Here is a 72,089-nt window from a genome sequence, read left to right on the forward strand (position 1 = left end):
GTAGTTCATGTATGATGGCGCACCAGCACACTTGTGGCTCAGTGCGTGCAAATATCAGACGCAGACATTTCAGGACCGCTGGATCGGTCGGGGTGCCCCACATCTTGGTCTGCTCGTTACCCAGACCTCAATGCTCGAGACACTGTTTATGGGAACACTTGCAGGAATTGGTCTGCACCACAACGATGTGCGGACACTATAGTGCCGCCTCTTCGATGGATGGCAACAGGTACAGCAACAACCGGGTATACTTCAAAGGGTGCGTCATTCCTTAGGGGGGCAGAGGAGTGCATCGTCATGAATGGACGCCACTTTGAAGACCTGCTGTAAACACGTGTTTATCGCAGAAAGCGTCTGCGGCTCGTGGTCTTGTGGTAGCGTTCTCGCTTCTCGCGCATGGGGTCCCGGGTTCGATTCCCTCCATCTCTGCCTCGAGATGACTGGGTGTTGTGTGTCTTCCATCATCATTTCATCCTCATTCAGTCGCAGGTCGCTGTGGCGTTAAAGAACTTGTGGAGCGGCGGCCGAACCGCCCCGCGAGGGGTCTCCCGGCCACCAATGCCATACGCTCATTATTATCGCAGAAAGCAAGCGTTTCCGGACACATGTTTGTTTCCTGTTTCGATGAGTATTACCACCTCTCGACGTAGTCGATACTCCTTTTTGAACATCCTTTTTTGTTTTACCAGTTTTAGCTTCAACTTTTTGGTTAGTTTATGGGTGAATTATCCGAAACTAATGAAGCCAACATAAATTCCGCTCCCGATGTAAGAAAGGTTGTCCGTGTCTTTAATTTCTTAACGGAACGTCGCGTCGGTAGTTATATATAACGACCGCTTCTCATCATATGTCACAATTCTCTTTCGTTTTTGCTTCCGAGAGAACAGACAAAGCTTCATACTCAACCTGAAGTGATTAGATTGCCCAGAACGATCCACTTAGATCGCAATTTGAGTAGGGAACGACCCATTTATATACTTCACGAAGAAACTTGAAAAAAAAAAAAAAACTGTCTGTTCCACTCGACGTAAGTTATTGATTTATTCTGTAATTCATTTATTGATTCATAATGTTCCATAGATCCCAACAAGAAAGAGAAATTTCAAGGACGTTCTGTTATTTTGAGGAAATACTGCATATGACGGAGTTCAGTTGTCGTTTGACTATACAACAGAGCTTATTTTCGACAAGAACGCGCCGGAACGGCGTTCCGGTACCTCCAGAGATTTTTTAACTGTCTGGTACAAGAAGGCACCAGAGATTAAAAAATTGCATGTATGTTAAATTTCAGCGTAACTATAACTTGCCGCTGTGCAGGCACCAGTGTCCAATGTCAGACGATAGGCAGGGACATGTGGCGAAGTACGGTGTAATTAGAATAAAATGTTAGTTACTGAAATATTTCAGTCAGAAAAGTTAAGTTTCCATATGTTTCATGGTGCACTTTTTAAAACATATGAATACAAGTGTACATCCAAAAATTCGGCTTCTCCACCCACCTACAACGAAACTGAACATTACAGCTGCAGCATTTGAAACATGAGGTCACACTCACGAAGACTACCAACTTGTACCAATGTGTATCGAGCTGAACTAGGGTACTAAGTGATGGAGGGATGGACGGTAGCGGCTTTTGTTTACATTAAAATTTATTCTATTGTTTTGACTATAAGGAATTATGCTATAAAAATCCGAAAGTCAGAATAGTGTTTTGTAAAAAATGTCTCCTTATCTAAATTCTACCACATTTTTGAAAAATCGAAACTTACGATTTTTATAGCTGGGAGGACAGGGGAGGGGGGTGGGTGGTGAAAGGGAAGGAAAGGGGTTGAATGGTTGAAGAAGGGCGTTCCAGAACTTAAAATTTTAGAAATTAAGCACTGCTGTACAGCGTCGTAGAAGTCAATAAATGTTCCGCAACTAAGCCTGAAACAATTAAACTCGTCTCAGTTTGATTACAAGTCACTAATATTGTCCCACCTCACTGTATATTGCATGATCTAGAAGTTTAGGGAGACGTCGATCAATATACGTGTCTTAAGGAAAGAGAAGTAAGTCGTACTAACTTAAGCTGTTCTTTGGATTAACAATAAACTTTCACTAGACTGCTTGTAACCGATAAAGGTAATTTGATAAATAAGAGGAAAAGTCGCTACACTGGAAAAAAGGAAACAGAAATTTACGGCTTCCTCAGCTGTCAACTTTGTATTGGCAGTTTAATATCACTCGATTACATTAGTTTTTTTCAAAGAAAACAGTTATCTACATCAGCAACAACAGAGATCTGTATAGAATACATCACTGTTTGTTCAAAAATGGCTCTGAGCACTATGGGACTTAACATCTGAGGTCATCAGTCCCCTAGAAGTTAGAACTACTTAAACCTAACTAACCTAAGGACATCACACACATTCATGCCCGAGGCAGGATTCGAACCTGCGACCGTAGCGGTAGCGCTGCTCCAGACTGAAGCACCTACAACCGCTCGGCCACAGAGGCCGGCACCACTGTTTGTCATACAGCTGTTCAGTAAGCACTGTTCCTTACCTTGTAGGTACATAAAATTTCAATATTTGACTCAAGATAGATAATTTGTAGGACTGGCTAATGAGGAATGTGTTTAATTTAATTTTAGTTGGTAGGTATCAGAAGGTATTTTTTCACGTTTTTATCCTGTAAAATGGGAAAAAGTTCGTCTAAGGTATGTGAAATCCTATTTGAATCATTAGCTACTCACACTCCTACAGAGGTTAAATGAGTATGTACGGGAAATTTACACCCTGCATGTTTAGTCTGTGCATGAAAACCTACCGAGGTGACACAGTGCTTATGAAACTGTGGACTGGAGGTTGGAAAGAGTAGCATTCAAATCCGCGTCTACCCAACCTGGTTTATGTTTTCCGATATTTCCTAAATCGCCTCTTGCAAACTGTGGCGGCGTACACTCAGGAATGCCGCCGCCGGTTCCTCCCCTACGTTTGTCAGACTCAGCTAGTGTGCGGTCTCTAATGAGTTCATGAAGTCTCTTCCTCTCAATGTTTCAACAGTATTTCAGTGTGAAAATTTCAAGCTACATCTAGGCCACCAGGTTAAACTCTTGACGATGTGCGTGTTAAACGCCGTTACTACGCTGTTTTGCTGTTCGAGTGAGCTGACGTCAGTTGGGTGCGTAGCTGATACAACTTTACACTTGTCTCACGACAGTGAATTGTGGACTCACAGGAAATAAACAGCGCGATGGATACCAATAGAAAAAAAGATCACACATTTCTTTAACTTCGGTTGGCAGGCGGAACAGTTCACTGTTTTAGTTGGCAGTGTTATTAGCTATATGGCTCTAAATGGCTCTAAATGGCTCTGAGCACTATGGGACTTAACATCTATGGTCATCAGTCCCCTATAACTTAGAACTACTTAAACCTAACTAACTTAAGGACATCACACAACACCCAGCCATCACGAGGCAGAGAAAATCCCTGACCCCGCCGGGAATCGAACCCGGGAACCCGGGCGTGGGAAGCGAGAACGCTACCGCACGACCACGAGATGCGGGCAGCTATATGTAATGTGGTGTGCGTACTGTAAGACCTTCAGTACACACACCATCAGATTATTTGACTTGTCACTATAACGAAGTAAGAGAGTCTCAGCAATAGGTCTCGTGGTCTTATCGTGACGTGTTTATCTTGTGCCGTTAGGTCAGACGATAGAAATGCCACTTGCATGCTTAGAGTAGCAGACGGCTGCTGACCAACTTTAAACAGAACTTGATTAAATTTCACACACATTTATTAAAATAATAACAAGCATAAAAATTACTTAACTTGGTTTGGGATGCTATTTACAATTGACAATCTGAAGTTCCTTTGGTATTGGTACGTTAATCTTATTCTCTCATATATCTCTGATACTTGACAAAAGTGTCTATACATTTATCTTCATGGCTATATACAGGAATATGGTAATCTTATTAGGCGCAGACTGAAATTTGACTATAGACTGGTACAGACAAATGTAGAACTCGTACAGACTGGTACAGACTGATGCAGACTGGTACAGACTGATGCAGACTGGTACAGACTGAGGCAGACTGGTACAGACTGGCTAATCGGAGGTCTGTACACTTCTGATAATACCTCGCACATTCATGTATCACTGCCCGAGTGTGATCCGCGAGGAGAAAAGGTTCTACATTAGCAGCAATCTCATTGGCTGCGTTACATATTAATACACGGATCGGAGGAACCAGAATTTGGTCCGTCTCTATGGCAGCGCCATCTCGTAGTGCGGAGACGGACGAGTGCTGCGCCTGCGCTGTTGTGCCTAGCGGGGTGTGCTCTAGTGGGAAAGTTGTGTACGCGCTGACTACTCGGAACTATGTACACAACATGTAACACACTTGTTTTTCGAAGAGTTCTTCATGCACATTTTTTTCCCATTTTGTATCACTGTGTGTCAAAACTCGCACTGTTCAGAGGCTAGTAGATAGTAATATACAAGCAAATACATTCGCGACACAGATTAGGATTTGTCGTTTCGTCGACGACAAGGTCGCTAGAGACGGAGCATAACCTCGGTTTGGAGAAGGAAATCGGCCACGCCGTTTTGAGAGGAACCATCCTGGCAATTGCCTTAAGCGATTTAGGGGCACCACAAAAAAACATATCTATATGGCTGGACGTCGTCTCGAATATGTGTTCAGTGTCTTACAGCTGCGCCACCTCGTTCGGTGAAGTGTCGAATAGTTCATGTGATAACTTACTATGGCGCCCAGGAATAATCGACTTCTTACTGGACGACGCAATAGAGGGGAAAGTTTTAGGAACAAATAAATATTTCACGATGTAAAACACATTGATGACATATTTAGTGTTGTAGAGATAACGGCATGACGCTATTAACACAAGGCAGGACAGTATCAAACCAGTAGTAACAAAGAAGTAATTTTAGTTTCACTGCTTAGTAAATATGTCTTCCATCTAAATTATTTTACTTCACTTATGATTGTGTAATGAGCTGCACTCCGATTTCATATTATTTTCAAATTCACAAAATGAAAAAAAAGCAAAAGACGCGGATGCGGATACGACGCTGTCGCTTCAGAGTTATCGCTTGTTCCGCTTCTGAAACGACGATAGGCGTGGCACAGGTAATGATCGCCGTGTTTTCCCTGCTTATCGGCTGGTCGACAGCAATCCCATTAGGTACAGTCCGTCGCTCGGTAACGACTCCTATTAAGCAACCGCCGGGCCGTCCAGCTGGGGTTATTTCGGCAAACAACGGCACGTGTATATCACGTTCCCAGGACCGACGGACTGACACTTCTCCACTGTCAACCCGGAAACGATAGGTGCCAGTCTTTGTCGTAAATGGCAGTCCGTATTCTGTCGTGATTGGTCATTTATTTCAGTCGGATTTCTCACTTATGGTCTTCTAACTACCCCACTCACGAACATTTACCCACCTTTTTGTTCCATACCCCTTTCTTTTGTTCTTTATTGCACTTTCGTCTCCCTCGCCCCAGACTGGTGTCGTACTCCAATGGCATAAGTAACAGCCAAAAGAAAGTGGATGACGGGCACAAGGTGATCTGGGTTAATGACTCACGCTGTGGCTACCAAATGGAACGATTTGGATATGTCAAACGCCTGAAGAACGTTATCTGCCGTCATGTGTAGTGCCAACAGTCAAGTGCGCAGCAGATGGTGTTACTGTAATGAGAGTGTTCTGCGGGGTGGTCTTCTTGTTGTACTTACGAAAATGCTAAGTGAGGAAGGATGTGGACATTTTGCAGCATTGTGTAGTGTGTACAATACAGGAACAGTTCGAAGACGATGACTGTATCATCATGACAATACACCTCGTCATAAAGGAGACTGTGACTTCTGGACAATAACATTCCTGAAACAGACTGGACTGCCCGGGTTCCCGACCTCAACCCAATACACACCTCACTACCTAGCCTTCTTTCGGCTTTTCTACATCTACATGGTACTCTGCGAAAGACATTTAAATGCCTGGCAGAGGGTTCATCGAACCACTTTCACAATAATTCTCTATTATTCCAATCTCGTACAGCGCGCGGAAAAAACGAACACCCATGTCTTTCCGTGCTAGCTCTGATTTCCCTTATTTTATTAGGATGAGCGTTTCTCCCTATGAACGTGGGCGTCAACAAAATATTTTCGCAGTTGGAGAACAAAGATGGCGATTGAAATTTCGTGAGAAGATTCCGCCGCAACGAGAAACGCTTTTGTTTTAATGATGTCCACCCCAAATTCTGTATCGTTTCAGTGACACTCTCCCCCTATATCACGATAATACAAAACGTGCTTTCTCGATATACTCCGTTAATTCTATCTGGTAAGGAGCCCACACCGCGCAGCAGTATTCTAACAGAGAACGGACAAGCGTAGTGCAGGCAGTCTCTTTGGTAGCTCTGTTACACTTACTAAGCGTCCTGCCAATAAAACGTAGTCTTTCATTAGCCTTCGCCACAACATTTTCTATGTGATCCTTCCAATGTAAGTTGTTCGTAGTAGTAATTCCCAGGTATTTAGTTGAATTTACGGCCTTTAGATTTGACTGATTTATCGTATAACCGAAGTTCAACGGATTCCCTTTGGCACTCCTGTGGATGACCTCGCACTTTTCGTTATTTAGGGTCAATTACAATTTTTGCACCATACAAATATCTTTTCCAAATCTTTTTAATTTTTTTGACCTTCTGATGACTTTACTAGTCGATAAACGACATCACCATCTGCAAAAAATCTAAAACGGTTGCTCAGATTGTCTCCTAAATCTTTTATATTGATAAGGAACAGCAAAGGGCCATTAACACTACCTTGGGGAACGCCAGAAATCGCTTCTGTTTTATTCGATGACTTCCCGTCAACTACTACGAACTGTGGCCTCTGACAGTAAATCACGAATCCAGTCACGTAACCGAGACGATAGGTGGCTTGCGGAGTATGATGTAGATGTAGGCTTGCTGAGTATGATGTAGATATAGATATTCACAAGCACGCAATTTCACTACAAGCCGCTTGTGTCGCACAGTGTAAAAAGCTTTCTGGAAGTGTCAGTAGACCGTTTCTTCGAGGTAATTCATAATGTTCGAATACAAGGATATGAGAAAGATTGGGCAGCTATTTTTCCACATACATTCAGAGACATCTCATTGAAAGTGTCGTCAGCAGAGTTCCAGCCGCCATAAAAGCGAAGGGTGGTCACAACTCATTAAGTTTCACTGCTAGGCGTCCGGTTACTTTTGATCAGATAGTTTAATTTGATTCCACAAGAAGAAATCGCATGCTGTAGATTAGGGGATGTGGGAGGCCATGGGATGTAACCGCTTCTGGATATTACAAGACAACTGCACAATTAACGTACAGCAGCCATCGTTATTCGTGCTGTGTGTGACGGTGATTCGTTTCGTTGAAACCAACCTTTGTCAATAATATATGGAAGCATCTAGTTTTGCGGAACAGAAGTTTCGAGCACCGTGAATTCCGAACTTGGAAGACTGCAGTCGCAAATACTATGCTCATCCTAAAAAAAAATAAGGCCCTGTTATGTCTTGTGATGACGCAGCACACCACACGTTACCTTTATTGCTGTGCAGTGGACGGTATAGCCAAGTAAGTGTTTCTTGGCCTAATAACAAATCCATCCCCCCGTCGGAGGTTCGAGTCCTCCCTTGGGCATGGGTGTGCGTGTTGTCCTTAATGTAAGTTAGTTTAAGTAGTGTGTAAGCCTAAGGACCGATGACCTCAGCAGTTTGATCCCATAGTACTTTTAAAAAATCCATTAAAATGGAAATGGGCTTCGTCGGACATTCACAAGTTGTTAACAAACTTATTGACAACATTTAGCTTTCAAGCTATCGTTCTCGGAACTGTCGTCGCGTTAGGTGATGGTTGGTCCAGAACGATCTGCAACTAGTATGGATGTAATGTAGCTCTTGCATCAATATTCTTCGAACACATGAACTATTCTATTATAAAGATGAGACATTAGGAGGGACTGAACGACGTGTGCTTCTTATGACACCAGCTCGAACATCTTTGATTTTGTGTGATGCACGAACGAACGGTTCGCACAGGGAGGTTTCTTCTTCATTGCTGAATCTGTTTCCTTGAAATTACGTATCCTCAAGTTAATTGCACTTGGTGATGGAACATTATCATCTCTTCTTAAATTGAAGTGATGACGAAATCATCTTGATGCAACGTCCACACTGTCGTCCTTTTTGTAAAACCGTATGATGGCAAACACGTGTTGAGCAAACCTCCAAGTATCCGTATTAACTAAATGGCAGGATTGGCTGAGCTTTTTTCTATATGTTACTCAGCGTTAACAGTCGCACAGGGCTACAAACAAATATCAAAATTTCCCATTCCTCCGAATAACCCTGCAATACGACAGTGAACAGAATTACAGTACAGAGGCCCCCTAATGGAATTACACAGGATCCTCAATTATCATTAACTCCATAGAATGGAAATCAATCGTTTTATCAACGTCATGAAATCATCACTGCTTCAGCCTGTTGGTTTTATATTTATACTACTTTCATTTTCCTTAAGCAGAGGTTGAAGAGCAGGCAGCTGATCGCTGCCAACCCTCGGGGGCGGATGAGTTACTGGTCGCATTCGAATTCGAAATTTCTTTGAGCAGCACAGATGGCGGTAAAGCACAGCTGGTCACCAGAGTGCCCGGAGCTCTCTACTTTCTTTTTGCATCCCCTAAAGCTACATAAAACTTTAATTGCATCGTCGAACTTCGGCCGCTTTTCTTTCGATAACAGGGTGCCTCCCCCCGCATAATTTAAAGTCTGCTAAAAATAAACTGTACAATTCAGACGTAAACTAACTTTCTGTTTCTTTTTAGAGGCTCTTTGGGACTTTCTCCAGTGCGCTCCTTATTAAAAAGATAGACATTATCGATCGGATGCGCAATTTCTGAATGTGTGCAAGAGTACATACTATGATGGTGCCTCCGCGTTATCAGGGCAGACCCCCGACAGCTAGGAGCGCTGTTGCCAGCTATCAGCTTGCAAAGCACATTCCTCAGTTCAGACTCTCAGTGGAGCCCGATTAAATGTGTACGACTTTTGACAGCATGAAGTGGGATAGGTTTCTCGGGAAATTGCTTTGTTCCATAAATCATTTCATTCGAACCAAGTCTCACAAAATTTCTTCCTTCCTGTCGCCGGATGAGGATTCTTGAGCTCTTGAAGCTAGGGAAAACCATTTTCAGATAACTTCATTGGTCATCGACACTTGCAAAAAAGTATTATATTTTAATTTACTATGATTAAAATTCGTTAGATTGCTACATTGCTCCTGTTACCTTACATCTATGTAACAATCATGTTTGTGCATAGTTACAATATGTTTCTTTTAAATCTGAGGGACAGGAAACTCGATTTTTTTTTTGAAACTTTTTCTTTAATCTGGGAATGGTGGCGGGCGAGCGATAAAGTCATGTTACAAAATACTAGTATAGTAAACAATATGTTGTTAGAACACTGCAAGCGTTGTACTGCAATTGTTGCGGAAGACAGTCGTTGGTTTCTGTTAGTGCTGAAAAATGTCTGAAAAGCGATAACGTGTTTTAACGATACAGCAGAAACTGGAAGTAACATGCATACCCGAAGAAGGCTGAATGGATTTACAATATGGACGAAACTACATTCCGTGATATTCGGGAAAACAAAGACAAAATAATTCACTTTGCTAGCAGTTCTCACTCACTTGACGGCAGTGTCAGAATCCACTGATTGTTGACCGTACAATTAAAGTAGGTCTTTTCATCTCTTTTGCCAGTACTGAATAGCCTTTGTCTGTATTTAAGATCATCAGATGACCTGTACAACGAGTTCTAATTATCTTCAAGTCTTCCTGCATTTCACAACAATTTGTTGACATGTTTATCATCCTGTATACAAACCCATCATCTGCGAACAGCCTCGAAAAGCCACAGACTTTTTTTTTTTTTTTGGCGGGGGGGGTTGCTAAGTAATTGCACTCATTTTGGTACGAGCCTTCTATGGACATCATAATATAGGTTTCATGCTGTTTCAGTACAACGTTTCAGGCGTATGTCGAGGTATTAGAAAGGAAATAAATAAAGTTTGTAGTGGAGATTTTCGTTTATAAATGTCAAAATTTCGACGGATGCATTGGTAATCAGCAAGTGAATGAAAATTAAGTCCGTTATTGGTTTTGCATATGCATCCCAGCGTTTGTTACAGGCCAGTTAAGATGAATTAATAACCAATTTCAGAAAGTTTTGAAAAACATTTATAATTTTCAATTAGTTGTGCACCGCCTAAATAGCCGAACGGTTGCTCGCACGGTAGCTCAGCACAGTTGATCAAGAGAGTATCACCCTCTGTAACAAAAAGAAGTGAAATTCTCATCCAAGGAATTTGACAGATGTCATCATAGAACCAATGACGAAACGACGAAGAAACAGATAGGAAGGAAGAAAACGACATAAAGAAAAATGGTTAACGTCTCTACTTTCAGTGCGGAAGGACCTGGGTTCGATTCCTGGTACCTCCTCAGATTGTTTTTCTCGCGTACGGGAATTTGGACCGTAGATCATTCAGCCTCATAAGGCGAAACAAGGAGGTGCTTGTGTAAAAATAATCGCTGGAGGGATTGCTACATTCTGATCACATGTCCCACGATCACAGATGACTTCTCCTATTGTCTTCTTGGCAGCAGTTGGCAAGACGGTACAGCCCTAAGTCGTGATGCGTGAATGTTGTCTACATTTATTTAATCTGTTCTAACATGTATTAAGTCACTTGTATGGATAATTATGGAAGAAGTTCTTTGCATCACTAGTGAATACTTTACATTTTACTTATTGTTTGGTAAGGTGTACTGTATTACCTTCCTAAATATTACTACTCAATTTTTACAATTTTTTAGTTTGTTTTAAGTCTCATGTTACCCCTCAGTGATCACCAAAGTTAAGCGCTGTCGGGCTGGGCTAGTACTTGGATGGGTGACCATTCGGTCTGCGGAGCGCTGTTGGAAGTGGGGTGCACTCAGCCCTTGTGAGGCAAACTGAGGAGCTACTTAATTGAGAAGTAGCGGCTCCGGTCTTGGAAACTGACATACGGCCGGGAGAGCGGTATGCTGACTACATGCCACTCCATATCTGCATCCAGTGACGCCTGTGGGCTGAGGATGACACGGCGGCCGGTCGGTCCGTTGGGCCTTCATGGCCTGTTCGGGGCGAGTTAGTATCTTTAATTTCTGGAAAACCTTCGTAAAATGTGAAGTTGTGTACCTCAACAAATATGGTAATGTTTCTTTCTCTCTAGATCAAGCAGAAACTGGTTTTGCGTGTAGAAATGTTAGCTCTTCCAAGAGCGGTGAAAGCTGTGCATTAGGTCTCAATTTCTCGATACAATCAGTTCGTTCGTACTTGATACCATTAGGGCATTTAGGGCATTAGAATCGTCTCATGGTGAAGCTGCAGTCCAGACGATGCAGTGAAGCGGAAAGTTGCCAGCACCATACAGTACTAGAAGATGTCTTCATTATTAGCACACATAACCGCGTAGCAGGAATATAAATATATCGTTATGCACTCTTGACAGCTTTTCATATGACACGGCTGCTGTGTTGCTACAACTTTTCGTGGTTAATCCATTGTGACAACATTTTCTCATAGAATAAGTGCTATCAGATGTATCTTTTGACTATGTTGTTCACCTGACTGTCACAAGTAGCAAATACAGATACGTTTACCTCTACAATTATCTCTGTACAATTACGTTAAAATTTTTTTTTTGTTTCTCAGCTGGTGAAGAGCTCGCAGCTTGGGGCGAAGCAGGCGTCGCACATCCTCCTGGGAATCAGGAAGCTGCTGGGAGCGGTGAGTAGAGATGAAGGCGGTATCCACCTTTGTACTTTCTCTTCTCCACATAATTATTTTCTGCATATTTCCTTACGATGGCCTCCTAGTATTTAATTTGTTTTGAGTAAACATCAGCGACGTTCACCCTCCGCATCAGAAGCAATACTTGCTTGATGTTCGGAAGATAATGACAAGAGGTAAATACCGTGGGATAAAGCAGTATTCAGATGTCTGTACGGGATGTAGCCTTGTACGGAAATGAAATGGGGGCAATAAGCATCGAATAAAAGAAGAGAACTAAACAAACACTGTTTTTTGCTTTGTTTCACAATTTTGTTATTAATGATACTGCACAGCCTAGGTTTCGGGTTATAAGCCAATTTTCAAGTACATTACTGATTCCCAAAGATGATAATGCACAGATAAACATGATGACAAGGCGAAGATAATCATATCAACCTCTTAGGTGTCTATCCATTGTTTAATGTACAATTACGCCAATGAACATTTTTTAGCAAACTACATACATTACACAATTGAGCACTTACACTACAATGACATGACTAAAGTTATTCATCAGCCAAGAACTTTTTAACTACGGCGGACTGGGGCCCAAAGTTTTGCTTCTATCCTGGGGTTGTGACCTTATCTAAAAGAGATGAATAATTGAATTGAGTTTGTTCGTTTGATAATAGGTGTGAGGATATAAACATCTATCTTTTAATTTCTAAAATGTACACTCCTGGAAATGGAAAAAAGAACACATTGACACCGGTGTGTCAGACCCACCATACTTGCTCCGGACACTGCGAGAGGGCTGTACAAGCAATGATCACACGCACGGCACAGCGGACACACCAGGAACCGCGGTGTTGGCCGTCGAATGGCGCTAGCTGCGCAGCATTTGTGCACCGCCGCCGTCAGTGTCAGCCAGTTTGCCGTGGCATACGGAGCTCCATCGCAGTCTTTAACACTGGTAGCATGCCGCGACAGCGTGGACGTGAACCGTATGTGCAGTTGACGGACTTTGAGCGAGGGCGTATAGTGGGCATGCGGGAGGCCGGGTGGACGTACCGCCGAATTGCTCAACACGTGGGGCGTGAGGTCTCCACAGTACATCAATGTTGTCGCCAGTGGTCGGCGGAAGGTGCACGTGCCCGTCGACCTGGGACCGGACCGCAGCGACGCACGGATGCACGCCAAGACCGTAGGATCCTACGCAGTGCCGTAGGGGACCGCACCGCCACTTCCCAGCAAATTAGGGACACTGTTGCTCCTGGGGTATCGGCGAGGACCATTCGCAACCGTCTCCATGAAGCTGGGCTACGGTCCCGCACACCGTTAGGCCGTCTTCCGCTCACGCCCCAACATCGTGCAGCTCGCCTCCAGTGGTGTCGCGACAGGCGTGAATGGAGGGACGAATGGAGACGTGTCGTCTTCAGCGATGAGAATCGCTTCTGCCTTGGTGCCAATGATGGTCGTATGCGTGTTTGGCGCCGTGCAGGTGAGCGCCACAATCAGGACCGCATACGACCGAGGCACACAGGGCCAACACCCGGCATCATGGCGTGGGGAGCGATCTCCTACACTGGCCGTACACCACTGGTGATCGTCGAGGGGACACTGAATAGTGCACGGTACATCCAAACCGTCATCGAACCCATCGTTCTACCATTCCTAGACCGGCAAGGGAACTTGCTGTTCCAACAGGACAATGCACGTCCGCATGTATCCCGTGCCACCCAACGTGCTCTAGAAGGTGTAAGTCAACTACCCTGGCCAGCAAGATCTCCGGATCTGTCCCCCATTGAGCATGTTTGGGACTGGATGAAGCGTCGTCTCACGTGGTCTGCACGTCCAGCACGAACGCTGGTCCAACTGAGGCGCCAGGTGGAAATGGCATGGCAAGCCGTTCCACAGGACTACATCCAGCATCTCTACGATCGTCTCCATGGGAGAATAGCAGCCTGCATTGCTGCGAAAGGTGGATATACACTGTACTAGTGCCGACATTGTGCATACTCTGTTGCCTGTGTCTATGTGCCTGTGGTTCTGTCAGTGTGATCATGTGATGTATCTGACCCCAGGAATGTGTTAATAAAGTTTCCCCTTCCTGGGACAATGAATTCACGGTGTTCTTATTTCAATTTCCAGGAGTGTATAATTGGTTGAGTAGTGCCCCCTTTTCCTCTGTGTGTAAGACTTTACGTCTGTTGTGTATTTGTGGTTCTTGTTCAGGTAATGTTCTGCAAAGGCTGAATCAGGCTTCTTCAATCTCCAGTTTCTGTGGTGTTCTCTAAGCCTGGTACAGATTGACCTCCCCTCTGTCCAACGTAGCAAGACTGACACTCACGGCATGTGATTTTATAAACCTCACCTTTTGTGATGGCTAGTTGTTTGTCTTTTACATTGAACACGAAGCAACCTATTTTCTGAGGGACACAGAAAAACACAGAGAAACCCTTTGCCTTCAAGATGTTACTTATGCTATTTAATGTTTTCCCTATAAAAGGTAAACTGCACCATTTCTTTTCCAGTTTGTCTATGATTTATCATTGGGGACAGATGAAGAATTAAGCCAGGTCCCTACTGTCCCCAATGAAAAACATAGACAAACTGGAAAAGAAATTGTGCAGATTACCTTTTATAGGGAAAACATCAAACAGAATAAGTAAAATCCTCAAGGCAAAGGGTTCCTCTGTATTGAAGAAGCGTGATTCAGCCTTTGCAGGACATTCCCTGAACAATAACCACAAATACGCAACAGATGTACAAGTCTTACACACAGAGGAAAAGGGGGGCACAACTCAACCAATTATAAATTTAAAAAATTTAAAAAGATAGATATTTATATCCTCACATCTATTATCAAACGAACAAACTCAATTCAATTATTCACCTCTTTTAGATGAGGTCACAACCTCAGGATAGAAGCAAGACTTTGGGCTCCAGTCCACCGTAGTTAAAAAATTCTTGGCTGATTTATAGCTTTAGTCCTGTCATTGTAGTGCAAGTGCTGAATTGTGTAATAATGTATGTAGTTTGCTAAAAAATGGTCATTGACGTAATTGTAGATTAAGCTATGGATCGATACCTTAAGAAGTTGAGATGATTATCATTGCCTTGTCATCATGTTTAACTGTGCGTTATCATCTTTGGGAATCAGTGATGTACTTGAAAATGGGCCTATAACCCGGAACCTAGGTTGTGCAGTAACATTGATAATAAAATTGTGAAACAAGGCAAAAAAGTGTTTCTTTAGTTGATTTACAATGTTTCAGCAAGAACCCAAGTTGATTCAATTAAAAGAAGAGAACAGAAGCTTGTGATACTACAGAACGGTATAAAAGAATGCTGAAGATTAGTTGGCTAGAGCGGATAACTAATGGGGTATTGAATAGGATTGAGGAAAATGAAATTTATGGCAAAACCAGAATAAAAAAAAGGGATTGGTTGATAGAAAACGTCCCGAGCACTGAAGGAATAGCCAGTTTGGCAATGGAAGGAAGTGCGTATGTGTGAGGGGGATGTGGGAGGAGGAGGGGGAGGGGTAAAATTGTAGAGGAAGATCAAGTTTTGAATATAGTAAGCAGGTTCTTATGCAGAGATGAAGAGGCTTCCACAGAACAGACCCACGTGGAGAGCTACGTGAAATCAGTCTTCGGACTGAAGACCACAACTATAACAAACTGCTAGTTTATCATCATTAAGTTATTGTACAAGTACATCAATGGATATACGATGCCAGAGAAAAAAATACACCGTTTTAGTGGTTTCCAATTCACTCAAGATTTATTGTTGCAACAATGCATATGGAATACATGAAATGGTTACATTTACAGATCAATAATACAAGCGGTTCTGAGATATCAGGTATCGACCCATGCTGTTCAAATGTTCAAATGTGTGTGAAATCTTAAGGGACTTAACTGCTAAGGTCATCAGTCCCTAAGCCCACTAACCTAAATTATCTTAAGGACAAACACACACACCAATGCCCGAGGGAGGACACGAACCTCCGCCGGGACCAGCCGACCCATGCTGGAACACCCATGTTAGGACGTAGTGCAGCCTCCACAGGCGCCAATGCGCTCGCTGACTCTAGCATCCAGTCGATCGTACAGACGACGAATACTGTCGTGGGATGCGTTATGCCACGATTGATCAACATGTTTACGTAGATGAGTAAGAGTTGTTGGTCGAAAAATGGTTCAAATGGCTCTGAGCACTATGGGGCTTAACATCTGAGGTCACCAGTCCCCTAGAACTTCGAACTACTTAAACGTAACTAACCTAAGGACATCATAAACATCCATGCCCGAGGCAGGATTCGAACCTGCGACCGCAGCGGTAGCGCGGTTCCCTACTGAAGCGCCTAGAACAGCTCGGTCACAGCGGCCGGCTAGTTGTTGGTCGACACATCACACGAGTCACTTCTCGTCCCAACATATCCCACACGTTTTTGGTTGGAGACAAGTCCAGAGGCCGTGCTGGCCAGGGAAGTTGCTGCACGTCTTGCAGGGCACGTTGAGTTTCACGGGCAGTGTGTGGGTGTGTATTATCCTGTGGGAACGGCACATCACCTTCCTGTTGCAACAACAGTAGTTTGCTCGTAAACCCCAAAGGTGAACGAGGTCTGGGGTGGGGCAAGTATGTTTTGGAAGAATGCGCTCTACGAGACGCGTAAACGTCCATCATTCGTTGCAGGCAAAGTTTGCTTTCATCGCTAAAGACCACGGAACACTACTCCATTTTCCAAGAGATCCTCTGACGGCACCAGTGGAGCCGCTCACATTTATGCTATGACGTGCGTGGAAGACGGGCTAGAGGTCTCCGTGTTCTTAGTCCCGACACTACTAAGCGGGTCATGACAGTCTGTGTTGACACGCCTGGGCTCAAACGGCTTATTATCTGTGGTGGGGTAGCTGTACGATCTGTCACTGCTACCATTGCAATACGACGATCCTGGATGGCATTTGTGCTGCGTGGACGTTCAGAACCTCGTCTAGAGTTGCGAGACTATTCTCGTGACCATCGATGCATAACTGACACAACACCTCCAAATTGTGTTGGAATTCTCCCAATTCCCCGAAAGGACCATTCTACCATTCGGAAGGCCGCAATTTGACGACCCCTTTCAAAGTCGCGCCTTCTGGCTGTGTGCATTCCCTATTACAGGGTAGACACAGATGGCGTACTGGTAACTATGCCACTACGCTATCTGTCGGCAGACGACATTGAAACAATGATCAGTACATCTACTATCCGCCAAGTGGAATTTGCCGTTATTGGATCTTCGAACATGATATCCTCACTAGTCAACGTTATTGTGACAATGCACTCCTTTTCAGTGTGCGTCTTTTCGGGGGTGCATACGGCCCCGACTTCATTTTTGTGGATAGCACTGCGCGACCGCTTCCAACAGAGCAGGTGGAGGTTCTCTTGGAACGAGAGAGTATTCGGGGAATGGACTGTCCTGCCCGTTCCGCCGGATTAAATTCCGTCCAACACGTGTGGGAGGCGTTGGGGTGACGTATTGGAGCACATCCACACGCACCAACGACCGTTCAACAGTTATCAGCCGCGCTGGTAGAGAAATGGAACACCCTACCACAAGAACTCCTTTCCATTCTTCTGGTCTGCGTGGGAGCACCTCACAGAGCATGAAATGCTGTCCGTGGTAATCACACACCGTATTAAGACCGTGTCCCGCCTTTGGTAAGTGCAGGGGTTCATGAAAAGAGGTGACTTCAGTGCGACTGTTGTCTTTGCAGTGTCTTCCAAAGTCTGATGTCTGTTCCTCTCATTTCGTGTATATTTTAGTTACCTTCTGCACTACACCGTAGAAGTTCTTCCTATGTACGGTTTAAGTTTCATCGAGCAATGTTACTTGGCGGAGATACATCATGTGAAAGTATATTTCGTCCTGAAGTTTGTCCGACTAGTGTATTATTACACAATCTCAGAATTTTGAGCATTTGATACGATAGTCATAAGCACATGAACTATACATAAGATATGCATTTGCTTACATTTAGGTACGATACACATTAGCTGATACCAGTGGTAGCAACAGTTCTGTATTTTAGTGTCATCTGAACATTGTAATTGTTATCACTTAATGAAACGTGATCTGGAGTCTGTTATTCACAACATAGTATTATTAAGTTAAGAATTCATGAACATTGCGACTGGTTGCGGTATGTACTTATAGCCTTCTCAGAGTTTCTGTATTTGTATGTAAAGTGTCAGGAAAATAGATTAACTTATTAAGTACCCCTTTCTTCTTATAATAATTATGGTCATTCTTTTTCAACAGGAGCTGCAGCTTTAATCACAGTTCAACTCTGGTCGCAGCAGCTGGATCAACCCTTCTTCTCAACTCATTTTCATGCTTCATTTACTTCCTCTCAATTCATTTCTGTCTAAATGAAAAATTAAATTAAAATCTCATCTTGTGGTGGTAAGAAAACAATCAGCAACTGAATTATTACAGTCCTTACCCTTCTCCTCTCAACTGATGTCAGATATATAGTACACATGCAACACACTTTTTTTAAAGCACAGATTCTGTGTTGTGACATTATCTCTCCCCTACCTTTGAAGATACCAAGAGTGACAGAAACATCTGTAGGCTCTTGTGGGTAAGTACTGGACTCCATTAATCAGTACACAACGGTAACTCGAGAGCTGGGAATGCTGTGATTACACCAAATGACGACGCTGAATAGGGACGTCTACTTCCAGCGTCACATGTTCGCGAAAATTTGAAACTTCATGCAGATCTTCTGTATCCTGTTTTTTACGCCATTCCAGATGAAGGCGCTTGCTGTAGGCTTCTTACAGTCACCATTCACGTGTTATTTCATTTCAGGCAGCTCCTTGCGAAACTTTCTGTACTTTGAATGAACTATAGCGATCAAAAGAAATGAAGTGAGAATTATCACCTCCCGAGCCGTCCTGTTGATCAGAAAGTAACAAAAAAATCTTATGTATTCAAAAAGTTGCTTACCTGTGAACCCCTCCAGCGGCCGGGAAGCTAGCTGTGAAATGTCTTACAGCAGTCAGTTCTCAGAGTGTGAACTTAAATAAATGACGAGGTCAACGATCTTAATGAATGTACAGAAACTTCCGTTTCATTTCTTAATAATACTACACAAGCGCTCTAGATACCACCAAGCCAACACAGCAAGATGTCAAATTTCGTAATAATATAACCCCTCCGTCTTCATTTGGCGTCGCAGACGAACGTAGGCGTCTTGCAGAGAGAAATATTACGAAATACGCTGCCTTATTAAATTCTGTGGCAAACAGCGCAGCTAATGAGATCATTATGCGCAAGTGCTTCGTCATAAATGAAAACTGCACTCAAAGTAAGGTATGGTCAGAAAGAGGCGATGCTACGCTGCCCCTAGCGTGGGTGTGTATTAATTACATATTAATTTAGATTTAAACTGACGCTTGTGCCTGCTTGTCACGGTTCCCCAATTATTTAGCACTTTGGCACTTCAATTTACAGGACTCTAAGTGTATAGTCATTAAGTGCTTCCGTTAAGTGTATACGACAATCAAACATTAAGCGTTCCCAAAAATCACACACACATACACACACATTTTCAAAACCACAGTTCTGGCACCAGTGTTCAGATGATAAATATTCGTACACTGAAGGCACAGTCAACGGGGAATTCTTCAACAACATTAGAAAAAAATAAAAGAAAACTTTAACGTGGCGTTATAGAAGTTTAGTGAGTACAATGTTCTTACAAAGCCATCAAGCTGAAATCATCATCACGTTAGTATTTGGCCAGATGATATTTTTCACCCTGGATTCCCCTTGAGCTGTAGAAAAACATACCTAAAACCTAAGACGGAGGGGCAACACTCGAGGTTGCATCTTAAGGTACGATTATTACTATGGTAAACGTTGTTTTGATACGAATGGTAGGGTGGCTGTGGTTGTCTGTACATACAGCCTCTGTTTGTTGGTGGTTCGAGCATACATGAAACATATAATCCAAAGCCTCTGAATATTTGACATTTTAGTATGGGCTTCTTGTAACCAAACGGCTCGCTATTACGACATGACAGTTTACATCATTGTTCTATGTCCTTCTGTTCCTATTTTATTACTAAAACACATGATTATAGAACCATAAATGAAATTGGTATATATTATTGACATTAAACGTTTATCTAGCAGAAAGGAAAGCTAAACAGTCAATATGTACAAACATTTACTGATATGGGGGCATTTAACAAGCTAACGCATTGTATGTTTTGTTTCCACCATTAACTGTATTTGGTCGATGTGGTAGTCCAGGATACATAGAATCGATGTTTTTACTCGAATCCCAAATACCTGCTGTGCCAATAATGCATAATTCCAAGCGTTATTTAACATTACCATTGAAATTGAGAGTAGTGCATGAATGAGCAAAAGCGTATAGTGCATCCATATTTCACAATGTTGAGTCCAAATTCTGCACAGTGCAGCACCTCACATTATTCCTGCATCATCCGTCTTGTGTAGGTGATGACAACTTCTGAGTCTCAACACATAGGTAAGTGACGCACAATAGTTCACTTGTTAAATTTTTTTGTAGCAAACAGTTATCGGTGCCTAGTTGCAGTCCAGCACTTCCGTGATATTATTTCCCAATTTAGCTATAAGTATGTCCAGAGAGCTTAGCCCCCATAAACTATGTACAGGGTGTGTCAAAAAGAATCATACGATTTGAAACAAAATTGTAACTACTATGTTATTTGAGATATGTGCGTGAACAACATATTGCTGGAAAAAGGGAACTCTCGAGTTTTGTATGGTTCCCGCTAGCTAGCAACAGCGTACGCCCACTTCAGTTCTAGTAAAAGTGGTGTCGCGACAACAGAAAGCGTTTTGTACTCTAGGTTATGCGCAGTGCGGGTCAGTAATAACTGTTCAGCGTGACTTTCGTACTAGGTATGGTGTGGATCCTTCTGCAGCACAGAGCATTAGACGATGGCATGAACATTTCCGAGAAACAGGTTGCTTGTGTAAAGGCAAATCGCCAGGCCGTCCTCGAGTCTGACACAGACGTCGAACGCATGTGCCATAGCTTCACAAGGACTCTGCAGAAGTCCGTTCGCAATGCAGCTCGACAGCTCAACATGCACCCGATGTCCGTCTGACTTGTGTTGTGTCGACGTTTAGACATGAAACCACACAAAATTCAACTACTGCAAGCTCTTTGTGAAGGTGAGAAACAACAACGTGTGGAGTTCCTTAATTTCGTTCTTGGCAAGATGGAGGATGACCGTTTTCTTGCACCCTTAGTGTTTAATGACGAGGCAACATTCCATTTAAATGGAAAGATGAACCGTCATAATGTGAGAATATGGGGTACGGAACGACTACATGAAGTTGTACAACATAAGAGGGACTCTCCAAAATTTAATGTGTTTTGTGCAGTTTCACAGGAAGGTGTATGGTCCTTTTTTCTTTGCCAAGAACACTGCTACAGGTAGCACGTATCTCAATATGCTTGAGAACTGTCTTTTCCCACAGTTGGAGAATGATTCGAACGACTTCATTTACCAAGAGGGTGGGGCACCGCCACACTGACATCTAAAAATGTGGGAATTTTTAAATCAAAGGATTACTGAATGACGGATCGGTCGCACTGAACCAAATGATTCAGCTTTACATTACTGACCTCCAAGGTCACCGGACCTGATTTTATGTGGTTATTTCTTGTGGCGGTTTATTAAAGACTGTTTATGTGCCTCCATTTCCAACAATGAATGAACTGAGACATCGCACAACAGCAGCTGTGGAGTCTGTAACTACAGACGTGCTCGCTGCAGTGTGGGAACAATCTGAATATCGCATTGACATATGCTGTGCATCCCAAGGGGGGCATACTGAACACCTATCAAAAGCTAAGAAAAAAAACTTTTTGAGTTCAAAATTCACCAAAAAATCAAATTCATTGTGTATGTTTACTAGTTTCAGAAATATAGACGAAACTTATATAAATATCGTTAACCTAACAAATCTCCTCCCCCCCATGAATCACGGTCCTTGCCGTTGGTAGAAGCTTGTGTGCCACAGCCGTTATAGATAGCCATACCGAAGGTGGAACCACAACAGAGGGGTATGTGTTGAGAGGCCAGACAAACATGTGGCTCCTGAAAACGGGCGGCAGCCTTGTCAGCAGTTGCAGGGGCAACAGTTTGGATGATTGGCTGATCTGACCTTGTAACATCAACCAAAACGGCCTTGCTGTGCTGGTACTGTGAACGGCTAAAAGCAATGGGAAATTACACCCGTCATTTTTCCCGAGGACCTTCAGCTCTGCTATATAGTTAAATGATGACATCCTAGTGGGTGAAACATTCCGGATCTCTGGACGGGGACTACTCTGGAGGATGTCGTCATCAGGAGAAACAAAACTGACGTTCTACAGATTGGAGCCTGGAATGTCAAATCCCTTAATTGGGCTGGTAGGGTAGAAACTTTAAAAGGGGAAAATAGTTGCCAATATTACTCTCTGTAAACACACAAATGTTAATCAAAAAATAAAACATGCAAGTGATGTGTTATGATAAATGTGGATGAAGAAACGTCGGAAATTGGCCAGCTGGAGCATGAGAACCGAATGAAAGCATCTCCAGGACCACAAATGTGGACTAACAACACTGGAAATCGCCACAGCAGGTGCTTCATAAATGGAAGAAGCGAACTGTGCATGGTAAAAGACAAACTGGCTTTCCTTTAATTGCATGGACGGAACACCTCCATAATTTTGAAGCAACTAAGGAGCGACCGAAAACTAAAAATGACGAAATGTATAGGTTAAAGTTAGACACAGTGGGTGTCAGTGAAGTTTCCTGGCAGGAGGAACAGGACTTAGGGTCAGGTGAATATAGGGTTATAAACATAAAATCAAACGGGGGTAATGAGGGAGTAGGTTTAATAATGACTAAAAAAATAGGAATGCCGATAAGCTACTGGGACAGCATAGTGAACGCATTACTGTAGCCAAGATAGACACGAAGCCCACACCCACCACAGTAGTACGAGTTTATATGCCAACTAGCTCCGCAAATGAAGAGTTTAAAGAACTGTATCACTGGGTAAAAGAAATTATTCAAGTAATTAAGGGAAACGGAAATTTAAGCCATGGTGGACTGGCATTCGGTATTAGTAAAAGAAAGAGAAGGAAAAGACAGAAGCAACGGTGTTCTGCCCTGCAAAACCCTCCAGAGCCCGCACACATGACCTGCCTCCCACGCATGCTATTTGGCAAAACTGATGTGTATTCGCTATCAAATTTCAGCAGAGGGACGAGGACGTCATTCGTCAGCAGCTTTAACCGGACATACTACCTGAGTTCTGAAAGACAGAAAACTTGTCTCACGTATGCACAGCCGAAGTTACTTGGGAGAAAAACTGTAGAGATTTGGCTAGGGCCTTTGAAATAAGTTTTTAAGCCCATTCCCTAAAATATTCCAGGACTGGCTGCCACCTTGTACATTGCACGGTGAAACTTGCACAACTAGAAGCCTCAAATGAAGTGTAGGTATTACTTTTGATTGCGCTTTTTCATGAACCATAATCGGCTGGAATTGTGTTACCGGCCACTGAAGTCGACATTCACCAACACAGTTTTATCGTTGTGTGAAGGAACAATGTACACACTTTTCAAATCCATCACCATCACAATTATCACGTGATATAACACTATACACTTTATTTTAAAAATTATCAGTATTATAATCAAACCCATTCACTGAATCATCTGTGGCACCGGTGAAAGCGCGACGCAATTTCTTTAAAGAAACTTCAGCGTTGTAACACAGTTCTGATAAAATAACCACTTAATGCGTTTGTAATAGCAGAAATGTCGATCGTTAGTCACGAAACACTCATATCAACATTTGACTCCAGAAGAGCTTCCAGTGGAAAATGATTTGCTCGTATTCTGAGGTGTGGCGTCTCGCCTAGGTTCCCAGCAAAGTTTTCGGTTCTTTTGTTCTGTATGAACAGCACTAATCCTAAGATCTGTCCGAAAAACTGTGGTCCCCTTGCTGTCGAGAACTTGCTCGCTTTACTTTGTCTATTACAAAGTTTGAATAACGATTAAGCATTTGTCCCATTTATGGTTATTCAGAATGCTAGCATCTGGAGCACGAACTATTAATATATCTCTCACAGCAAAATTCACGTAGGGATGAGCATAATCTTTGTTCCTACACTTGAAAAGAATCCACTTTTAAAGCCTACAATGTAGCAAGCTATTCTTGAAATGATTAGCCGCGCTTCTTTTACGTACAATAAAATTTATGGCGTGCCGCTAGAACTAGAAGAGTACTGTGAAAATATTCACCTAACTTGTCGTTAACATCTGAATAGCTCAGTTCACCCGGGATTTTATCTGGGAATAGTTGCTGAGCCAGTCCATATATGTAAGCACCATCATTAGGCAAAAGGAATGCAGTTTTAGTTACATAACCTGGAGATGTTGTTCAGGCTCGTACACGTAAATGATCCACTCCTCCTGCACCGGATGAAGTAGGTGATATGCCTACGGCGTTCGCCGAACCTCTACATGTTGTTGTTTCCCGCCTTCCAGCCAGTCTAACAAGAAATCTTGAGTAGCGCTTAACTTTTTTACGATCGCACGAGGGCCAGAAAAATGTTCGTAAGATCAAGCGTTTGTGACATCTGGAACAGTTCACATACAATTAGAATTCTTAGTCACTTAATAAGACCACAAGATGCAAGCCCCTAGACCACCAAAACCAAAAGGCAATCAAGGTACAACGGGAGCAAACCGGAGTTCAGAAAAAAATTCTTGACTGCTGTGTCCAAAAGAACCACTGATTGTTCTAAAGACAACACTAGAAGATAGTAAACCCACAGTACGTACACTGTACTGTACAACTTTTCTACACGAAATACCTTGTCGGCGAGGCCCTAATAATGTCCATAGAAGTATAACTGCTTCAACGGATGTCCATAAATTTGTCAAATACCTGGAGAAATGGGGTTGATGGGCAGTTTACTTGTTACAATACAGACTGAAGTGTAGGTGTGTCTCAATACCGACTGCGCCACTGTTGTGACATACTACTGTTGAGCTGCTTCTCTTTAATAGCCGACCCTGGGATGGAGGAGTGTTTACGATGCAGAATGGTAGGTCGCGGAGGGTTGAGAAGGAATAGCACTGCGGTGACGGTCCAGAGAGAGTAGGCTGTGAAAATTAACTCCCTATTTGACCTGCTCATTTGCGCTACGTTGGTTCAGGATAGCGATCACAACCCCACTGCACGTGGGGAGAGCCGGCAGGACGACAACCTGCGCCCAACCAGCTGGCTACAACATGCTGACGCCTGTCCTCTGCGACCTTGTTGCGTGAGTCACGACACAAACACCCTGCGTCACCGGCGCTCGACGACGGTCGTTCGCCATCTGAGCGATGAATGTCTGGGTCCCAGCGGCCACTGGCCTCCGACACGGTGGCGCGCACCCCACTGTGGTAAAGACGGCTGTCACGTGTGGGATACCATGCACTTCCCCTGGTCAGGAAACCGGCTTGCCATGGAGTGAGCTTCGAATGGCTGGCTGCACCGTGACACTAAATCCGGAAGGTGGATTTAGTGCAGGAAGCTCGTACCACGATAGAGACCGAACTTGTGACAGCTGCTGGTGGCTCCTTGTAGGCCCCTTGTCTGGTGTAGCTCCAGCAATGCTCCAGCACATAGTCTCACAGATTTGCCCATGAAATGATAGTCATGGAGACTCCCGACCACCGGGTCTCACGACGACATTTGCAGAACAATTTTCTATCATAAGAGTGTCTGGTGGCTTAAACGGCTCTGAGCACTATGGGACTTAACATCTGAGGTCATCAGTCCCCTAGAACTTAGAACTACTTGAACCTAACTAACCTAAGGACATCACACACATCCATGCCCGAGGCAGGATTCGAACCTCCGACTGTAGCAGTCGCGTGGTTCCGGACTGAAGCGTCTAGAACCGCTCAGCCACCGCGGCCGGCCTGGTAGCTTAACCTACAAGGTTCAGAGACTGCATTTAACTTACAAACCTGATTTAAACTACTTCCTATGTTAGTAATCTGGTTATTTCTAACCCACTTAATGTTCCATTAATTCCTCTGGAACACACGCCTGCGTGGATTTATACATTTCACCATCCAGTCATGTGGCCTTGGAAATTCTTTTTGTGAACGAGAGATCCTCTACCATACCCGCAGGACTGGACGGATAGTTTGTGGAAAGCGGCCAAAATGAGTAGCTGACAGTTGCCCTCGAACATACTGCTTTATTCATTTGACAAACATTACAAGAGTACAGAAAACATTAAAAACAGAGCAAGCTAAACATTAATTTTAGAACTTAATTTCCAGCTAAAAGCGCCACTCAGTCTCACGCCACAAGGGCAAAACAATTTTAATTTAAAACCGGCTGAAGGCCAAAGACTCAAAAACAGGAATTTAAATTTAAAAGGCAGAAGGCCTTATCTTGAAACCTTTCTCTAAATTAGGCTGAACGCCCAAACAATGTCACACCACCGGCCGCAGTGGCCGAGCGGTTCTAGGCGCTTCAGTCAACCGCTACGGTCGCAGGTTCGAATCCTGCCTCGGGCATGGATGTGTGCGATGTCTTTAGGTTAGTTAGGTTTAAGTAGTTCTAAGTTCTAGGGGACTGATGACCACAGAAGTTAAGTCCCATAGTGCTCAGAGCCATTTGAACCATTTATGACTCTCACACCCTAAGGGCAAAACAACTTTAAATTAAAATCGGCTAGAAGCCATACATAAACGAACAACAAGGACAAATAAGAGAAGGCAGCACATCAAACGGCGCTCAGAAGTTTCCAAGGATCAGCCTGGAATTCAAACACTAACGCTCGCGTAGGTGAGACAGGCAGTCGGCCCAACATTTCTCAATCCGACGGCAACCCAACCGACAGCACAGTCAACGGACCAAGCGACAGGATAACTTCCACTCCACACGAGTAGCACACAACAGGGAGTTCAATGGGACAACGCAGAAAGTATCGGCGCCCACAACGAATTACACATTGCGCTGTCAAACTACACGCTGTGCTGGACAACCACAACATGACGAGGAAAATACACTGCCTGAATTTACGTCAATGGCTCTGAGCACTATGGGATTTAACTTCTGAGGTCATCAGTCCCCTAGATCTTAGAACTACCTAACTAAGGACGTCACACACATCCATGCCCCAGGCAGGATTCGAACCTGCGACCGTAGCGGTCGCGTGGTTCCAGACTGTAGCGCCTAGAACCTCTCGACCACCCCGGCCGGCTTACGTCAGCGGCCAGGGCAGGTAACCGGAATGTTAGCGGCCACAAGGCAGAAGATGCCGCTGGTGCGCTTCAATTCAAAAATAATGAAGTTAAGTTAAACTCCACAGGAGGGCGGCTAGAATTTTGCCAGCTTGAAAACACAAATTGTTGCTCACGGGAATGTCCCAACAGCCCACAACGAAATTCAAACGACACAGTGTGAATAGTTGCGACTGGCTGGTAGATTAAGTAAAGACTCAACTTTCGTGTCCGTAGCAATGGGGACTGCCCCTCACACTCCGATCGCGCGTGAACGCCGCCAGTGGCCGCGGCCAGACACGCGCCACGGAGACTTCCTCGCTGCTCCACGCCAACCGACCAAATGCCCGCACACGGCACAGCCGGAAACTATAAGCGCGAGGCCAAAGATAGTACAAGGGTGCGAATATCGCTACACGCTGCTGCTGCTGCGACTCGCGGAAAGAGAGGATAACAGCATAATCGCGATAACCGCGGGAAACTAATCCTTCAACCATAGATACTAGTAGACTGGCCTTGCTGTTCAGAAGCTATAGGGCTGGTGTGGCTCCAACATAAACCACGTGACTGTAGACAAAACGTGGCGGGATTTCAAATCAGCGATCTGCCATCCTATGTTTGTATCGTATTTTACCCACATTTCTCAATTGACTGCCAAACGCTTCTAACAAAAATTACTTTTTTATTTGCGAAAAATTATGTCAGAACTGCATCTGACCTGGATTTGATCACAGTACCATTTATAAAATCTTACATATACATCGAACGCCCCTCTGGTGGGCAGCGGGACGAAATTACTATAAACTATCAATTAAAGTAAAATGTCGTTAAAATTGTTTTAAACATTAAGAGTGGGCTCGTGTCACAACTTTATACATTGGATTCACCGCATTTTGAGCTCTAGTCACTTATAAAAGAAAATGGGATATGGGAATTATAGCCGGCCGCGGTGGTCTCGCGGTTCTAGGCGCGCAGTCCGGAACCGTGCGACTGCTACGGTCGCAGGTTCGAATCCTGCCTCGGGCATGGATGTGTGTGATGTCCTTAGGTTAGTTAGGTTTAAGTAGTTCTAAGTTCTAGGGGACTGATAACCACAGCAGTTGAGTCCCATAGTGCTCAGAGCCATTTGAACAATTTTTGGGAATTATATCATCTGTAGGTGCCAAAATTGTCGACTTTAGGAGCAGGTACATTTTAGAGTATCAATTTTAGGTGCACTTCAAAGGTTCAGTTCCTACTATTTTTACAGAAGTTTAAACTACCAGTTTAAAAAAAAAATGATATTTTAGATGAAAGGTGAGACTTTGAGGTTTCAGAAAATAATTTTGGAGCCTACATTTATTTAATAGTATGAGAAGGTAGAAAAAAAATCTCTTCACGTGTTGACTATGGGTGCTCTTACCTTATTATAATCTCACTTGTATATACAAAAAGGCGCGTATTTGCAGATGGTTTAAAGTTTTTCCGTTTCGGGGCCTGTATCCAAAGCTGCCTTCGGTTTTCATCCTTAGTGAACCTATGAGTAGGAACGAGAAACACTTCTGTACCGAATTATCACAGATACTTTCCAAAATGTAATATGAGCCTGACTTTACAGGCATCACTTTCAACACTTTAATTTACGTGATACTCTATTTCAAGTGCAAAAAACATATAATAGTCACTTCAGCAGATTTCAATAAACGCATCTGCACTATCATAGAAACACACGTGAAATGTAATGCCATTTCCCCCGACAAAACGCTGATTACACCCATAAGCGCAACACGAAACAACCATGTTTTGGCAACATTCACGTGACTTTAGCCCAGAGATGTTGGAGCCACGAAAATGACGTCAAGGTCAGTCTATTATATTTATGGTCGAAGAACTAATCACAGAATAGCAACGAAGGTTCAATGCAAAGCATAACACGAGCCAGCCACGGCTCAAAACGTTCATAGCTCGTTAATTAGCCTCAAATCCTCTTAAGCTGTAGAGAATACATTTCTGGTCGTAATGCACGCTACAGTATTCCACATTCACTCACTTCCATGCTCTAGGGTTCAGTCTACCGGAATGTAGGCTATGTACAGCAGAGTTAGCCACTACAGCGCTACGTATTTCGACACTCAGGATCACGGTCTCTCGTCGTTGCACTTCCCCAAATTGCCTAATATGCTGAATCAACTGTTGTTGTGGTGGTCTTCAGTCCTGAGACTGGTTTGATGCAGCTCTCCATGCTACTCTGTCCCGTGCACGCTTCTTCATCTCCCAGTACCTACTGCAACCTACATCCTTCTGAATCTGCTTAGTGTATTCATCTCTTGGTCTCCCTCTACGATTTTTACCCTCCACGCTGCCCTCCAATACTAAATTGGTGATCGCTTGATGCCTCAGAATATGTCCTACCAACCGGTCCCTTCTTCTAGTCAAGTTGTACCACAAACTCCTCTTCTCCCCAATTCTATTCAATACCTCCTGATTAGTTATGTGATCTACCCATCTAATCTTCAGCATTCTTCTGTAGCACCACATTTCGAAAGCTTCTATTCTCTTCTTGTCCAAACTATTTGTCGTCCATGTTTCACTTCCATACATGGTTACACTCCATACAAATATTTCCAGAAACGACTTCCTGACACTTAAATCTATGCTCGATGTTAACAAATTTCTCTTCTTCAGAAACGCTTTCCTTGCCATTACCAGTCTACATTTTATATCCTCTCTTCTTCGACCATCATCAGTTATTTTGCTCCCCAAATAGCAAAACTCCTTTACTACTTTGTCTCATTTCCTAATCTAATTCCCTCAGCATCACCCGACTTAATCCGTCTACATTCCATTATCCTCTTTTTGCTTCTGTTGATGTTCATCTCATATCCCCCTTTCAAGACACTATCCATTGCGTTCAACTGCTCTTCCAAGTCATTTGCTGTGTCTAACAGAATTACAATGTCACCGGCGAACCTCAAAGTTTTTATTTCTTCTCCATGGATTTTAATACCTACTCCGAATTTTTCTTTTGTTTCCTTCACTTCTTTCTCAATATACAGATTGAATAACATTGGGGAGAGGCTGCAACCCTGTCTCACTCCCTTCCCAACTGTTCAGCTGAAATCCGCCCTTCTTGTGAGGCTATTAACTGCTCCAGGGAATGGATCATGCCCAGTTGCAATGTGTTACTCAAGAAGATTAGTTTCTACATTGGGAGTACCTTTAGTGATTCGTCTGGCCAGTACTACTGTGGTTGTGCCACATTCAACTAGTACTTCCCATAATCGTGGCTGGTAAGTGGAAGATTGGCCCCGTAATTCTGTCTCATTAAACAGCACTCCACTGCACCTGAGCTCTATCAGCCTTACTTCCGTCAGCCTTCCCTGCTCATCGCAACTCGGCACCACTACCACGTTATCGTACACGGATCAAATCCAGGGTAGGTCCGCTTGCTCGAAATAAGGCCTATGTCTACACTATCCCTCGGACAATCTCGTCCACTTGTTCTGCAGACGAACAGTTGCTCCGCACACGTGTTTTCACCAGTGTGACCCACTCAGTAGAGACACATTGTAACGTGGCTGTTCTGTCAGTGTTATATCTGCCTCTGCCTCCCCCCCCCCCCCTCCGTCATCCTTACGCAATCCACCGTATGGTGCGTGGCGGAGGGTACCTCGTACCACAACTAGCATCTTCTCTCCCTGTTCCACTCCAAACACAACGAGGGAAAAATGACTGCCTATATGCCTCTGTACCAGCCCTAATCTCTCTTATCTTATCTTTGTGGTCTTACCGCGAAATGTGAGTTGGCGGCAGTAAAATTGTACTGCAGTCAGCCTCAAATGCTGGTTCTCTAAATTTCCTCAGTAGCGATTCACGAAAAGAACGCCTCCTCTCCTCTAGAGACTCCCACCCGAGTTCCTGAAGCATTTCCGTAATACTCGCGTGATGATCAAACCTACCAGTAACAAATCTAGCAGCCCGCCTCTGAATTGCTTCTATGTCCTCCCTCAATCCGACCTGATAGGGATCCTAAACGCTCAAGCAGTACTCAAGGATAGGTCGTATTAGTGTTTTATAAGCGGCTTCCTTTGCAGATGAGCCACATCTTTCCAAAATTCTACCAACGAACCGAAGATGACTATCTGCCTTCCCCACAACTGCCATTACATGCTTGTCCCACTTCATATCGCTCTGCAATGTTACGCCCAAATATTTAATCGACGTGACTGTGTGAAGTGCTACACTACTAATGGAGTATTTAAACATTCCAGGATTCTTTTTCCTATACATCTGCATTAATTTACATTTATCTATATTTAGAGTTAGCTGCCATTCTTTACATCAATCACAAATCCTGTCCAAGTAATCTTGTATCCTCCTACAGTCACTCAACGATGACACCTTCCCGTACACCACAGCGTCATCAGCAAACAGCCGCACATTGCTATCCACCCTATCCAAACGATCATTTATGTAGATAGAAAACAACAGCGGACCTACCACACTTCCCTGAGGCACTCCAGATGATACCCTCACCTCCGATGAACACTCACCATCGAGGACAACTTACTGGGTTCTATTACTTAAGAAGTCTTCAAGCCACTCACATACTTGGGAACCAATCCCATATGCTCGTACCTTAGTTAGGAGTCTGCAGTGGCACACCGAGTCAAACGCTTTCCGAAAGTCAAGGAATATGGCTTACCGTCTGATACCCTTCTTCCTCTAAGATTTACAGCACGCAGCCTGTCCTTACTGGTACAAATTTCCCTACAGCTCCCTACTTCACTGGATACGGGTGAATCGCGTGACATTTAAATTGTGCTTGCTTCCTTGTGAGATGTTACTATCTCAGGGGGTTCACATCGCAATCTCTCTACGTGTATGTTAGTGATCAGAAGCTTGAAGACTCTTCTGGGTGAACGTATCTTACGTAGCTCGTAGGCAAATTAAGTTTCACTACCTTCTTTCTAGAGATCTCGCCTAACCACACCTCTGTAAATCCCAAGATTGGTAAAATTATTATTTAGGCTGGTTCACGTCTCTCTGGCTGTCGAATTGTGGAAAGATGACATAGAGAGGGACATCGCAGCTTTAGGAATTTCCACAGGGTGCACAGAGGCTGCGAGAGATAGAAGGCGGTGGAAGCAGACCGTTGATACAGCGCGTGGTCTACAGGGCCTGTGATCGCTGAGAAGAGAGACAGAGATATATATGTAATTTCGTGAATTGAACCCAAAGATTTTCTTCTGTTCTTTTATCCGTTACTATACAAACCAAGGATGACCGTTAACACCAAGATCCGTAAGCACAACTATCTCTGGTAAGCGTACCGAAATTCTCGAATGCAGGAAATTATTAGTTATGTAATTTGTGTTCAATTTCGACAGCTCTCAAATACTAAAACTGATAATTTTTCACTGACTCTCCCTGTTAGATCACTATGCTTTGAAAATCATTCCTAGTTTCAGATACACAGTTTGTATCACTTGCTAAAAGCCATGTATCATTACACCTGATACTGGGAACAGAACCAATGCGTACATCCGCACTTGGTCAGTCATCACCGATGCTGATAACACATAGTAATAAAAAGGTCAACTTCGCCTACTAGGTCCTGCAAACAATCACAGCTCTCACGGAAGTTCCTCCTGTATTCTTCGCAACTCCAACAAATATTGCTCTGCTGGTAATAGAATGGGATTCGGCTGCTCATGCAATAAGTGATGAATAGTTTCGTCCAGGATCTTCATCACAGCTCCTGTGTCTGCCAGGTGATTGTAACAGCCTTGTCATAGTGACTCTTACATCCAGTGCAGCCAAGAAATCCACTCATGCTTGCAAGATTCCAACATCTTGATTTACAGTGTTCTCTGACTTTCTTGCATATTCAGTCAACTCGTTCGTCAGCTTCTGTAGCACACACGTGTTGTTCAAGAATCCACTCTCAAATCTCGCTACCTATGTGGTGTGCCACTCCACCGCCGACTCTCTTCCCTATGCCAATTTATTCACCGCCTCCATCGTCCTATTCAATTGTCCGACGTCGCTGACAGTCACTGGTCCAAGGACCGCCTTCAAAATTCTCTCCATCAGCATGCATCCAACCCCCATCTAGCGACGTAGCGAACGCAGCACCACCTCCAAATCTTGCTGAGTCTGTTTCCACAACTGTTCGAAAGATTTATGCAATATCAGACATCCCACAGGAACTTCTTCGAGCACAACCCTGTTCTTGGCTCTCGGACAAAAACATGGAAATACCTTCTCCAATCTCCTGAATTCCCATGCATTAAAAACTAAACTTAGCGTCCATTGATGGCTGGTACCCACGACATCCTCCCGTCCAGGAAAAGGAACTTGTTCCTCCAGGCGCTGATTTCACAGCACACTTGCATACCTTCCATCCTCAACATCGGTGTGCAAAACGTAATGACAGGGATTATTGTCATCCATCCTATCCTCATCAGAAGCTGCTGTCACCACTATAACATAAAAAAATTATTCCGTCGCCCTTAATATACTACAGTGTGCTACCTCAGTGTCAGATTTACAGCCCGCAGTCTCTTGCATGCTGTTTTTGAAATGTTTGAAAACATATTCAGTGATCTATAAAAGTAGTTAAAATTAAGATTTAAAACAGTCTTGATCGCAATCTTGTTAGAATATTTTTTTTTTTTTGTAGTGAGTAACCGTTTTCGACTCTATGAAAGAGTCATCTTCAGACTCTGGAGCGGTGGATGGACACTGCTAGATGAGTTCCATCGACCTTCGACGCTCGTGTAACTCACTCCAATAAAAAAATATTTTAACAAGATTGCGTTCAAGACTGTTTTAAATTTTAATTTTAAATCTTACATGCTGCTCTCAGTCGTTACCTAGGTCCTCCACGTCTTTTGAGAATGCAGTTATATCGTTTAGGTAGGCTAGACATTGGCGAGATTTCAGTTCCCTTGCTGCGGGTCTGAGGCACCTTGTCACGGTCCGCGCATCTCCCCCTGTCGGAGGCTCGAGTCCTCCCTCGGGCATGGGTGTATGTGTTGTCCTTAGTGTAAGTTAGTTTAAGTTAGTTTAAGTAGTGTGTAAGCTTAGGGGGCGATGACCTCAGCAGTTTGGTCGCACAGGATCTTACCACAGATCTCCAAATTTTTTCAGTTCCCTCAACACTCCGTCAAACGATCACTAAAACGTTGCAGAAGCCTACTTCAACCTGAACGGCATCCTCTAATACTGGAAAAGACCTCAGGGTATTGAAAATTCTATCTTCAGTCAATCCTCTGGTACCACCTTAAAACTGATGATACCCACTTCTTAAATTCGTGGTAGAGAAATACTGGCACTACTCCACGTTATCGATTGTCTCCGTAGTGTTGGGTATGCTGTAAGCACTGGCGCCACCCTAAGCTATGAATGGTCTCCGTGGTGTTGGGTTTGCGGTATTCATCCGTCACTGTCTTGCTATTAAGGTGATGGTAATCACACCAGACCTGTGCTTCTTAGAACCATCTGTGTACTTCTTAAGCACAACGACACGTTCTACACCCCATGGGCGATTGCTTTCTTCTATTATCCCAACATCAAAAACTCCTCCATAATCAGTTGTAACCATCGAGATATACAATACGGTTTTTGGTATACTAGTGTTTTATTTCCCGTAGGAACAAGTCCTCAAACCCAACACTGTCTCCTCCATTCAGAGTCTGTCTAATCCCTTCATATGCTCCCATCTCTTATGTAAAGCAGGCTTAGCGGTGGCCTATGGGGGCTCATAGTTTACACCCTCCATGCACCAGTCCCCCTCCTCCAGAATGTTCAGCCTTGCTACTAATATCGCCCTCGTCAACTTTCATCCCTTTGGCACCAAAATTATCCAGATTCACGATTACTACTCTCCTGCCGTCTGTCTCTCAATGTGTACAGCACTTCTTTTAACAAAACACCTCGCTGAATCCAACATATCGTTTCTTTCCAGTGGCTCTGTTATATGTAACATACCGACAGGCAAGTCTGGCTCACCCAAAGCGACTTCCCATGGCCACGTGACACACCATCATTTGAATCACACCTTAGTGTATTGGTACATCCTATAATCAGATTGCATAACACGATGGCTGCGACTTGTGACAGTTCGAAACTAGCGACACCTTGCTCTTGTTGGAATGTCTTCCCACTAAGTTCCACCCCACAGGTGACAGGAGGTAAATTTTGGTACGCAGTTGATACAAAAAGGCCAACCCCAAGGTCACGTTGAAACTCCTACTTACATGACCACCTAAAATATAGTTCTACTGAACCTAGTGGCTTTACATCATTATTTCCAGCACCACTCCCAGCTCATGTATATGAACACTCACCTTCCTTATCCTATTGACAAAAATCTCTAAGGCTTGTCTCTTGGTAAAAGTACCCAATCGCTTCCGAAAGAACTTTACAATATTTTGTTTCTTATATATCTGCGGAAGCCCCTGCTCCAACTGCTCGAACCGTCTCCGCTTTCCTCCACGCCTCTGTGCATCTTATAAAGGTTTACATCTCTCCCACTAGACTTTATGTAGCCACCTGTGTTAATTGACTGTCAGACCAAACACCCATACCTTTGGACGTCGTCGTCAGGTTGTCCAAGAAAGAGACCACATATCTAGACAAGCTTCCAGAAAACGGAATGATTGAGATAGCGGGAGCTCGATCAACCAGTCAGGTGACTGGAGGAATGCTTTCTGCTAATTCGTAGCTGCTATTTGCTCCCGCATCTCCGTCTTATCTTCCAACAACTTTCCTACCTTTTCCATCAGCGAACGTACTGCCTCTGGCTCCGAAATGCCCCTCAGCTTTGACTCTGACAGTGTAATAAACGTACCCCCCCCTTTTCACACAATACGTCCCGTACAAGTGCGCAACAATTCGCAGCCTCAAAATTACCAGCAAATTAAACTCTACTCCTAACATCAACCATCTAGACTTCCTGCGTTGCCTCACAACATTACCATAAAGGTGTCATGCAAAACAAGTTACAGAAAGTGACTCTGCACATGGCATAGGATGCTGAAGCAGGTTACGATGTGAACACCTAACAGGCATCAAGTATTGCTCCCTACAGTTAACCCCCGTAAAGATAAGCTGGTTCTTCTGTCCTAAACAAAGAAACCTTTAAGTCATGGTGACCTTCCTGCCAGGATCCCATGCCTGTCATAGACACCAAAAATTTCCAACAGCTCTCACAGTCACACCATTGTGGTGACACTGCAAGAAGTCATGCTGTTTGAACAGCCAGCCATTTGTTGGCCACTGAAGACGATGCCACCACTTCTGATGCGAAATATAGCCGGCCTCGGTGGTGAGAGGGTGGCTTCGATATAGGATGACAGGTGGTGGAGGATTGAGCCAGGATAGCAGGCTGGTGAAGGCCTAGAGAGACTCGGCTGTCAAAGTTAGCTCTTTACTTTATTTGTACACTTATGCTACGTCATTGCAGCCTAGCGATTGCTCCTGCAGTCTATGTGGAGAATGCTACGTGATCAGTGACATGACAACTACTGTCCAGCCACCTGGCTGGCAAATGCATGAGCATCTTTGCTGACGTCTGTGCACAGTGTGTCCCACATCATCCTGTCCCCTGAGTCGTTCCACGAAAACCTTGCATCAGGGGTGCACAATGAAGATGGGGGATCTTGTCATAGTAGGCAGCTCTGCAATGAACGAGTGTCTCCCAGTGGCTGTTGGCATGTGGCATGTCGGCACACACACTGTAGTGGTGGAAGACAGGTGCTGTGCGCAGGGTACAACCTGCTGCCCCTTAGGCAGGAGTCTGGCTTGCTGGGCTTTCGGAACCGAAGGCCAGCTAGTGCACCGTTGATGACTGCACTACACAAAGCTTTACACCTCGCCTGGTCCCGACAACCCCAACATTGGACTGTTGAGTATGGAAACATGTTGGTTCAAATTCTATCAAGCGGATGGACGTGTACGGATATGGAGACAACCTCATGAATCCATGGACCCTGCATGTCAGCGTGGGACTGTTTTAGCTGGTGGAGGGTCTGTAAAGGTGTGGGGCGTGTGCAGGTAGGGTGATATGGCACACCTGATACGTCTAGATACGACTCTGACATGTGACGCGCACGTGAACATCCTGTCTGATCACCTGCATCCGTTCATGCCCATTGTGCATTCGGACGGACTTGGGCAATTCCAGCAGGACAATGCGAAACCCCACACGTCCAGAATTGCTACAGCGTGGCTTCAGGAAGACTCTTCTGAGTTTAAATACGTCCACCGGCCACCAAATTTCCCAGGCATAAACATTATTGACCACATCTGGGATGACTTGCAACATGCTGTCTAGAAGAGACCTCCAACCCTCGTACTCTTACGGATTTGTGGACAGTTCTGTAGGATTCAGACTGTCAATCCCTCCAGCACTACTTCAGACGTTAGTCAAGTCCATGCCACGTCGTGTTGCCGGACTTCTGCGCGCTCGCGGGAGGCCTTCATCATATTAGGCAGATGTACCAATTTCTATGGTTCTTCAGTGTACTTGCGTATTACAAAAATGTGCAGTTGCAGGCTTACACAATGCAAGATCTCTCGAAAACGCCTCAATTTTAGTTCGGTTTGTTGTGCTAGTGTCAGGAAGTGTGACGTCAGTGTGAAAACACAGTACCCGACATATAATTGTGGGAATATCGCTATAGTAGAGATAAACTTCATTGTAGATTTATGGGAGCTTATCGGTGTTCATGGATTGAAAACTGGGGAAAAATGCCCCAGACAAACCACAGACGGCCTTCAGCTACAGTCATGGTCAGTTTATGGCCCAAGGGACACAAGCGGCCTCTTCGGATGCCAAGCTGAGAAGGGTTTCAGAGGCGCCCCTAGTGTAAAATTTGTACACAAGGTGTATCATAATTAGTTGGATAAACAACTCATTTCAACGGTGATTAGATTTAGATTTAATTTTAAAGGTCTTGTCGAGAATTCAAGGCACGCCAACTAATGTATGAGGGAGAGTGGAAAATGGCTGTAGAAGGGGGAGGGTACCAATGATATGGTGGTTGTGTGGAAAAATGGTTGCGGGGGGGGGGGGGGTTGCCATATTATATGTTACTTGTGTGTAAAAATGTTCTAGAACCGGTGTCGGCTACAGTTGGCTGCGGAGGCGAAGTACGCCCAAAGCGTTGCCAATGCCACGGCATGTATAGGAGAACGACTATCGTGACATCTCTTGCGACGTCTGTTTCCCGACGGCAAAACTATTCATACAGTTGCATGTTTCGCCGTGAGTACGGGAAAACTGGTTATTCATTGCTCTTGGGTGGTACCTTGGCGCACGGTCTGCTGGGCTGGGCCTGAAGCTTTGTGGCGCTGCAAGATAAACGAATTAACGAAATAACGTTTGAGTTGAAAAATTAGACTCTTCACTGTCCAGTTGGTTTTGGGGAACTCATTGACTTGAGTTGGGGTAATAGGAGGCAGGAGTATTTCGTTTCCCAAGTGACTTTGAAACACTACAAAGAATGTTGTTGATAATTCTTCCGGGTTATATGGCCGTGGTCCATAGAATACTTCTATTCCTAACGTTTCGTCCAATACTACGTTGGACATCCTCAGAGGTATGGCTGGTCCTGTTGAGTCCTGCCGACTGACGAGTCGGGCGTCGAAGAGCGGCCTAAATACTGAGGAAAGTGGGGGTGGTCTAGCTTGCACATAGTAGCAGAGAGAAAACTAGTCAAAGATAAAATGTAACTATCGATAATAGTCCGTCATAGATAAAAATCACTTATCGATTCTGTAACGCCACGGTCCATATCTCGCTTAATTTCTTTAATTAACCCGTTGAGCCCTGCGATTGTCAATTTTTACATGGAAAAATTTGAACAATTAGCGTTGAATAAAGCAAATAAGAAACCATGTTGTTGGTATCGTTATGTAGACGACACATTCGTGGTTTGGACACACGGCAAAAAAGCCTTAGGAGAATTTTTTGATTATCTTAATAGCATAAACCCTAAAATTCAGTTTACCATTGAAGTGGAAAAAGACTAGGCTATTTCGTTTCTCGATGTGTTAGTCATGAGACAGACCGATGGCAGTCTAAAACATAAAGTGTTTCGGAAGAGCACACATACTGATAGATACTTACATAAGAACTCCAATCATCACCCACAACAAAAAAGAGGTGTAATCAAAAGTTTAGTGGACAGGGTAAAACGGATTTGTACGCCGGAACATCTAGATACGGAACTGAATCATCTGAAACAACCTTCGAGAAGATTGGGTATTCAAACAAAGAAATTAATAGAGTTTTAAGACCTAATTACAGCAGGCCAAAGGACAAGGATGGTACACAACAATGGAAGAACTCGGTGTCTTTACCTTTCATTAGAAAGGTTACATGTCGAATAGGCAAAATTTTGCTGAAACATAAAGTGAAACCGGTATTCAAACCGACCAGAAAAATAGGACAAGTACTTCGTTCTGTTAAAGATGGAAGGCCACCATTATCATCTAGCGGTGTGTATAAAATTCCGTGTACCTGTGGCAAGGTCTATATTGGTACTACGAAAAGAAGTGTGAATACGAGGGTAAAGGAGCATAAAAGTCTTTGCCGATTGGGTAAAATAGATAAATCGGCCGTTGCGGAACAGTGCGGTGACCATGTAGTTAAGTTTTCTGAAACTACAATTTTAAGTGCTACCACGAACTACACTCCTGGAAATTGAAATAAGAACACCGTGAATTCATTGTCCCAGGAAGGGGAAACTTTATTGACACATTCCTGGGGTCAGATACATCACATGATCACACTGACAGAACCACAGGCACATAGACACAGGCAACAGAGCATGCACAATGTCGGCACTAGTACAGTGTATATCCACCTTTCGCAGCAATGCAGGCTGCTATTCTCCCATGGAGACGATCGTAGAGATGCTGGATGTAGTCCTGTGGAACGGCTTGCCATGCCATTTCCACCTGGCGCCTCAGTTGGACCAACGTTCGTGCTGGACGTGCAGACCGCGTGAGACGACGCTTCATCCAGTCCCAAACATGCTCAATGGGGGACAGATCCGGAGATCTTGCTGGCCAGGGTAGTTGACTTACACCTTCTAGAGCACGTTGGGTGGCACGGGATACATGCGGACGTGCATTGTCCTGTTGGAACAGCAAGTTCCCTTGCCGGTCTAGGAATGGTAGAACGATGGGTTCGATGACGGTTTGGATGTACCGTGCACTATTCAGTGTCCCCTCGACGATCACCAGTGGTGTACGGCCAGTGTAGGAGATCGCTCCCCACACCATGATGCCGGGTGTTGGCCCTGTGTGCCTCGGTCGTATGCAGTCCTGATTGTGGCGCTCACCTGCACGGCGCCAAACACGCATACGACCATCATTGGCACCAAGGCAGAAGCGACTCTCATCGCTGAAGACGATACGTCTCCATTCGTCCCTCCATTCACGCTTGTCGCGACACCACTGGAGGCGGGCTGCACGATGTTGGGGCGTGAGCGGAAGACGGCCTAACGGTGTGCGGAACCGTAGCCCAGCTTCATGGAGACGGTTGCGAATGGTCCTCGCCGATACCCCAGGAGCAACAGTGTCCCTAATTTGCTGGGAAGTGGCGGTGCGGTCCCCTACGGCACTGCGTAGGATCCTACGGTCTTGGCGTGCATCCGTGCGTCGCTGCGGTCCGGTCCCAGGTCGACGGGCACGTGCACCTTCCGCCAACCACTGGCGACAACATCGATGTACTGTGGAGACCTCACGCCCCACGTGTTGAGCACCCGGCCTCCCGGCCTCCCGCATGCCCACTATACGCTCTCGCTCAAAGTCCGTCAACTGCACATGCGGTTCACGTCCACGCTGTCGCGGCATGCTACCACTGTTAAAGACTGCGATGGAGCTCCGTATGCCACGGCAAACTGGCTGACACTGACGGCGGCGGTGCACAAATGCTGCGCAGCTAGCGCCATTCGACGGCCAACACCGCGGTTCCTGGTGTGTCCGCTGTGCTGTGCGTGTGATCATTGCTTGTACAGCCCTCTCGCAGTGTCCGGAGCAAGTATGGTGGGTCTGACACACCGGTGTCAATGTGTTCTTTTTTCCATTTCCAGGAGTGTATCATCCACGACTGTATATGGAGGCTATTGAAATTTATTAACATGAAGATAGTTTTTATAGAAAAGAAGAGGCCTTGAAATTAAGCGAGATATGGACAGTGGCGTTACAGAATCGATAAGTGATTTTTATCTGTGACGGACTATTATCGATAGTTACAATTATCTTTGACTAGTTTTCTCTCTGCTACTATGTGCAAGCTAGACCACGCCCACTTCCCTCAGTATTTAGGCCGCTCTCCGATGCCCGACTCGTCAGTCGGCAGGACTCAACAGGACCAGCCATGATGTCCAACATAGTATTGGACGAAACGTTAGGAATAGAAGTATTCCATGGACCACGGCCATATAACCCGGAAGAATTACCAACAGCAGTACCATCCGGTCGTGAAAGCCTTCATTGTATGACTATAAAGAATGTACTACTGTGAGTACTTCAGTGAACCCGCCTGAGAAACTGCAACTGCATCCCTCTTTCTCGCGCGATGAACAGTACGTCGTCGGTGATGAAATAGACGTCGATCATATCTGTTGCCTGTGCTCGTTTCTACTTTTTGCGGCGCAGCAGCGGGGTACCCTTAACTCGCGCCGAGCCGTACACCGGACTCATGCGGGCACCACTTCAAGCAAACTTGTGCGCAGCGATGGAAGTCGATTTATCACGAGGAAGTTCCACAAATTGCCCCCGTCAGGACGGGCTCGGGGAGAGGTGGTGGGCGGTGGGGGGGGGGGGGGGGTCGGAACACGGCGAAACTGTAACGATAAACTAATAATGCGGCGATGCGGCCGTGGCTATCTCGCCACTTCAGCGCCGCTGGTCAGAGGGACAAAAGAAGAAGAATTCGGCCCGTTCCCGCACATCTCTCTGCAGCTCCTCTCGAACTATGCTCGTCCATCATTTCGCTGTCAGAGAGCGCGAAGAAACACGATTGATACGCCAGCGAGAATACAAAGAACGCACCGTAAGGGTGTAATACATCTGTTTTCGGCTGCGAAGAGTTCCCCTGGGACGGGGTGCAGCTGGGTCAGCGCCTTTCGCCGCCGCTCGCTTTCTTTCTCCCTTTCTCCCTCCCTCCCTTTCTCTTGTCCGCTGCCACTCCCGCCGGCGCCTTTTCTCTCCATATCACTCCGCGTCGGGTCTTCGCGCGCCGCTGCCTTTGTCGACGCGCCGCACCGCACCGCTCTGGGACGGGCCGCGAGGACTTTCCTTTCTTAGTTCATAACGCTGCGGCTGCTGCCGACGTAACGCCTCAGCTGATCCAGTGATGGCCGCGGAGGGAAAAGCTGCCACAGCATTCCGCACGGCGCGTCTGGCTTCTACTCACAGCACACACGCGTCTCCTAGTATTCAGCTTTTCCTTGCTGACGTTGTGACCTCCCCCCTCTCGCCCCCCTCCGCTATGGAGAATAATTATAAAGTCGATGGAACATTTCAGCAGATAATTACCCAAGATAAACGCAAAGGGACGTTTAAATGGGCCATCTGCATCTGTTGTTGCTGTGGTTCTTAAGTCCAAAGACTAGTTTGATGCAGCTGTCCACACTACTCTTGTGGTGTGCGTACTGTAAGACCTTCGGTACACACACCATCAGATTATTTGACTTGTCGTTCTAGCGAAGTAGGCGAGTGTCAGCAATATGTCTCGTGGTCTTATCGTGGCGTGTTTATCTTCTGCCGTTACGTCAGACGATAGAAATGCCGCTTGCACGCTTAGAGTAGCAGATTGACAGTGACCAGCTTTAAACAGAACTTGATTAATTTTCACACACATTTATTAAAATAATAAGAAGCATAAAAATAACTTAACTTGGTTCTGGATGCTATTTGCAATGGACAATCTGAAGTTCCTTTGGTCTTGGTACGTTAATCTTATTCTCGCATATCTCTGATACTTGACAAAGTGTCTATACATTTCTCTTCATGGCGATGTATAGGAATATGGTAATATTATTAGGCGCAGACTGAAACTTGACTACAGACTAATGCAGACTGGCTAATCGGAGGTCTGTACACTCGTTATAATACCTCGCGCGTTCAGGTATCACTGCGCGAGTGTGATCCGCGAGGAGAAAAGGTTCTACGTTAGCAGCAATCTCATTGGCTGCGTTACATATTAATACGTGGATCGGCGGAAGCAGAATTTGGTCCGTCTCCATGACAGCGCCATCTCGTAGTGCGGAGACGGACGAGCGCTGCGCCTGCGCTGTTGTGCTTAGCGGGGCGTGCTCTAGTGGGAAAGTTGTGTACGCGCTGACTACGTGGAACTATGTACACAACAACTCTATCACGCACAGACCTCTTCTTCTGCTATTAACAACTGCAACCCACACCATTCTGAATCTGCTTACTGTATTCATCTCTCTGTCTCCCGCTACGACTTTTTCCTCCATACTACCTTCAAAAACTAAATTGGCTATACCTTGATGTGTCAGAAAATGTTCTATCAACCGAGCCCTTCTTTTAGTCAACTTGTACCACAAATTTCTTGTCTCCCATATTCCGTTCAGTATCCCCTCATTAGTTCCATGATCTACTCATTTAATCTTCAGCATTCTTCTGTAACTACAAATTTCAAAAGCATCTATTCTCTTCTTGTTTAAACTAATTATCGTCGACGTTTTACTTCCATACATAGCTACACTCTAGACAAATACCTTCAGACAAGACTTCCTAACACTTATTCAGAAACACGTTCCTCGCCATTGCCAGTCTACATTTTTTATCCTCTTTGCTTCGGCCATCATCAGTTATTTTACTGCCCAAACAGCAAAACTCTTCTACTGATGTAAGTGTCTCGTTTCCTAATCTAATTCCCTCGGCACCACCGTATTTAATTCGACTACATTCCGTTATCCTTGCTTTGCTTTAGTTCTACATCTACATCCATACTCCGCAAGCCACCTGACGGTGTGTGGCAGGGGGTACCTTGAGTACCTCTATCGGTTCTACCTTCTATTCCAGTCTCGTATTGTTCGTGGAAAGAAGGATTGTCGGTACGCTTCTGTGTGGGTTCTAATCTCTCTGATTTTATCCTCATGGTCTTCTCGCGAGATATACGTAGGAGGGAGCAATATACTGCTTGACTCTTCGGTGAAGGTATGTTCTCGTTACTTTAACAAAAGCCCGTACCGAGCAACTGAGCGTCTCTCCTGCAGAGTCTTCCACTGGAGTTTATCTATCATCTGCGTAACGCTTTCGCGATTACTAAATAATCCTGTAACGAAGCGCGCTGCTCTCCGTTGGATTTTCTCTATCTCTTCTATCAACCCTATCTGGTACGGATCCCACACTGCTGAGCAGTATTCAAGCAGTGGGCGAACAAGCGTACTGTAAGCTACTTCCTTTGTTTTCGGATTGCATTTCCTTAGAATTCTTCCAATGAATTTCAGTCTGGCATCTGCTTTACCAACAATCAACTTTATATGATCACTCCATTTTAAATCACTCCTAATGCGTACTCCCAGATAATTTATGGAATTAACTGCTTCCAGTTGCTGACCTGCTATTTTGTAGCTAAATGATAAGGGATCTATCTTTCTATGTATTCGCAGCACATTACACTTGTCTACATTGAGATTCAATTGCCATTCCCTGCACCATGCGTCAATTCGCTGCAGATCCTCCTGCATTTCAGTACAATTTTCCATTGTTAAACCTCTCGATACACCACAGCATCATCTGCAAAAAGCCTCAGTGAATTTCCGATGTCATCCACAAGGTCATTTATGTATATTGTGAATAGCAACGGTCCTATGATACTCCCCTGCGGCACACCTGAAATCACTCTTACTTCGGAAGACTTCTCTCCATTGAGAATGACATGCTGCGTTCTGTTATCTAGGAACTCTTCAATCCAATCACACAATTAGTCTAATAGTCCCAATGCCCTTACTTTGTTCATTAAACGACTGTGGGGAACTGTATCGAACGCCTTGCGGAAGTCAAGAAACACGGCATCTACCTGTCAACCCGTGTCTATGACCCTGAGTCTCGTGGACGAATAGCGCGAGCTGGGTTTCACACGACCGTCTTTTTCGAAACCGATGCTGATTACAGAGTAGGTTTCTAGTCTCCAGGGAAGTCATTATACTCTAACATAATACGTGTTCCAAAATTCTACAACTGATCGACGTTGGAGATATAGGTCTATAGTTTTGCACATCTGTTCGACGTCCCTTCTTGAAAACGGGGATGACCTGTGCCCTTTTCCAATCCTTTGGAACGCTACGCTCTTCTAGAGACCTACGGTACACCGCTGCAAGAAGGGGGGCAAGTTCTTTCGCGTACTCTGTGTAAAATCGAACTGGTATCCCATCAGGTCCAGCGGCCTTTCCTATTTTGAGCGATTTTAATTGTTTCTCTATCCCTCTGTCGTCTATTTCGATTTCTACCATTTTGTCATCTGTACGACAATCTAGAGAAGGAACTACAGTGCAGTCTTCCTCTGTGAAACAGCTTTGGAAAAAGACATTTAGTATTCCGGCCTTTAGTCTGTCATCATCTGTCATGTTGATCTTACATCCTCCTTTGAAGATACCCCTTCCGCCGGAGGTTCGAATCCTCCTTGGCGCATTGGTGTGTGTGTTGTCCTTAGTGTAAGTTTAAGTTAGATTAAGCAGTGTGTAAGTCTAAGGACCGATGACCTTAGCAGTTTGGTCCCTTCAGTCCGGAACCGCGCGACTGCTACGGTCGCAGGTTCGAATCCTGCCTCGGGTATGGATGTGTATGATGTCCTTAGGTTAGTTAGGTTTAAGTAGTTCTAAGTTCTAGGGGACTGATGACCTCAAGTCCCGTAGTGCTCAGAGCCATTTGAACCAAGTTTGGTCCCTTAGGAATTCACATACATTTGAACATTTTTTGAAGATACTGTCCATTCCATTCAGCTTCTCTTCCAAGCCATTTGCTGTCTATGATAAAATTACAATGTCATCAGCAAAACTCAATTGTTTTTTTCCTTTCCCTGAACTTTAATTCCTACGCCAAGCTTTTTCTGGTTTCCTTTATTAATTGCTCAATGTACAGACTGAATAACATTGGGGATAGGGTACAACCCCGTCTCACTCCCTTCTCAATCAGTACTTCTCTTTAGTGCCCCTCAACTCTTATAGCTATCGTATCGTTTCTGTACGAATTGTAAATAGCCTTTCGCTTCCTGTAGCTTACCCCACCTATCTTCTAAGAGATGTCGTAGTGTTGGTATTGGCTTGCAGGTTTCTACATTTCCTTGGAATCAGAAGTGATCTTCCCCGAAATCAGCTTCTATCACTTTTTCCATTCTTCGTGTTAATATTTTACAACCATGATTTATTAAACTGATAATCCAACAACATCCACAGCTATCAGCGCCTGCTTTCTTTGAAACTGTTACTACATTCTTTTTGGAGTCTGAGGGTGTTATGCCTGTCTCATACATCTTGCAGACCAGATGGAATAGTTTTGTTATGGCTGGCTTTTCCAAGGCTAGCAGTAGTTCTGACGGAAAGTCAATTACTCCGGCGACCCTATTTCGACTTAGGTCTTTCAGTGTTCTGTCAAGTTACTCCCGCAGGAAATAAATAAAAGCATTTCAACGCCAGTATTTGCGTTGCATATCACTGCTTCTTTTAAACGATTGGAGTTTCTAAAAGGAATTTTGAACAAACGCAGTTTCTTGTATTGATTATGCAGTATGCATTTAAGGCTGCAGAAATGGCTGTCAATTAATAGCATCACCGTATTAGTGACACCCAATTTCATTTGTCGCTCGCAGTCACAATGCTAAAAAAAATTTAAAAACAGTGTTAGGAAATGAAATAATCGTAACAGCGAACGTAATTAATACAGTTTTAGATCATGTGTAATTAATGTAAGATAAACACGATTATCGATATCACTTTCTAATTTTGTGTAGGCAGAAGAGGCGCCAAGAAGTGAGTCTTACGAGAAAACTGATCTAGTCCTAGCCAGTGTTTAACATAATGAATAAATAAATAAATTTTTCCCTTCATCTCAGAGCTTGGGAGGAGGTGGATTCTCTCTCATATTGTTCTGTTACACGTATTCCTGAGGAGTCTCCCGTCCGGAGATCCGAATGGTTGACTATTTTACGTCCGGAATATTTTACCGAAGAGGACGCCGTCATGTCATGTAACCATACAGTAAAGCTGCATGCCCTCGGTAAAAATTACCGCTGTCGTTTCCCGTTGCTTTCAACCGTTCGCAGTTCCCGCACAGCTAGGCCATTTGGTTATTACAAGGCCGCATTAGTCAATCATCCAGACTATTGCCCCTGTAACCACTGTAAAGGTTGCTGCCCCTCTTCAGGAACCACACGTGTGTCTGGCCTCTTAACAGATACCTCTCCATTGTGGATGCAGCTCCGCTATATCTGTCTGTATCGCAGAGGCACGAAAGCCACCCCACCAACGGCAAGGATCATGGTTCACGGGGGAGGGGGATGGGGGGGGGGGGGGGCATCTACACCTACTGTTCAATGCCTGGCAGAGGGTTTGTAGACCTGCTTTCACTCTATTTCTCTACCGTTCCACTCTCGAAAAGCGCGCGGAAAAAAACGAACACTTAAATATTTCTATGCGAGCTCTAGTTTCTCTTATTTTAAAACGATGATGATTTCTCCCAATGTAGGTGGGTGTCAACAGAATATTTCTGCATTCGAAGGATATAGTTGCAGGTTGAAATTTTATGGAGAGTTATCGCCGCAGACAAAAACTCTTTTGTTTTAACGACAGCTGTCCCAACTCGCGTTTCATACCCGTAACACTCTCCATTTTATTTCGCGATCGTACAGAGCAGCACTTCTTTGAGCTTTTTTGATGTCCGCTGTCAATCCTATCTATTAAGGATCCCATACTTCACAGCTGCACTCTAGGAGAGGACGTACAAGCGTAGTGTAGGCAGTCCTTTCAGTCACTTGTTGCATGTTTTACAGCCAATAAAAGGCAGTCTTTGGTTCGCCTTAGCCACAACATTATCTATGGGACCATTTCAATTTAAGTATCTGCGATTAATCGTTTAGACGAAATTCAATGATTCCTTTTAGCACTCAAGTGGATGACCTCACGCTTTTCATTAGTGAGAGTCAATTGCCACTTTTCGCACCGCATATTTCATATCTAAATCATTTTGCGGCTAGTATTGATCTTATGGTGACTTTACTAGACCGTAAATGACAGTATCATGTACAGAAAATCTAAGAAGGATGCTCATATTGTCTACTAAATCGTTTATGTAGATTAGGAACAGCAGGGTGCCTTCCTTGGAGAACGCCAGATATCACTCCTGCTTTACTCGATGACTTTTTGACTGCGATCTTTCTGATAGGAAATCACGAAACTCCACACGCACGCATTTTGATTAGAAGTCACAAAAATTGCGTATTGCCGGCAACATTTCCCAGCAACGGCAATATTTCAGCCTCCCGAGTTCAGGTACATTTACAACAACATTACCGGCTACTATTATCCATCAATGTTTTGCGACAATACATTTTCGGGTCAAAAGTGTTTGCAAGGAGCCACACTACTGTCACAAAATGGACGGATGCCAGCTGTAATTATGGGCGAGGCTGCATTACTTTTACGTCAAACAAGGAATCATGTCAGAAAGAACAAGAGAAGTCGGGCTTTGCGGGTGCGTGCTTTCTTAGGTAAACGGAGTGCTTCAGAATATTTAACTAGTGAATTATTGCTGGATACATGTCTTTTCCAGAATTTTAGAAGAATGTCGGAACACGGTTTGGAATATCTCGTGCAAGAATTGTTAAAACCGGTACAAATATAACAGAGTGTATACTAAGTTTATGAAAACAGTCAGAAGTAGCACCTTGTACTTTTTACTGACCGGTTTCGCTCTCAAACGAACAGGACAATCAGTTACGGAAAGTACATATTCTACTTCCAGTATGGTGACTTACGTTTGACTGATGACCATAGATGTTAAGTCCCATAGTGCTCAGAGCCATTTGAACCATTTGACTTACGTTTAATGTTGTCTGTCAACATTAAGGTTGCGTCTGAAGTTGACTGACAGCTCTAAAGATTAAACTGGCTGTACTATAATACTTAAACTTACGTTTAAAGTTCGGTTAATTTACAGTAGTAAATGATGTCATTGATAGTGCCAGATATGAAATTAGGTGTACAACAGTCCTATAACTTTCATGGTAAAGTGTATTCAAAGATAATTTACAACCACAGGAAACGAAATTTACATTTCAATCGCCTCTTTTATAGGCTTGTGTATAGACATCTCGTATCTGTTTATATCTGCTTACTTTCAAAAAATACGATTACATCTGTAAAAATTAAAATACCTTCCAAAATACATTATAAAACACAAATTTTAAACTTCTATACAAAAATGCATTCAAAACATCGATGATATGTATATCATACACCATGTTGTCAATGTCATCATTAACTACTGCACTTTAAGCGTACTTTAAACGTAAGTTTAAGTACTATAGTAAAAACATCGATGATATGCATGTCATACACCACGTTGTCAATGTTATCATTTACTGCTGCACTTTAAGCGTACTTTAAAAGTAAGTTTAAGTACTACAGTAAAGCCAGTTTCATCTTTAGAGCTGTCAGACAACTTTAAATGCCATCTGTAATGCTGTCGGCCAACATTAAACTGTATATTTTGATGATGCCCTTGTTCATTTGCACAACGAAACTGGCCAATAAAAAATAAGAAATGAAGCTTGTGGCGGTTTTCAGAAACGTAGTTTTAACAGTTGCTTCGCCTGCAGACAATGCTTGCTCTTGCTAAAAGGTTGTACACCACTTACAACGCGACCGGCGTTCACCCTTAAGGTTTCACGTACTGGTGATTCACACATAAGGTTATGTACTTCTTTCATGTTCACTATTCATCAATAAACGTCATGGTTCCAGAAGAATGCAATGCTTTCGTAGGACTGATAGATTTCATTGAGGGAGGTTTGAAATAAGAATACAATTTTTATCACTATTTTTTTTAAATATTTTGTTCATCAGCACAGGAAACTGTTTACACTATCAATTTGAGCTTCAGGGACGCGTCGAGAGAGAGACTGAAGACCATGACCTCAAATACAAAACATGTGGACGAAGAGCCACCTGGCCTCCGCTCTTCCTTTGCAACTTCTTTGCTTCGCTTTCGGCATATTTTCGAAGACCTGAATTTTCTGTGCACTTTATCAAGCTTGATTCCGAGCTCATCGGTAACTGCTTGCCGACCGTTTTCTTCAGACTGCGACCTTTATATAACTCTGTCCGAACAGGCCTTAGAAGGTCCAACGGTACCGACCGGCCGACGTGTCATTCTCAGCGCACAGGTGTCACTCGATGCTGATACGGAGGGACATGTGGTCAGCACACCGCTCTCCCTGCCGTATGTCAGTTTACGAGACCGGAGCCGCTACCTCTCAATCAAGTAGCTCGTCAGTTTGCCTCACAAGGGCTGAGTGCACCTCGCTTGCCAGCAACGCTCGTGTACTAATTTTGCCAGTTTGCTATTAAAAACGAAAAAAGAACTGTGTTTGTAGTGAAGTATTGAAAAAATTCCGTTTTCATGTATTCGTGAAAACGTCTTTGATATTATGAAACAGTCGCACAAAGAAATATGCATACGTAAGTACAGTATCCAAATTAAGGAACATGATCCCGGACAGTTTATGTACGCTGGGCGCAGCTGCTTCTCGTATCTACAATGCGATTTTGTAAATATCTCTATAGCCCTTTAGACGGCTATCGTTTTCGCATACAGGCGTTTGCACTTCGCAGCTGAAAGTAGTCAAAAGCGCTGCCAGATGTCAGGGATTTCCTTAAATTGATTCGACTGTACGATTGTCTTAGTGTCAAAGAATATATGTATTAAAACTTCATGTATGATGCGGTGTCTTTTCACTCATCTCCTTGTTTGTGACGTCATATCACCTAAACCATGATAAGTAGATGCTTTCTACCCGCACATAGATTGTTGCCGGACTGCAAGCGATATGTGTACAAAGTTTGGTTGAAATCGGTCTAGTGGTTTAGAAGGAGACTGTTACACACGCACACACACACACACACACACACACACACACACACACACAGATATATATACACTCCTGGAAATTGAAATAAGAACACCGTGAATTCATTGTCCCAGGAAGGGGAAACTTTATTGACACATTCCTGGGGTCAGATACATCACATGATCACACTGACAGAACCACAGGCACATAGACACAGGCAACAGAGCATGCACAATGTCGGCACTAGTACAGTGTATATCCACCTCTCGCAGCAATGCAGGCTGCTATTCTCCCATGGAGACGATCGTAGAGATGCTGGATGTAGTCCTGTGGAACGGCTTGCCATGCCATTTCCACCTGGCGCCTCAGTTGGACCAGCGTTCGTGCTGGACGTGCAGACCGCGTGAGACGACGCTTCATCCAGTCCCAAACATGCTCAATGGGGGACAGATCCGGAGATCTTGCTGGCCAGGGTAGTTGACTTACACCTTCTAGAGCACGTTGGGTGGCACGGGATACATGCGGACGTGCATTGTCCTGTTGGAACAGCAAGTTCCCTTGCCGGTCTAGGAATGGTAGAACGATGGGTTCGATGACGGTTTGGATGTACCGTGCACTATTCAGTGTCCCCTCGACGATCACCAGTGGTGTACGGCCAGTGTAGGAGATCGCTCCCCACACCATGATGCCGGGTGTTGGCCCTGTGTGCCTCGGTCGTATGCAGTCCTGATTGTGGCGCTCACCTGCACGGCGCCAAACACGCATACGACCATCATTGGCACCAAGGCAGAAGCGACTCTCATCGCTGAAGACGACACGTCTCCATTCGTCCCTCCATTCACGCCTGTCGCGACACCACTGGAGGCGGGCTGCACGATGTTGGGGCGTGAGCGGAAGACGGCCTAACGGTGTGCGGGACCGTAGCCCAGCTTCATGGAGACGGTTGCGAATGCTCCTCGCCGATACCCCAGGAGCAACAGTGTCCCTAATTTGCTGGGAAGTGGCGGTGCGGTCCCCTACGGCACTGCGTAGGATCCTACGGTCTTGGCGTGCATCCGTGCGTCGCTGCGGTCCGGTCCCAGGTCGACGGGCACGTGCACCTTCCGCCGACCACTGGCGACAACATCCATGTACTGTGGAGACCTCACGCCCCACGTGTTGAGCAATGCGGCGGTACGTCCACCCGGCCTCCCGCATGCCCACTATACGCCCTCGCTCAAAGTCCGTCAACTGCACATACGGTTCACGTCCACGCTGTCGCGGCATGCTACCAGTGTTAAAGACTGCGATGGAGCTCCGTATGCCACGAGAAACTGGCTGACACTGACGGCGGCGGTGCACAAATGCTGCGCAGCTAGCGCCATTCGACGGCCAACACCGCGGTTCCTGGTGTGTCCGCTGTGCCGTGCGTGTGATCATTGCTTGTACAGCCCTCTCGCAGTGTCCGGAGCAAGTATGGTGGGTCTGACACACCGGTGTCAATGTGTTCTTTTTTCCATTTCCAGGAGTGTATATATATATATATATATATATATATATATATATATATATATATATATATATATATATATATATATTTTTTATAGCATGTATGAATTCATACTCAGCTCGTGCTACAGACGCGAAATTTAACCGACAGGAAGAAGATGCTGTGAGATGCAAATGATTAAATTTCCAGAGCATTCACATAAGGTTGGCGCCGGTGGCGACACTTACAACGTGCTGACATGAGGAAAGTTTCCAACCGATTTTTCATACACAAACAGCAGTTGACCGGCGTTGCCTGGTGAAACGTTGTTGTGATACCTGGTGTAAGGAGGCGAAATGCGTACCATCACGTTTCCGACTTTGATAAAGGTCGCATTGTAGCCTATCGCGATTGCGGTTTATCGTATCGCTACATTGCTGCTCGCGTTGGTCGAGATCCAATGACTGTTAACAGAATATAGAATCGGTGGGTTCAGGAGGGTAATACGGAACGCCGTGCTGGATCCCAACAGCCTCGTATCACTAGCAGTCGAGATGACAGGCATGTTATCCGCGTGGGTGTAACGGATCGTGCAGCCACGTCTCGATCCCTGAGTCAACAGATGGGGACGTTTGCAAGACAACAACCATCTGCACGAACAGTTCGAAAACGTTTGCAGCAGCAAACGAACCTGCGTGCACGAATGGCAAAATGCCATTTTTTCGGATGAATCCAGGTTCTGTTTACAATATCATGATGGTCGCATCCATGTTTGGCGACATTGCGGTGAACGCACATTGGAAGCGTGTATTCGTCATCGTCATACTGGTGCATCACCCGGCGTGATGGTATGGGGTGCCATTGGTTATACGTCTCGGTCACCTCTTGGTCGCATTGACGGCACTTTGAACAGTGGACGTTACATTTCAGATGTGTTACGACCCGTGGCTGTACCCTTCATTCGATTCCTGCGAAACCCTACATTTCAGCAGGATAATGCACGACGGCATGTTGCAGGTCCTGTACGGGTCTTTCTGGATACAGAAAATGTTTGACTGCTGCCCTGGCCAGCACATTCTCCAGATCTCTCACCAATTGGAAACGTCTGGTCAATAGTGGCCGAGCAACTGGCTCGTCACAATACGCCAGTGACTACTCTTGATGAACTGTGGTATCGTGTTGAAACTGCATGGGCAGCTGTATCTGTACACGCCATCCAAGCTCTATTTGACTCAATGCCCAGGCATATCAAGGCCGTTATTACGGCCAGATGTGGTTGTTCAGGGTACTGATTTCTCAGGATCTATGCACCGAAATTGCCTGAAAATGTAATCACATGTCGGTTCTAGTATATTTGTCCAATGAATACCCGTTTATAATCCGCATTTCTTCTTAGTGTAGCAATTTTAATGGCCAGTTGTTGTAAGATCAAGAGCGTTGGCAGTGGCCGAACAAAAAAAATTAGCTGCTCTTGGTCTTCCGTCACTACCACCACAGAACTAAGGGGCGCAGGGATCAGGAAATGTTGAATATATTATGCTACTTACATTATTCTCCTCCCATCAGGAATCCGTGTATGCATCACAGTGAATTCCCACTCTTTATTCCATCACTGAAAAGGTCAAAGAAAACGTGAATAAACAGAATAGTGAGGTGCCAAGTGTTTCTGACCATCCCTCTCTATTTGTGATTGGTTAAATAATAACAAAAGAAAATAGAAAAAACAGTTTCGTTCCCTGAATTGGCCCCAAGCTGAACTCGGACTTCACTGCTATAAACTAGAGCATCAGTTACGTCTCAGATAGATTCTGCTTAAAATATTGCAATAAATACTAACGATGTTTCGCGAGGACTGGAAAGAGATAGTTCCTTAAGTGTATGAGCATCCTGTAATAGAGGAATTATGTTTTTGGGACGAACAGCGAATAGGCGTTGTAACGCAGGAAGTTATTACGAGATGACATTCCTTGCAGTAAGGCACGCAGCCTTCTAGTACGGTGGCTGCATGGTGGCTATATATCTTTTTTTGCTCACAGTACAGCTGACGCTGCCGGCCGTGAGGACTGCATAGCGTAACATTCAGTCGATACGAAGATTCACACCCTCTACGTACCTAAATAATCCATATTAGATGTTATCTGATTTTGTTCAAATTTGGTACACAGCCTTTTGTTATTAATGGGATGATGCTATCAAAATTGCAGATTTTTATTTATTATAGTTCTTGAGATAAAGAGAATTACCTAAAACTCCCGAAACTTACTCTTGTTTTTTAAAACCAAGTTAGGAAAAATAACAGATTGACTTTCATTATCATTTGAAGCCATTCCAAAGTTATCAGTGCATAAAAATCAATTAATTACAATTTTCTTTTTAAAACTTTAGTCACTGTGCATTATGTAATACAAAAATAGGTCAAAATTATTATTTGATTATATTTTGCCGTGTGAGTGCGTGAGAATGATTGAGAGAGCGTATGTGGGACATACATTAAAATTCAATATTTCATTTATAGTAAAACCTTGTACAAACGATCTGTGGGAATGTTATGTTTCAACCACGATTCAGGTGACGTATGTCGGTGTTTGCTTGCTTTTGTATAAAAGCAGCCAGAATGGAAGCTAGAGGCGGAATAAGATTATTTATGAATTTGAAGAATATTTCACACTTCGTCTATTTTGATTAAACAAAATACAAGAATTTGAAGCTTTGCTGATATTAATTACTATCAAATTAGTGATTGGCTAAGGCAAGATTTGCCGCGACAATGATCTGGAAAGAACGTTCTGGTTGCTCGTTTAGATCAATAGCCAATCATAATTAAGCTTTTCCGGCGTGAAAAGAGGAATGGTCATACAGGAGAGTACCTCGAGAAACGTCGCTTGCTAGCCGGCCTACGGATAACACGATATCAGATCGCTCCTAAATAATACTCTGTAAGATGAAGAAATAGCGAGCCGATTTCGGTTAGAACATATCGTGACTGGAGCTACTGGAGTTACGAACATTTTAATGAAACAAAATTGTTGAGGCTTTCGTGGCCACTTGTTGACAAACTGCCTATTGGCTTCTGTCTCGGGTTTTTCGGCCGACGTTCATCTAATGATTTTTCTGACGTTTCGCCAGCACGAGTGGCTCGCATTGTCAAAGCTTCACCCTCCATTGCCGGTGGTGAAATGAAGCCGGAAGTTCTGGCTGTAGAGAAGCACTATCACACGCGCTTGTTCAGAGAAGCCGTAGAAATACAAAAACACACGAACAGTTTGAACAAGAAAGAGGAAAGCCTTAAGATAAACGGATCCTGGCTTCCCGTACTGCAGCGAACGACCGTCGCAGGTAGCAAGAGGAGAACCGCACCGGAAATGACCGCGGAGAAGCCCTCGGACGTTGGCGCGCCAGGTACATATAGTCTGCGCCCGCGAGCTCGGCTCCAGTTCACCACCGGCAATGGAGGGTGAAGCTTTGACAATGCCAGCCACTCGTGCTGGCGAAACGTCAGAAAAATCATTAGATGAACGTCGGCCGAAAAACCCGAGACAGAAGCCAATAGGCAGTTTGTCATTTTAATGAAAGTTTGTTGTTCCTAAATTAAATAGTCTGAGAGACATGAACGTGTGAACTTTCTGATCGTAGTAACTCCGCCTACTCTGCGCGGAATATTTTGGCGAGCACCTCTTACGAAGAAGACCACTGAAATGACAGAATGTTTATGTGGTGTCACCGCCAGACACCACACTTTCTAGGTGGTAGCCTTTAAATCGGCCGCGGTCCGTTAGTATACGTCGGACCCGCGTGTCGCCACTGTCAGTGATTGCAGACCGAGCGCCGCCACACGGCAGGTCTAGACTTCCTAGCACTCGCCCCAGTTGTACAGCCGACTTTGCTAGCGATGGTTCACTGACAAATTACGCTCTCATTTGCCGAGACGATAGTTAGCATAGCCTTCAGCTACGTCATTTGCTACGACCTAGCAAGGCGCCATTATCATTTGCTATTTATCTTGTGATGCATGTACCGTCAGACCGATGTTCACCAATTATGGATTAAAGTTACGTATTCCAGAAGCTACGTACCTGTTTTGCTAGTATAATTGCTTTACCTGTTCCAGACCTCACGCCAGCCTGCGTGAGCTTAAACGCGTGCCTTTCGGCTATCTCCTAGTGGCTTGGCTGTCCTGCCAAGTCACAACAGTTTAACTCGCAAATAGTTGTGGGTTTGCGACTGGTAGAACGTGAAAATTAGTCGGGTCGGACTTACTAAAATTCTCGCTGTTTTTCGAGTGAATATTTGTTATACAGACAGTGAACTTTGAATGATAACGTTTTACCATAATGAATACGGACTTGATAGCCGTTTCATGTGATTCAATATGAATAAAATGCAGAATTAATCTAATTTTAAACGCTTTCCTGCAAGTAGACTGAAGATCCCGAACGCCCGATTCTTTAAATTAAGAACTTTTAGGAACTGACTTTTAACTAGAGTTATGCGGCCTCTGTGTGGTACGTATTATGTGGTGCTTTCATTAACGCTGCTTTACACTGCCTAGCACGTATCTGCTACCACAGAGTGAAGGGACATCGGCAAGAATCCTATCGAGGTAGGTGGACTGAACGATATCGTCAACAAAAACGCAGACGACTGACCCCGCGCCGCCGCGGGGTTCAGAGAGTTTTGGTGATATACGATAGCTATTTAACACTTTTGATAAGCTATATCCGGAATGAAGGAGATTATAGGTTACCTTACATCAGCAGAGCAGTTTTTCGAACATTATCTCAGTTGGCGGGAGGAGCAGGGAGACGAGGAGGAAAGAATTCACTAACTGACGAAATAATGCGAGTGTTCAGCTGAAACATTTATGGAAAGTACAGCTTACGGACCTCTTGCGAGATCTATGTGTTACAGCAAGAGTCCACTTTTAATAATTCCATGTACAACGTTTTTGCTGAGGTTGATAGCTTTTTTTGTATTGCAAACTAGGATCTGTAAGTTCCAAATAACGAATTACAAAATAAAAGCAAATCATATTTTACCACAGAAATTACAGATTTTATAATTTACAGACAAATTTAGATTTATAAATGCAACAAGATATTAATACAAAAAAGTTTTGCGCAGTCGTCTCTATTTTTTTTTTTATTTTTTGTAGGAGGAGAATGAAATTTCTTGTGAACGTTTGGAACATTGAGCCTATTGAATGTAACCTCCATCAGCTGTGTCGCATTTGGCCCAACGTTCTTTCCATGATGTAAATGCACTTTAGTAAAATTCTGGTGATTGACTTTTACACCATCGCTCCACACAGGAAATGTATTTGTCGCGCAGGTGGGCCTTCAGACGATCAAAGAGGTAAAAATCTGACGGAGCCAAGTCCAGATTGTAGGGGGGGATGAGGAACAATTTTCCGACCCATTTTCCTGATTTTCTCCTGCGTTATAAGAGCTGTATGGGGTTTGAAATTGCCATGGTGTAGTCTGATGAGCAGACCTTGAAGTTGTGGTCTGTGGATCTTGATGACACGTCGCAGCTTGTCCAGTGGTAAACAGTAACTGTCTCGTTTAATTGTGGAGCCAGGTTCCAAAAAGTCAATGAAAATGACACCACACTGATCCCAGAAGAAGGAGGCCATCACGTTTCGGCCTGCTGTTCGTGAAAGTCTTGGTTTCTTCATCCGAGGGGAACCGGATGACATCACTCCATGGACTGGGTTTTCCTTCCAGGTTCGGACAAAAACAACCATGTTTCATCCTGGGTAATGACACCATAAAATACTGTTTCCACTCTTTAGTATAGGTCTTCATGAGACCCTCGCACACATTCTTCCTCATCGTTTTCATTTCTGTTGTCAATAATCTTGGCACCCAACATGCACAGATTTTTCTGTACGCTAGTGACTGTACCAGTAACACCACACTGCCCAATGACAAATGAGTCATTTCAGCAAGCTGTCGTGTCGTCTCACACCTGTCATTTTGGATGATTTGATCATTGGTCTCCTTGTTCACATCACTCACTGCCGTCGATGGTCTACCGCATTGTGGATTGTCCAGTAGAGAGAAATCACCTTCTTTAAACCTCTCCAACCACTGCTGGATACTGCTGCGATCCACTGTGTCCTCCCCATAAACAGGAAGCACCTTCCTGTGTATTGATGTGGCAGAGTCATCGCCGGTCTTGAAGAGGAACTCCATCACCGACCGTTGTCGCAACCTGACCTACTTTACGGTCCATTATGGCTCAGCTGTAAATGAAAGAAAATACTTTTATACACCAACTTACAGCTAAATTTTCGAATTATGTTCACAAAAAATTCATTCTCCTCCTGCAAAAAATAAGAAAGTTGGAGACGACTGTGCAAAATTTTTTGAACGCCCTTTGTACAGACCAAAAATTCTGGGGAAAAAAAGTTGACACAACATTTCACATTGCACAGATCTTTAGCAGTAATTGGTATCCAACCAACAGCTGCAGATGTAGCTCACGTGACACAATTTCCCAGAATATCTTCTCTTGGAGCCCTGTTGGGAAATGCGCTATACGATCTGCTCTGCGGCTCTGCAGTCACATTCAGGGCTAATTCCCGTACCCCATCTGTGTAGGCTAGCCCTAGTTCCGGCGTTGCCTATACAGACCGTGTTTAGGTGACGCCAGATCTTCCTGGCTGGTTCAGATCCTGGCACTGATACAGTGCGAATTTCCTAGCTGCTACTGTTGGGACTGCTAGTTGTTTGGTCACAGCTGCACTGCAGGCTATCCTTCCATTTAACAACACAGGTTGCACCGAAAACATACTCGTCAGGCGGTGCGAGATCGCTAGCAGATCCAGTGGCCTACTATAGAGGTCGCCGGTATAAAAGAAAGCACGCTCCACGTCAGCATCACGTGGAACATGTAGGGCGCAGTTTCTTATAAATGGACAAATCAGGATATAAGCTGCGTTCCTAGGCTTGAGGTGCAGTTCAAGTTCCATCGAGCTCAGCAGCTTCTTCACAGCTTACCTGCTCGCCGAAGGAATTGTCACGCTCGTCGACGGGGGGGTCCAATGTGTCAGACTCTGAATGGGACACTACCACAGTTTAGGACTATTTGTACAACAGTCACATGAGAGTTGAGTAAACGCATTACTGAATAAATCAATATTTGGACACAGACATTTGTAGTTATTTCAAAAGTTGTAATCCTTACCTAAATGCGTGCCTGACACTGTTTGCCTGGTGTAGCTCCGCTGTTCGCAAAGACATCAGCGGCACCTCCTACTCCGTTATCGATTTACAGAAGTCACGATAGCCACTGGTGACGAAGTGAAGTTGTAACAGTTACGTCGGAAAACTTCGTTGCACTTCCATTTCTGTTTCCATGCTTCCTCGAAAAGAACGGACTGACGCTACAAAAGAACAATAATCTTCCCACACAGGTCCTCAGGACTTCAGACTGGAGCGTGGAATGTTATCCACTTTAGTGCTGATTAGAAGCGCTCTTGGCAGTAAGGTAGCTTCAAGATAGTTCCATTCTTTGATCGTGGAGTGTTGTCTTCTCAGTTTTTCTCTGAGAGTTTCTGCATTCCACTTACAAGGTCCGCTCCCATAACCGTGATCACCGCCTATGTTGAAAGGTGGCTACACTGTGCCACTGCGCCAGAGAGTGCGCCAAAGAGTACTATTAAGCCGCCTCCACAGTGCGTGTTAAGAGATCGTAGAGGACAGTGTGTGTTAAGAACTCATAGCAGTCAGTGTGTGGGCAGAGCTCGTAGTAGTCAGTGCCTGTCGAGAGCTCGTAGAGGACAGTGTGTGTTAAGAGTTCGTACCGAGATGTGCTAGTGGGCACTGCTTGTCGTGAAGTCGGAGTGAGATGTGGTAGTAAAGAGTGTTGTTCCATGTTTTATGTAGTTATTTGATGGGAGAGATAGCAGATGTTATTGTAATGAGTGCATTTCGTCAATATATATGAAGGTAAAAACTACAATGTTCTTTTATTAATTGTGTGTCTGAAATAATGCGTCACTACAGGTTCAGTCAACAAAGCATCTGGCTTGTGTTCTTGTATTAGAGTGAATTCTGGTTTTCTTGCGTAATTATAGTTTTTCTAAATTTCTTTTGTCACGTCAGTATAGTTGGTATTTAAAAATTCTTGTCTTGTTGGAAATGAACCGTGCCAGATGTGGACGTTGAGTCACACTCCCACATACAGAACAGCTACTTTTGTGCTTATTGGTTTTGTAGGTTTTATAGTTGCTGGGGACTTAATTAATTAACTGTGTTTACGAAAATTTTCTTACATTGTTTGTTGCAGTCAGATTGCGTAATAATTCTAGTCAGGGCCAACCGTTTACGAGACACTGCGTAATCGGACAGACATACTAAAACTAAAAATATTTTCAATCAATAATATTTAATTAAGCCCCCATGCACGTGGCGACCGCTGCTTCGGATCGTCCCTTGGAATTGTTCTGATTGTGAAAATAGTAGACCGTAGTATTGTTGTAGTAATTTGTAGTTTATTAATTGTAGTCTATTTTGCATGTGTAGATTTGGTAATTGGCATTCTTCTAATGGTATTTTTCAAAATTTAATTTTTATTGCCTTGTATACGCGTTTGACAATTTTGTGCAATTATTTCAATTGTTCGTTAATCGTGTTTGAAGGAAACATCTCATGTGAATAGTATTGTTGGAGATTAAGAGTCATTGTGTGTAATTTTCGTACAGTGACGAATCTTTCGTATATTTTGTAAATGATTACGCGATCAATGAAAAAGGCAAAAATGATGAATAGTGAGAATAACGAAATTGTTGACATGGCGAACTCGCCAACAGAGGAAAACAGTATGGTGGATAATGGAGTTGAAAACAATGTAATAAGTCGGGAAAATAGTCCGGAACCATTTCAAAATTTTTCTCAATCAGAAAATTCACAGAATACGAGATCAACGATAGAAGATTCTGAAGTAGTATCGAACACAGATAGCGTTACAGCTATGACAAAGGAAACTGGTTTTGCGGGAAATGTTAGGCGCGAAAAGAATTGCGAACCGGTTACTATGGAGCAGTTGATGAGTGCAATATTAAATTTGGGATCACAGATAGAAGCAATGACAACATGGTTACGCTCACGAAGAGGGACAGGTTTCAAAAATACGAATGATGAATCAAAGAAAGAAATTAGAGAAGAAGTACAACCGATTTTAAATTCTCACAATAATAGTTTAATTTCAACAGAAATCAGACAAGAGGAACAGGACAGAGAACGGGAAGAAAGAGATCGCGTGATAGTACAGAATTTTTCAGAGTTAAATTTACAACGTGCAAACGATAAGAAAGAGATAATTGAAAGAATCGAGGAATCCGTACCAAATGACAGAATAAATAACTTAACGCAACAGTGTGAACAGTTAACTACTAAATGTGACAACACCGAAACACGAGTCGCGACATTTACAGAAGACGTAAATAGACAGAAAGAACAATTAAGTGACTCATCGGAAAGAGTTGAGGAGATCTCAGATAAATTGACAAGTGTTAGTTTAGCAGAAGGATGTGAAGAAAGTAATTTGTTTCATTTACGGGATGCAACAAGAGAGCGCCAGGCGCGCGAACTTTACAATAATCGACATTCGGACTGGGACAGACGCGGTAGGTCTTTGTCGCCACGAGGTGCAAACATTGACTATAAACACTTCTTAACTGTTCGGAAGATTAAGATATTTCGCAATTCGAAGAACGACATACATCCATGTTCATGGCTAGATCAATTTACGTACGCACTTCCGCCAAATTTGCCATTAAGTCACAAACTTGAAATTATGTGCAGTTATTAGGTCCTCAGGGGATTCACTACTCTAAGTGAATATGTGCCGTAGCGAGCATAGGGCCCCGAGCTGTAGTGGTGCTATTTCTCTTTTAGTTTTCTGCACCGCTACCTACTCTTTTACTATTCTTTGCATCTGTCAAAACAACACTTCGACTATCAATCTATCTAGTAAGTAAGTAAACAATAACCGGATATGACTATTTACCCAAAATGAGATTTCGAAAATTACTGTTTGAACTTATTAGGTCCTCAGGGGATTCACTACACTAAGTGAATATGTGCCGTAGCGAGCATAGGGCCCCGAGCTGTAGTGGTGCTATTTCCCTTTTAGTTTTCTGTACCGCTGCCTACTCTTTTACTATTCTTTGCATCTGTCAAACCAACTCTTCGACTATCAATCTATCTAGTGAGTAAGTAAACAATAACCGGATATGACGATTTTACCCAAAAGAGATTTCGGAAATTACTGTTTATACTTACAATATTTTCTGCAGCATTCATTCGTAGCTTAAACGAAATTTTACCTGTTTATCTTCGTGACAATATTACTTCATATGTTGACGATATTATTATTGCTAAACGTTCTTGGAGTGAGCGCAACAAAATTTGGATTCATTATTACGTATCTTTGCAAGAGTTGGTATTACAGAGAACTTGGAAAAATCTGAATTTGGTCGTTCTCAGGTGAAATTTCTCGGTCACATTATTGCTACAGAAGGTATTCTTCCTGATCCAGAGAAACTAGATGCTATTCAGTTCGCAATGACATTCTTTTTACACGAAAATCGCTCGACAACTTTGTTTGGTTAGTGTGTATTCCTGATGAGTGGGTCAATAAATTGATTTGGTATACGCATTTCAGTTATGCACACTTTGGTCCCAGAAAATGCTTTCATAAATTACGAGAAAATTGCTACTTCAGTAATATGGAAAAACGTATTCGATCTGTTCTTGCCAAATGCAAATTATGTCAAATGGCTAAGCCTCCAACGATTTCTCACAGAGCACCGTTGTTTCCCATCATTCCAGCGAAATTAAAGGAGATGGCTGCAGTCGATTTGTTTGGTCCAGTGGTTCGTTCTACTAATGGTTTTGCGTACATTTTCGTAGCAGTGGAACTGACGTCAAAATATGTGTGTTTTACACCGTTACGCAAAGCAACAGCTCGTTCAGTATCTAACGCTTTCATCAAACATTTTCTTAAAGAAGTTGGTCATGTTGACAAGGTTATATCAGATAATGGATCACAGTTTCGTTCTAAAATTTGGCTTCGTACTCTACAGCGTCGTAAAATTAAACCAATCTTCATTTCACTTTTTCACCCTCAATCTAACGCTTCAGAGAGATGGACGAAGGAAATCAATAAATTGTGTCGTCTTTATTGTCATCAGAATCACAGAACTTGGGATCAGTATCTTCATATTTTTCAAAACATTCTGAATGATCTCCCTAATGACTCAACTTCTTTAGCGCCTCTATTGATATTAAAAAATAAAGTACCAACAAATCGCATTTCTGAAATCGTTCCTTTTCCGCCTTCACGGAAACTGCGGCATTCTGAAGTTGTCAACCTGGCTCTGCAAAATATTGCATCTGCGGCTGCTAGAAGAGAGAAATCAGCTAAGCGTCCTGGTCGTTTAAAAATCTTGTCAGTTGGTCAAAAGGTATTAATTAAGTCCCACCGTTTGTCTCACAAAGGAAAAGGCTTGTGTCGCAAATTTTTTTTGCTTTATAACGGTCCATATAGAATTCGTAAAATTATACATGATAACACTGTTGAAGTAGAAACACTTAAATCTCGACGCTCTAAAGGAATACATCATATATCTAACGTAAAATTTTTTATAGAATGACATACTTGAGAGAAAATAACAGCTACATGTAAACATGCGGAGAGTACAAGGATACCGCGCTGTGTTTTGGCGGCGGCACATACTCAAAGCAACAGTCAAGTCTGCGCGCCGCACAAGGCAGTCGTTGACCGCGAACAATAGCTTCCTACGTCACGCGCCCACAGCTGATCGAGCGCTCAGTGCGAATGCACTGACAGCCGTAAACAAATACACAGTTAATTTCTTCGATTAAATTCAGTATAAAGCTATAGTGACTTGATGAATTGTGTTATTAACATTCAGTATTTTGCAGGATACGGTTGTATAAAGTATTTAAGAACTTCAGGTAAATTCTGTGCGTGTCCGACGTTAAGACGACCTGCTATCGAGAAATTTTCAGGAAGAATATAATTTCCAAGAAGAAACTAATTAACTAAAAAAGGTAACTATTAATTGAGTTTATTTTTCAGGTAACATAAATTCACTTAGGTACGTACTTTAGACGTAATTTGCTGCTCGCGATTACGTGATTCATACTTTGTGCTAATTTCATGTTCTATGAATTTACGTGTGAAGCGACGCGCTTGCGTACGTTAACTGAATTTGACAATGATTATTAATGAACTGGGTTGTAACTTGCGTATATTATGCATCGCTTGGCTGCACTGCTTTTTCACTGATGTCATATTTTTCTATTATGTGCCTGCTGTGCTTATTTATTTAAATTATAATTGTCACCTGATTTATTGTGTTGATGTGATTATGTATGGAAGTTATTCTTTGTGATTTATCTGCTTGCGCCTTCATGTTTGCTTATTAAGATGACATATGAACATTTATTTGCTTATGCTGATATGATGCTAATGACCTGTTTATTACGTAAGATATATGTTTGCTGCTTTTTGTATGGATTACATATTTACACATTTCTGTTTTGTTGCCATAACTGCTCTTTAATTTGGTATATAGAAATGCTGATATAAGGTGTACAAACATAGAGTTTAGGTCACACTATGGTATTAATTATAGATTGTTCACTTGGCAGAGCCTCGTTGTAGGATTTGAGCTGCATCCACTTGTTGACATTGTGTTCTCTACTGGTATATTTACTCGCTATTGCTTGTTTTGCTTACGCTCAGTGCCTTACATTTTTAAGATAAGAAAATTAACTGCTATAATTCGACGAACGACATTAGTACAAGAAAGTCATTGAAGTCACATGAGCTAAAGTTTTATGGAAGCTGTATAAATTTATGCTAATAGGAAGGAAGCTAACGACATGACAGACCAAAACTAGGTTTAGACCATTAACAATTATTACACTGCATTTTTCGTGAGCAATTGAAATAGGAAGTGACACTTGACACAAAAAATACTCCACATGTTTGCTTCTGCTATGATTCTTGAAGTGGTGTACACACTGTGAAATATTATGATCATTCACACTCCGTAATCGTACTTAATTACTGAGAGTTATTCGAACTAAGTCTGTTAGAGGTCAGGTATGCATTTCTTTTATTTAATGATGGACAGGGAACCAAAATGTATCTTATAATTTATAATGAGTAGAAAATTTGGGTCAGATGGATTACACAGAGGTTGTGTGTGGACACTGTGTCTTCGGATTGTATGGGATGCTGAATTGAAGTTGCATTAGGATTTTATCTGTACTTGTTCGAGGAGACTGACTAGAGGAAAGAGTTGTTATGGAAGTGTAATGATATTGGTGCTGAGGTTTATATGTAGCGACGTATTATTGAGGTATTGAGAGTATATGAAGTTGATGATTATTGGAGTTTTTGTGGACGAGAGGTAAGGTAAATGATGTTGATGATAAGAGTTATATGTATCGACGTATTGAAGAAGTATTAGTGACGTATTGAGATTATGTGATGCTGATGATTATTGGAGTTTTGGTGTATAAGAGGTAAAGTAAGTGAGGAGCATATTTTTTTTTGTTGGTCTTATGGAACAAGGAGGATGAAGATAGCAGACTAGAACACTAAAATAGAAGGAAGATAGTCTATACACACACTTTGTTAAATCACTAAGCAGTATATACTTTTTTTTGAAGAGAGGAAGTAATTGCATATCTTGGCTCACTGACAGTTGTTCAACAACAGTACATTTGATCTGGCTTGGCAAACATTGGTCTTGACATGATGACTATGACGTTGTCTAACTATTATTGACTGTTATACATTGCTGCCAGTACTACTTGATACACATGATGAACATCAGATTTTGACAGAATTACATTTACACAATTAACACTATTCAATTACACAGTAGTACTTAATGTGGATGAGAGATGAGTGAGTGTGTTCTGTGTGTTTTCCTTTACTAATCCTACCCACCTATCTCCTAAATATTATTTTATTTGTTGGTAGTGGCTTGCACTGACACCCATAAATATTATAGGTTTACTGGTATTTGTGTATTGTAATAGTTAATAGGACAATTATCTGATATCATTTGTGTGTTTGTTATGATTTGTATGTTACTGTAAAAGCATTTGTATGTGTAGTCAAACTATTGTTCATGCCTGAACTGTCTGATTAGTGAAGATAAATATTCTGAACTGTTACCTGCACTTTTCAACATGATGTGTGACATTTGGTCGTGTTTAATTTCTGCTGATGAACTGTGTGATCAGTGATTGTAAAAAAAATTATGGACTGTTACTTGTACCTTTTCTACATGATTGGTGCCAGCAGGACATGTTTAATTTCTGCTCATAAACTCTGATGAACAGTGTGATCAGTGCTAGTGAATTTTATAGAACTGCTTCTGCTGAGAGATGTGACTTTTTGCTGTCTGCACCTACTCAATATTGCTGGGTGCCTCTGATGGACTGCTTCTACTGAACTAATGTCACTTGTTGCTGGGTGTACCTGCTAAACTTTGCTGGGTGCAACTGATGGACTACGTCTACTGAAATGGTGTCACTTGTTGGTGTCTGCACCTACTCAACATTGCTGGGTGCAAGTGATGAACTGTTTCTACTGAAATGAAGTCTCTTCTTGATGTCTGCACCTGCTCAACATTGCTGGGTGCAACTGATGAACTGTTTCTACTGAAATGAAGTCACTTGTTGCTGTCTGCACCTACTCAATATTGCTGGGTGCAACTGGTGAACTGCTTCTACTGAAATGATGTCACTTGTTGCTGTCTGCACCAACTCAACATTGCTGGGTACTTCTGATGGATTGCTTCTACTGAACTAATGTGACTTGTTGCTGTGTGTACCTCTGCAACTTTACTGGGTGCCACAGATGGAACTGCTTCTACTGAAATAATGTCACTTGTTGCTGGGTGTACCTGCTAAACTTTGCTGGGTGCAACTGATGGATTGCTTCTACTGAAATAATGTCACTTGTTGCTGGGTGTACCTGCTAAACTTTGCTGGGTGCAACTGATGGACTGCTTCTACTGAAATGGTGTCACTTGTTGGTGTCTGCACCTACTCAACATTGCTGGGTGCAACTGATGAACTGTTTCTACTGAAATGATGGTCACTTGTTGGTGTCTGCACCTGCTCTCAACATTGCTGGGTGCAACTGATGGACTGCTTCTACTGAAATGATGTCACTTGTTGGTGTCTGCACCTGCTTAACATTGCTGGGTGCAACTGATGGATTGCTTCTACTGAACTAATGTGACTTGTTGCTGGGTGTACCTGCTAAACTCTACTGGGTGCAACTGATGAACTGCTTCTACTGAAAAGATGTCACCTGTTGGTGTCCTTTTTTTTTTGTATAAACTAATCATTGAAAGCATTTTATGTGAACATTTGTACACACTGATTTTTTTTGTATATTGTGTAAACTATTATGTAAAGCCACATGCATGAAAAGAAGTTGTATTGCTTACTGTATTTCATATATTAGGTTAGTGAAAGGTCAGTGCAAAGCCAAAATTTTTAACTAATTATGTGATATTTAGGTATTAATATTATCTTTTATTTTTATCTGTATTTTTGTGGACGAATTTGGTGGTATTTTCACCACCAATGCTGGCAAAAATACCATCAAATTCTGGCCTGTGGAGGAGGGGCATATGAAAGGTGGCTACACTGTGCCACTGCGCCAGAGATTGCGCCAAAGAGTACTATTAAGCCGCCTCCACAGTGCTTGTAGAGAACTCGTAGAAGTCAGTGTGTGGGCAGAGCTCGTAGTAGTCAGTGCCTGTCGAGAGCTCGTAGAGGACAGTGTGTGTTAAGAGTTCGTACCGAGATGTGCTAGTGGGCACTGCTTGTCGTGAAGTCGGAGTGAGATGTGGTAGTAAAGAGTGTTGTTCCATGTTTTATGTAGTTATTTGATGGGAGAGATAGCAGATGTTATTGTAATGAGTGCATTTCGTCAATATATATGAAGGTAAAAACTACAATGTTCTTTTATTAATTGTGTGTCTGAAATAATGCGTCACTACAGGTTCAGTCAACAAAGCATCTGGCTTGTGTTCTTGTATTAGAGTGAATTCTGGTTTTCTTGCGTAATTATAGTTTTTCTAAATTTCTTTTGTCACATCAGTATAGTTGGTATTTAAAAATTCTTGTCTTGTTGGAAATGAACCGTGCCAGATGTGGACGTTGAGTCACACTCCCACATACAGAACAGCTACTTTTGTGCTTATTGGTTTTGTAGGTTTTATAGTTGCTGGGGACTTAATTAATTAACTGTGTTTACGAAAATTTTCTTACATTGTTTGTTGCAGTCAGATTGCGTAATAATTCTAGTCAGGGCCAACCGTTTACGAGACACTGCGTAATCGGACAGACATACTAAAACTAAAAATATTTTCAATCAATAATATTTAATTAAGCCCCCATGCAATGTTAGACATCAACGTGCAGTAACCACTCACAGACAACATGTAGCAGCACTAGCCTCGTCCAGGGGACGCGGAAAACAGTGCAGTCTTTGTCGTAATGCGAAAACGGAAAGATTTATGTTATGTCCAAAAGGGCATGATCATTGCTGAAATGGCTAAGTTTCTAAACTATTCGACTGCCATAGTGCTTAAAGTATACCGTGAGTAGCAAAACTGCGCTGTCCAAAAGCGGCGCTGAGGCAACTGTTGGTGCACCTTGGGTCACTGATGACAGCGGTGAATGCCGGCCGCTGGTGGCCGAGCGGTTCTAGGCGCTTCAGTCTGGAACCGCGCAACCGCTACGGTCGCAGGTTCGAATCCTGCCTCGGGTATGGATGTGTGTGATGTCCATAGGTTAGGTTAGGTTTAAGTAGTTCTAAGTTCTAGGGGACTGATGACCTCAGATGTTAAGTCCCATAGTGCTCAGAGCCATTTGAACCACTTTTTTTTATTTTTTATTTTTATTTTTTTTTTAAACAGCGATGAATGACGACTGCGAATATGTGTATGGTCGAATAGACGTGCCACTGTTCAGCAACTGGCCGCCCAGATGAAGCAAGGGGCTACCAATAATTTCTCCTCAATAACCGTTCACTGAACGATACTGCTTACGGACCACCGCAGTAGGCACTTTGTTCACGCTCCCATGCTGACTGCTGTTCTTCAGTGATGAAGGCTGGAGTCTGCACGCCAATACGCAGCTGGACGTCCACTGAATGGCGACAGGTGGCCTTTCCAGATGAATCACGTTTTTTGCTGCATCGGCGTGAAATGTTTGAAAGTAAACATCCTGTAACAACCGCCGGAAGGGTCTAGGTTGGATGAGGGAGCGTTATGGTCTGAGGAACGTTTTCGGGGGATTCCTTCGGTGATCTCATCATTCTGGAAGGCGCAGTGGATCATCACAAGTAGACATCTGTCCATAGGCATCATATCCACCTCTACATGTGAAACTCCCCTTTGAAAAATTTTATAAATGACAGTGCTGGAAAACCTATACGTTATTTGATTTTCAAACAGATGAGCAAAACTGAACTTACTCAGACATTTCTCTCTTTACTTATTCTGATCATCACTAAACTGACACACAATATTTTTAGCACAACGCAATCTGACTTCCAATAATCCTTACAAAAGAATGGCCCTGACTAACGATAACATACACCTTTAAGGAATCACTGACCTCACAAAAATCTTCGTTACTCGAACTACTGCAATACAGCGAGCTCCAATACTGCCAGCTAAATAAAAGATTCTAACTACTTAAGGCACTAACTACTGATAGGCATAGTTAGCAAATGAGAGATTTTGATAGAGAACAAACAATGTATTTACCTTAATAATATTCAAAGGTCATCATATATATATCAGTTCATGATATACAGTATTACAAATTTACTCTTTCTGATGAATACACGTGCAGATCGTCCGCTCTCAAAATTCTGCCATCTCTCTCCCCACATCCACCACTGTTCTCGGCTCACCTCCAACTGCGCAACGCTACGCGCTGTTCACACCCAACTGCCCAACACTACAATAGCAAATATCCCAACAATGCAAACCAGCCACAGACTGCATACAGCACAGTCAGTGATTTTCATACAGAGCGCTACGCGGCGTTACCAACATAAAATCCTAAGCAACCTACTTACACATGCAGTTCATTTTTCCTCAGCACGATGGCATTAGTGAAAGAACCTGTCGTCAGTGGCTTCAACGTTTCAAGAACGGTGATTTTAACGTCTTAGACCGGCATAGTGGTGGACGAGAGAATATTTTCGAAGATGCAGAACTGGAGACATTGCTGAGTGACGAATTGGCACGAATAGCGCTAGTGACACAAGCTGAAACCAAGAGACGTTGAACGGCGTTTGTGTGTTTGTGAGCCGGCCGCTGTGACCGAGCGGTTCTAGGCGCTTCAGTCCGGAACCACGCGGCTGCTACGGCCGCAGGTTCGAATCCTGCTTCGGGTATAGATGTGTGTGGTGTCCTTAGGCTAGTTAGGTTTAAGTAGTACTAAGTCTAGGGGACTGATGACCTCAGATGTTAAGTCCCATAGTGCTTAGAGCCATTTGAACCATTTTTGTGTTTGTGAACAGTTGCTTCAGAGGCAAAAATGGAAGGGATTTCTGCATCGCATTGTGACCAGGGACGAAAAATGGGTTCATTATGATAACCCTAAACGCAAAAAATCATGGGGATATCCCGGCCATGCTTCCACGTCGACGGCCAAACCGAATATTCACGGCTCCAAGATCATGCTCTGCATTTGGTGGTACCAGTTCGGCGTCGAGTACTATGAGATGTTAAAACCAAATGAAACAATCACAGGTGCTCGTTATCGAACGCAATTAGTGCTTTTGAGCAGAGCATTAAAAGAGAAACGGCCGCGGTACAGCGAGAGGCACGGTAAAGTGATTTTGCAGCACTACAACGCTCGACCCCACGTTCCAAAAGACGTCAAAACGTACTTGGAAAAGTTAAAATCGGAAATCCTACCCGACCCGCCGTATTCTCCAGACATTGCTCCATCTGACTATCACCTGTTTAGGTCAATGGCGCATGGCCTGGCTGAGCAACTCTTCCGATCTCATGAAGAAGTCACAGATTGGATCGATTCGTGGATCGCTTCGAAAGATGAACAATTTTTTCGACGCGGGATTCGTACACTGCCCGAAAGTTGGGAGAAAGTAGTGGCCAGCGGTGGAAAATACTTTGAATGATACATGTGAAACCAATTTGTTTCATTAAAGCCTCAAA

This window comes from Schistocerca americana, chromosome 4, assembly GCF_021461395.2.
Source record: "Schistocerca americana isolate TAMUIC-IGC-003095 chromosome 4, iqSchAmer2.1, whole genome shotgun sequence".
NCBI lineage: Eukaryota > Metazoa > Arthropoda > Insecta > Orthoptera > Acrididae > Schistocerca > Schistocerca americana.